Source organism: Carex rostrata, chromosome 11 (assembly GCF_964058835.1).
Source record: "Carex rostrata chromosome 11, lpCarRost1.2, whole genome shotgun sequence".
NCBI classification, from domain to species: domain Eukaryota; kingdom Viridiplantae; phylum Streptophyta; class Magnoliopsida; order Poales; family Cyperaceae; genus Carex; species Carex rostrata.
This window is the reverse complement of record NC_135928.1, coordinates 6,326,805-6,398,543: the sequence shown is the minus strand read 5'-3', so window position 1 is coordinate 6,398,543 and position 71,739 is coordinate 6,326,805. Positions and strand designations below refer to the sequence as shown.

General features: G+C 33.8%; 7 protein-coding genes across 7 annotated transcripts in view; 4 read left to right on the top strand and 3 right to left on the bottom strand.

The window, feature by feature from the left end:
• The window catches only part of LOC144561563 (kinesin-like protein KIN-7F), a 6,795-nt gene extending 765 nt beyond the window's left edge, over positions 1-6,030 (bottom strand). The window contains exons 1-13 of the mRNA XM_078310541.1: positions 5,757-6,030; positions 4,823-5,119; positions 4,612-4,701; positions 4,423-4,523; positions 4,224-4,337; positions 4,043-4,124; positions 3,534-3,601; positions 3,356-3,421; positions 3,068-3,192; positions 2,648-2,975; positions 2,332-2,436; positions 1,445-2,182; positions 694-998 (exon numbers count right to left, since the gene is read on the bottom strand). Coding sequence (XP_078166667.1) covers positions 694-998; positions 1,445-2,182; positions 2,332-2,436; positions 2,648-2,975; positions 3,068-3,192; positions 3,356-3,421; positions 3,534-3,601; positions 4,043-4,124; positions 4,224-4,337; positions 4,423-4,523; positions 4,612-4,701; positions 4,823-5,030 — 2,330 coding nt within the window. The 5' untranslated portion in view covers positions 5,031-5,119; positions 5,757-6,030. The remainder of the gene's footprint in view (positions 1-693; positions 999-1,444; positions 2,183-2,331; positions 2,437-2,647; positions 2,976-3,067; positions 3,193-3,355; positions 3,422-3,533; positions 3,602-4,042; positions 4,125-4,223; positions 4,338-4,422; positions 4,524-4,611; positions 4,702-4,822; positions 5,120-5,756) is intronic.
• A 9,187-nt stretch (positions 6,031-15,217) lies between these two features.
• LOC144562140 (glyoxylase I 4-like) lies at positions 15,218-15,952 on the top strand. The gene is made up of 3 exons (XM_078311298.1): positions 15,218-15,450; positions 15,551-15,662; positions 15,746-15,952. The coding sequence occupies exons 1-3, from the start codon at positions 15,284-15,286 to the stop codon at positions 15,950-15,952; spliced, it is 486 nt and encodes a 161-aa protein (XP_078167424.1). The 5' UTR covers positions 15,218-15,283.
• A 3,584-nt stretch (positions 15,953-19,536) lies between these two features.
• On the top strand, positions 19,537-20,419 carry NDHM (subunit NDH-M of NAD(P)H:plastoquinone dehydrogenase complex). Its single transcript, XM_078310412.1, has 2 exons — positions 19,537-20,143; positions 20,220-20,419. The coding sequence occupies exons 1-2, from the start codon at positions 19,682-19,684 to the stop codon at positions 20,394-20,396; spliced, it is 639 nt and encodes a 212-aa protein (XP_078166538.1). The 5' UTR covers positions 19,537-19,681; the 3' UTR covers positions 20,397-20,419.
• Positions 20,420-21,019: 600 nt separating this feature from the next.
• Positions 21,020-25,253, bottom strand: LOC144561450 (uncharacterized). Its single transcript, XM_078310411.1, has 6 exons — positions 24,749-25,253; positions 24,103-24,423; positions 23,429-23,663; positions 22,156-22,194; positions 21,602-21,678; positions 21,020-21,227 (listed from the first exon to the last, which is right to left on the bottom strand). Exons 1-6 carry the CDS (start codon positions 25,175-25,177, stop codon positions 21,060-21,062), a joined length of 1,269 nt encoding a protein of 422 aa, XP_078166537.1. The 5' UTR covers positions 25,178-25,253; the 3' UTR covers positions 21,020-21,059.
• Positions 25,254-34,311: 9,058 nt separating this feature from the next.
• LOC144561448 (cytochrome P450 84A1-like) lies at positions 34,312-38,422 on the bottom strand. The gene is made up of 2 exons (XM_078310408.1): positions 37,394-38,422; positions 34,312-35,108 (listed from the first exon to the last, which is right to left on the bottom strand). Exons 1-2 carry the CDS (start codon positions 38,297-38,299, stop codon positions 34,476-34,478), a joined length of 1,539 nt encoding a protein of 512 aa, XP_078166534.1. The 5' UTR covers positions 38,300-38,422; the 3' UTR covers positions 34,312-34,475.
• An 11,380-nt stretch (positions 38,423-49,802) lies between these two features.
• On the top strand, positions 49,803-52,302 carry LOC144562333 (F-box/kelch-repeat protein At1g64840-like). Its single transcript, XM_078311542.1, has 2 exons — positions 49,803-49,929; positions 50,842-52,302. Exon 2 carries the CDS (start codon positions 50,871-50,873, stop codon positions 51,996-51,998), a length of 1,128 nt encoding a protein of 375 aa, XP_078167668.1. The 5' UTR covers positions 49,803-49,929; positions 50,842-50,870; the 3' UTR covers positions 51,999-52,302.
• Positions 52,303-60,262: 7,960 nt separating this feature from the next.
• LOC144561447 (adenosylhomocysteinase-like) lies at positions 60,263-65,153 on the top strand. Its single transcript, XM_078310407.1, has 3 exons — positions 60,263-60,615; positions 63,200-63,288; positions 63,376-65,153. The coding sequence occupies exons 1-3, from the start codon at positions 60,343-60,345 to the stop codon at positions 64,952-64,954; spliced, it is 1,941 nt and encodes a 646-aa protein (XP_078166533.1). The 5' UTR covers positions 60,263-60,342; the 3' UTR covers positions 64,955-65,153.
• The last annotated feature ends 6,586 nt before the right edge of the window (positions 65,154-71,739 follow it).

Sequence of the window (71,739 nt, the reverse complement as noted above, 5' to 3'; positions counted from 1 at the left end):
AATGAAATTATCAAGAAAATTGAAGTATGAGGTGACTAATTATTTTCCTGCAATTTTGCTGATTATCTTGTATTTTAATTTGTTAATGTTTAATTCATTGGGATTGAGGTCATTTTCCTCATTTGACACCATTAATAATAGTAGTGTTTAACAAATTAATAATTTAGCAATGGACTTTGTTTGAGTTCTATAATTTAGTGTGGACTTTCTATAATTTTGTGACAGAGGATTCCAATACCACAATCTCTCTTTTGCATTTATATATTCAAAATCCTAAAATACAAATGAGGAAACCAAACAATTGATCTTCTTGTTCTTCACAAGTAATACATCGATGTGAACATTATAATTTTTGGAATCCCTTTTCCACTAGATCAAGAGATTAAAAAATGAACACGCTAAAAGTTTAACAGCCACAGCCAACTTAATCCATTCAGTTTTGTATTCTTGATCTCATCCGAAATGAACTTTAGAAAATTATAAAAGTTTGCGCAAAAAGCACAACTCGAGAAGATGATTGAGATCAATAGTTTGGATTTGTTGTTTAGAGTTTGAATTAGAACATTAAAGCAAAAGAGAGGTGCCACAAGGTGCCACCAGAACCCTTTTGTTTCTCTTCTATAATCTTTCCTACTCTTACCTTTTGTTGCTTTTCTCTGAAAGAAGGAATGAAGCAGAGACAGAAAAGAGTACCTCAACCCAAGGGATGTTTTGGGCACACCAGGAAGAACAGCCTTTCCATCAAGACTCCCACGGAAGTAAGTGCCTTTAACAAAAGATAACCGGCGCAACTCCACTTCCATGTAGATGGAGTCAGCAGGGTCACCTTTGAACAGGAGGAAGAAGTAGGTGCGGTGCACCAGTGCCACCTGGCATGCTTGCCACAGCTGAATGATTTCCTGTTGTTTCTTCTCAAACTCCAGTGGCCACCGCGTAGGCGACTGCATGACACTCGAGGTCTTCATTGCTCCGTCAGGCCCTAGTTCCTCTTTCACATTCTGGTGTGAGATCAAAACTTACAATTAGGGCTTTAGAAAAACTAAAATATTTATGAAACAATGGGTGCTATCACTATATAACTAAAAGTATAAAAAGATATTTGTAAAGAAGCCAGAATCCAGGACGGTAGTTTGAGTTTCCAAAGCTATCTCTTATTTGGATTAGGGCATTGCACATGTTATTATGGATGACCAGCTTTAAGCCTTTAACTCCTCTAAATATTTTAGGGATCGCATGTTAAGTTTGTATATTGGCTTTCCTCAGAAAAATAATTATAAGTGTTTATGGTAATGGCTATAAAATATCAGAATTATAATTACGACTATAATTTGAATTTTGCAGCTCTACTAAAAGTAATAAACTAGTAACAATATTTGCTAATTTAGTATTGACAAAAAGAATTGATTGTGATGATGGCGACAACAAAATATGCATTCTTTCTGACCTGAGCCATCTCCTTGAGTTCAGCGACAAAATCATTAATCCTGGTAAACTCCCCTTCACCCATGGTGGTGCCACTTTCAGTCTTGGCCAGGCTCCGGGACGTGACTGCAGACTCTGAGACCATCGATTCATCGCGAGACAACATGTCAGTTTCTGTGTCACAGTTTACCCCAGCCCCACCCCTTCTCTGACCAAAGCCCTCAGGTCTCCCCGGGAATTCTATCAAACACCTGCTGGGTGGTGTGGACTCATTAGCCTGCTCTAACCACTCATTGGAGGAACCCCTCTGAGTGTACCTACAACTCTGGCTTCTACTCAGTTGAAATCCCTTAAAACCTCCTACTTCCCGTATGTTGCTAACAGGGTTTCTTCTGACATTCTCCAAGTGTTGTTCCAAGGTGATAGCAGATGAACCAGGAGTAACAACCAGTGGTTCTGTATTGTTACTCCCTGACCTGGTATTTGACTCAACCTGAATTGTGTCATCAGTCTCAATGCACCTTACTTCTTTACAATCTTCTGAGTCATCTTTGTTGTGGTATGACCCCACTAGACCAAATGTTGGGCTGCCCATAGAGTCGAAGGGAGACATGGAAGTGTTTCTTTTGTTTCTTGAAGTAACAGTGTTTGTAAAATGGGTGTTTGAATGTTGGTCAATTACTTCTGATGACTCAGCAGTTGATTGCTCATCCTCACACGAGTATGGTGCGAAGGAGTTACCAGTTTGTTCGGAGCTCCCCTGAAAAAATGACAAGGAAAGCAACAGAACTGAAGTTATACCCATTTCTCCATCAGAATAAGACGATACATAGAGATAATTAACGGGGTTAACAGACACGTACAACAGCAATAATAACTTTGTAAACAAATATATATATATTCCCTAACCAATTGTTTTGACGAACGTTCCTCGCCTATGGCACGCAATAGATCCTCAAGTCGAGACTGAGCCAGATTCCTTTGCTGTTTCAACTCCTTCATTTCTTTATCCATCTACATATTATAAAATTCTATATCATTTACCTAATATAAAATTATTGCTACCAGCTGGACTACTTTGTACTAGTAACAGTACCAGCTATAATGGTAATAATGCTACTTGGCAAATTGCCCACAACCTGTCAGCAAAAAGCAAAAAACAAAAAAACAAAAAGAAGGGGGGGGGGGAAAGAATACTAGCTAAAATCAAGTCAACTAAAGCAACCTTCTGGATCTGGGCTTCCTTCTCGCGCAGCAGACTCTCGAGCTTGGAGTATGAATGTGGGATCCGCAACTCGCTCTCTAGCCTGGCAACCTCTCTCTGCAGATGCTTGACCAATGCCTTATCAGACATAACCACATTGACCTGTGCATTGGTCACAACCTCCTTCGCACAGCTGGCGAACAGGAGTGTGTTCCTGGACTGCTCGATATGAGACCGTGCTGGGCTCATTGTACATATAATTGCTGTCCGTGCATTGCCACCAAGTGAAGGTTGAAGGATGCGAGTTAGCTTTGATTCTCTGTAGGGTATATGTGCATTTCTTCCTTTGCTGTAGGTCAAGTGACATATGGTCAACAATTTCAAAAGCCAAAAAAAGAAAGAAAACAAAAAATAAAAATAGCATGATAAAGGATTGCTAACCTAAGCTTTCTGATCACAGTGCCTAGTGTGAGTAAACTTCTATTAATATGGCAACCTTCTTTCAGCCTAGTCCCACCAGATAACGCCTGAGATGCACGCTCACTACCTGCCAGATCAACAAAATTCTGCATGCAAAGAGCATATATTCAATGACAAAATTTTCATATATAGGAATTTGCAAAGATTGAGATTAAATCTTTCAACAATTATACTAGTATCTTTTCAAATTTTTACTTGCATTGTAAAATAAAGAAGCACAATAATGAAATTACAAGAAAATATCATTACCACACTGGCCATCAGTGTACTTCTGTTGTCCTTGCCCAAGAACTCACGGGCAGAGCTCTCGATTGTCTACTAACACAACAAATGAGCAAGTTACATACAGTCAATAATTTATTTTCATTCAAAAATACATATTTCTTGGAAACAAAAAAGTTCAAAAAGAGAGGAAGAGGAAACAAACCAATCTGAGGATCTGATGAGATCTGGAACTAAATTCGTTAAGATAGGTCTCACCAGTCTTCCTTTGAGCTGTAGAAAGAGAATTGAATAAAATAACTGGCACACTAATTTAAATAATCAACCACAAAGTTCAACTTTTCATTACCCAGAGAAAAGCATTTTTCCAAATAAAAAACACATCCCTTTTTTGTGCCTTTTTACATAGTTCTACAAGTAATGAAGAAGCGGATGACATAAGATCAAGCTCCCGGTCAATTGTTCTGATTCCCATTCATGAAGAAATACAACACAACAACCAAGCCTTTAGTCCCAAACAAGTTGAGATAGGCTAGAAATGAAACCCAACCGGAGAAACAAAAACCAATGTAGACAGTACAAACCATTCATGAAGAAATGCAATTAATTTTTTTGGTGGATATCTGTGCAAAGTAATTACAAAGAAAAAAAAAACTCATCGCTTTATTATTAGTATTCTTTCTTTTCCTTTTGGAAGGAATATCTGATCTTCACCTTCACAAATTGCAATCAGCTCCTTGAGATGCTTCCAGTCCCTCAAAACCTCCTCGGTAAGCTTCTCAACAACGGTTCCTTTCTGACAAACAATCGTGTTCACAACGTAAGATAACAAAAAATGATATTATATTCCTAATTGATTCCTAAAAAGAAATCAAATGAGGAAACTTCCCCTCACCTCGGGATCATCCAAAAGCCTAAGAGGAGTATTCTCAGGGTTGAGCAAATCCTTCACGACTTCATTGTAAATCTCAATCGCCGAGAATTTCAACACAAATGCTCTCTCTTCATGCTGTACGACAGATTGAAAAGGAGCCAAATGTTCAATATACCAAATATTACCTACAGAACAGTAGATTGAGAAGCGTATGTATTACCTTGCTGATATACTCATATATATCTGCAATAGTATACTCGGTGATCCCCATCATTGTGTATGTCTTTCCACTGCTAGTTTGCCCATATGCAAATATACTAGCTGTACAAAGCGATCCATTAAGTTTTATCCGATTAGATTGATTGTATTCACACAAAAAGCAAAAACAAGTAAATTTTAATCATCTTACAATTGACACCGCTAAGTACTTTCAGCGCAACCTCCTTTGCGGCCTCCTCATATACCTCCCGTGTGGTAGAATCGGCATGGAACACTCTGTCTGTTAACAGCACATGCATATATTAAAAGAATAAAAATAATAAAATTTTAACTAAAAACAATTTCAAGGTTAAACTGAATCTACACTTTTGTATTTATCTGTTAAAAGAAAAGGTACTCACCGAAGGTGTAGGCACTGGGAGCCATTGGGCGGTCTTGTAGGCTGTTGCGAAATATGATTGTGGTCTCATTGATGCATTCAAAATCTGATGGGTCCCCTTTTGTGATTTCCTTCTCCGACAGCGGTCTTAGCCTCACTGATACCAGAATCTTCTCCTGATTCCCTCCCCCCTCCCATTGCACCATCTCATCCCCACCTATCGATCCCATCACTCAATAAATTTACTCTCTCTCTCGAAAACTTTGGCAGCCGCTGCCAAGTGCTCTCTCTCTCTCTTCTCTCTCCCTCTCTAAGACATCTGCTCAGAAAAAAAAATAGAAAACCTCTGAATGTAAGGAAAGTACTAAAAAAAACTAATTATGTGCAAAAAAAGGAAAATGCATGTTACATGACCTGAGTCCCTTGAAACGCATTAAATGAAGAAGACCCTCCTAAATTTAATTAAACTACCAGTCACACCACTAATGGCCCAAAAAAGGAAAGTAACATTAGTTGCCTGTAAATCAAAGTTATGCTTTACGGTTGATAATTGCAACGCAAAATGCAACCTGATGTGGGTCCAGCAAATAGGAAAAAATAAAAGTTGGGGGGTTGCTATTGTAGGTGGAGGTGATAGGGAGCAAAATTTTGGAAATCGGTAGTTGGGTTGTCAATCACACTTGAAATTGAGAAGAGAAAAGAGAAGGTCTTGGCAAAGGTGGCCTAAATTGATTCGTAAATTTTTATTCTCAAACTTCAATGAGAATAGGGTAGTTCCTATTCTCCACGGATCTGACTGGGTTTTTGTGAAAGCGATAGAAGAATAATAAAATAGATCAGTTCAGTCGGTGGAGAGAAAACAAAAATAGCGAGCTACTTTTATTTACTTCTATTTTCAGCATCCTTCTATAACTCGGCGAGAAATAAAAATGAAGCATTTTATTTATTTAAAATACCTGGAGGGAAGCTCTGATGCGAGCTTGACACTTCTCTTTCCAATGGAGCAACTCCATAGCAACAAGATCTCAGTGTTCTTTTTTATTTTTATTATTATTTTTGCTGGGGGAGAGAAAGAGGAGGTAACGAAACCAGCACACTAGCAGGCACTACTAAGTACGTGCCCGTTTTTGGAAGAGGCGGTGGCCGTGTGTTGTTTATTTTCTTCTCTTCTATTCATGGCCGAGGGAACCGTTCTCTTGCCTTCTCTCAACTCTCTCCTAATATTTTGGTATTATTTATTTGTATGCTGGTATGAATATGATATATGCTACGCGTACACGCTATTCTATCCCCCACGAAGTTAGACTCAAAAGTCTCCAGGCGAAGTTTCTGATCTTTATTTTCAATTGTAATTGTTGAATTCAATTTAAATCATCTAGAGAAACTTTTTTTTTATTAAAGCAGTGTAAACGGCAAATTAAATTAATTTCAAATAAATTTATAGTACTAAAATAACAGTAAGAATGTAATTACCAGAACCAAATTATACAAGTTATTATTTGCAAATGGATATTAAAGTAAATTTTTCTTCACAATAATCATTTTAACAAATTATCAAGATCATTGATTTATTTTCTTGTTTGGTATACTATTTTACCAAATTATCATTTTTAACAAAAAGTCTCTACTATCTTTCACAAAAAAAAAACCTCTATCAAAAAAGGAATTGACAAAATTGGATTTTAGGTGAATTTCTAAATATGTCTTATCTTAATTTGAAGTTTGAACTTTATATTGCTTCTTAGTGACGTTTGTCGTTTGTTACAAATTAAAAAGATTGACATGTTTATACTAAGTAGTTACTAAAATTAAGAATTAATAAGTACTTTACACATAAAGAACATTTATTGTTAACAACGACACACATCATGTTGATAAAAATAATAATCACAACTAACAAAAAAAGTAATAGTAATGTCATATCTTAATTATAATGTTTTTGTTTTATTGAAATTGTAAAGCTTGATCTTCAACTTTTGTTTTTCAAGTAAAGATATTTATATAAAATTAATTTATTTGGATGTGTTAATATCAACTAATTTTTGTTAAATCTTGTTCTCCTTTCATAATAAACAGACGAATAGGTTAAACAAACACTAATATAACTCTGGCCAAAACCATTGTAATTTTTTTTTAATTTATAATGAGTTTATATCTAGCTAAAAACCAAAAATTTTATTTATAGCCCTTCAAAAAAAAAAAACCAAAATACCTCAAATTATGAAGAATTCCACATTTATCCAAACTGCCAAGTCAATCTGCGGTCTCATTTATGGGGGGTTTGGAGGTCACTCAAAACTTAAATATATTTAATATTATAGTGCATTTTTTTTGTTTTTGGAGTCCGCCAAGCCAATTGTGATCTCTAAGAATGGAGCTGCATATTAGTTTGGCAGCGTGATAGATGTGGAATTCTCTCAAAATTAAAGTATTTTTTATTTTTTTTCTTTAAAGGGTATAAATAAAAATTTTGGAGCTAAAAATACATCTAAACTCTCCTGTGGTGAACAGCGCATGTCCCCTGACAGATTATCTTCCGTGAAAGTATTAAATCCGTCGGGTCCAATTCAATGCAGCTCGTTGACAAGTAGAAGAATTCTATGCAATTTATGAAACACAACAATAAAGGCACTCCTGGGAGGCTGGGACGGTTCAACTATCCATCCGTTTAAAAATCTCTCCTTTAACAAGCCTATCAACTTCATTCCGGCGGTCCATTCCGTTTTTCAACTCAATGCTTTCTTGTTTTTTTTCCAAAGATTAACTTCTCTCTCTGTGCCATTACTCATGTATAAATTGACATTTCTTATGAAGTCTTATTTAGTTACACGTACTATACTAGCATATACCAGCCAATAGAGTGGGAAAAATGACATGGTTACATTATGGAGTGAGCCGTGACTATTCATGTGTCATGGTCATCTTTTGAAACTTTGGCATAGTACGGCACGTTACGTGAAAAATCTAGTCATGATATGGTACGGCACGCCACGTAGTCACGAGAGTCACATGTAATTAGGACCATTAGATATTGATTAAATGATGAATCTTAAATAAATTAATTTAAATTATGATTAAATGGTCACGCTATGCATGTTTGGTCACGGAACGTTTAGGTATGGCGTGACCATTCGCATACTATGACCGCACCTTGATATTTTAGTCATGACACAACACTTGAAAAATTAACTTGATCACAGCATGACATGGCACGAGACCAAAGTCATAACATGTTAGTCATGGCACGTTTTTTACACTCTGCCAGCAAATGTGGATTCCAAACATGCCGATAAAAGAAGAATAAAATTCAAACATTCAATTTGGTAAAAGAAAAATTCAAGTATGCAATGCAAGTCATTTAATGTACATCCTTTTATTGGAATAGATCCAAAGTTCACCAAGAGTAAATGGTCGGAACGATCATTTTGTTTTCTATATGCAACTCTATTGGGAAAATAATGATGTAAGCCCCACAATTTGTAAACCACCTCCAATGATCTTTCTATTTGTTTATTTATTTAACATTCTTCTCGAGAAACTTAACTTCTTCTATTTGTTGCTTCATTTTGTTTGATTTTGAATTTCCGAATTACGCTGCTGTCATGGTCACAAGTAGGGCTGGCAAAAAAATTCGAGGTTCGTGATTCGATTCGGGTTTGATTCGGGTTTGATTCGAGTTTAATTCGATTCGAAATGGGTTTGAATTGAAACGAACCAAACGAGGTTCGGTTCGGAATTAATTCAAACCAAACTCAAACCTAGCCTGGTTGGATCGAAATAGGTTCGTGATTTTTTTGTGGTTCGAATCTCATAAAATCACCGGCCATCCATTTACCTGATGAAATTAAAATCCAAGATAGAGAGTCATAATTTAACTTAGCCGACACTCCCTCGCTCTCAAATCTCAATAACTTAGTTCTCTCTCCACCTCTTCCTAACTCTCTCCCTCTAGCTCTAAAATCTAGCCGACGCTCTCGGCGACTGGCTGTCTCTCCGGTTGTCACTCCTCTCTCCGGCCTAGATGACTGTCTCTCCTCTCTCTTCGGTCGTCTCTCATAGTTCATACCAGGAAAGCCGTCTCTGATGTATTTTTTCATGAATAATTTTTCAACTTAAAAACACTCATTTCATAGTTCATATCAGTAAAAGGAAGCCATGTGAATTTTCTCCCGTGAGAAAAAATTAATGTATAAACTACCGGTATAACTAGGACTGTTAAAAAATAATTTAGTTCGTGATTCGATTCGGGTTCGATTCGAAAAATGTGTAGTTCGCAATTAATTCGATTCGAAATGAGTTCGGTTCGAAACGAATCAAACTAGGTTCGGTTCGAAATTAATTCAAACCAAACTCAAACCTAAGGTAAGTTCGGTTCGGTTCGGTTCGTTGCCACCCCTAGTCACAAGTACTTGGGTGGGTAATTGAACCTTTCTAAAGTCGAGTGCGTATCCTCTGAGATATCTCAACTTTTGCGTGACTGTCCGGTGCCTATTCGGGGTGACGTAGGGGTCAGTATTATGTGTGCTTTGAGATTCGTGCAGAACTTATTTAAACGGTTGGGATTTTCCATAAAGTCACGCAAAGTTTGAGATATCTCAGAGGATACGAATTCTCTAAAGTCTTATTTCTGACTTTTGCAGATCTACGGGAAAAAGAAACTTGACATGCGGTTTACATTATTCAATTAAATTTATTAGTAATCACTGATCGATGGATCAACCGTTGCTTAATTATATCTTCAAGTCTCATAAAAAATGAACGTTAATATTCGACAGCCTATAGAGTATGGAGCGATATTATATATATTTATATCCTTGGAATTATTTACTTGAGCATTTTATAACAGTGTATTTTTTGTCTCAAAATCTGAGATACAGTGGGAAACCCGAATTCTTGTCTTTCCATTTGTTGTTTCTTTTCTTTTTCTTTTAAAAAAAAAAGAAATTTGTCGGTTGTTGTGGTTTGTTTCGGGTTGTGGACCAAAAGAACCGTTAGACCTAAAGATAAATACAAAAGCACCATGACGGCCACGTCAAGAGAAAACCGCAAGTATCTCCATCCTAATGGACCCCACTCTTTAGTGTAAATAAAGCTTTTTGAAGGATGTGATCCAGGAGCAAAATCAAAATATAGCGAATCGAAAAATGAGACATCTCTGGAAACGTGGCAGTTGGGTTGCAGACTCGCAGTTCTAGAGCGAGTGCGTCACTGCGGTAGTGGGCCTAAGAAATTGTAATTCTGAGATTGTGCAGGATTGGAGAGGATTTTACCGAATTATTTGTTTCCCTTTTCTCGGATGGATAAATTAATAAATTGAGAATTTTTTTTATAACAATCTGTTGGGTTTTCGATGGTTCAAATCCATTGATTTAGCTTAAGGTGCGGAAAGAGTAAAACAAAAATTTTTACATCTATCTTAAGCTATGGATTAAATGAATCAAGAAGATCCATTTAATCATATTTACAGATCTACTCCATAATTGATTTTCTAAAGCTTTAAATCTATTTACCAATTAAATAAATTAATATAACAATTTATACCTTGTTTTCAAATCACAGTTGGAATGCAGACCGAGCGAGAAGAGCTACACTAGGGAAGGAATCGACTCGGAGTATCACACGTGTGATACCTCTATCGGTTATCCACCAGGACTAACCAGAGAGCGGTTTATTTCTTCTGCCAGAAATACCGTAAACCGCAGAATTCTGCAGAAACACTATTCACCGAAAAAGGGACAGATTAAATATATTTAAGACTCCAAGTTATTCTGTTTCACTTAAAAAGCAAACAAGAAATACCGCAGAGTTTGCAAAAATATATTTTTCTGAATCTCGTAATAACCGAAATCAGGGAAGAGAGGAAAAACCGATTAACGAAGTAATCAGATTAACACGTGAATTAGTAAGTTTTCTCTCTACCCTCACCCCTCTATTTATAGTGTTTTGAGGAGGTTCGCAAAAGACCGAAATACCCCTCAAAACAAATCTATTTACCAAAAACCCTTGACACCTCATCCTTTAATATGTGAAAAGACCAAAATACCCCTTCCACACCCTTCCACACTCTTCTCCATGCTTCTACACCCTAAGGTGTCATGCAAGGTGGCATAGGTGTGAAATGACCATTTTGCCCTTGGCCCATTAAGGCATGAATAGTAAAAGGCTTTGATTTTGGGCTTTGACTTTGGGCTTTTAATTTTAATTAAGGCTTTGATTATTTTGGGCTTTTAAACCCATAATTCAAATCCATAATTAACAAATTAAAATCCAAATCAAATATATATAATTGTCATATACAATTATATTTCTTTTCGGTTGTTGTTCGGTAACTTTTATACAACGTAACGTGTACGTTTATAAATTAACCGTTGTTTCTGCTTGTCATTCTAAATGACATTTATAATTTAATTATATCACGTATAATTAATTATAACCATCTTAATATTAATTATAATCAATTTATAATTAATCAGTAAGATTCTCCGAGTAGCTCTTATATGGTGTGACCCAATAGGATTTGTGTTATGTTGGTAAACAGAGTTAAAACTGTTTTAACTTCTATAATCATGAGTAGTATCTGGCAACACATCATAACCATCCAATTACACAGATGATGCTGTACTGTACAATATCACGATCCAGTAAACTATTTACTTGTGTCAGTTCTTCTGTCTCATAGCTATCAGATTAGTTTCAAGGTAGATGTGTGTCATCCTTGCAAACTTAATCTTTTATTGATCTTGAGCAGATTATCAAATATAATTACTCTTGTAATTATACCGCAATGCTGATAATCTAACTCTACCAAGGGGCCCAGTGATGCTATAGCTCGTATAGAGATACGAGAGACAATAGTACTTTTGGTAGACTATCACTTCCTCAGCTAAGCTATACATATGGGAATGTTACCGTTATGACTGCTTTTTACGGACAGCGGTAGATAGCAATCATACATACATATTTCTCAGTGGGAACGATAAATACCTCATACTTTAGAACGTGACACTGAATGAAAACATAAATGACACGAACACAATTCTATTTAATGTCTCATTCGGGGTCTGTCAAATACCATGTTCCTAGAACATGTATCTATGTGATTAAAATGACATCTCGTGTCAGGTGGTTTGTAAAACTTAACCGTCTTTTAATCCACATACTAACCTTATAGCGGTAATTAGTGTTCCTGCTAATTACCTTGGTCAGTGACCTTTTAAGAGTATATATCATCTATATTATGGAGTTTCACAATTTCAGTCATGAACTCGAAATGATCCATAAATGCAATAATACTCAAGGTAACAAAATGATATATAAATAAACATTCAATTCATGAACAAAGTTTTATGATAATTTATCGTATTATTGACTTCTAGATTATTACAAACTAACACAATCTACCTTTTGGTATTATTAAAATTTCTAATTCAGTTCAGAAATAATTTTTTTTTTTGTTTTTTATGTAGAAAATATGCAAAATAATTTCTTATTAAAAACTATTTATAAATCCATATAAATTAAATAATTGACTCAAATTATTTATCTATTTTTAATTTATTACTGACATAGCTTAATAGAAACTCTAAATTAATTTCAGAGATATAATAATTTAGAAAATTTAGAAACCTTAATTTTTAGAAAAAGTGATTAATAATTATTTAAAAACTAATTTGAGTTGCAGAGATGATGCTGATATACGACTCCTGTTCATAACATTTATTTTATTTTATATGTACAGTGTACTTTGTTACCTTTTCCAATGGATAACATACATGCATATGGATTTGATTTTCAATTTTCTATTCAGGTAAAAGTAAAAGGTAAAAAAAAAAACCAAATAATAAAGGAAGAGTAAAAGAAAAAGGTTCAGAGGCATCAGGCAAAGAAAAGATGCCGGTTGGTTCTTCTCAGTTCTTTTACACATGATACAACATGATTGAATTATTGCAAGCGGTAGAATAAAATATAAAGTGCGGTTCCCCGGTGCTTTTCTTCCACTCTAATCAAAGAGCACTCCATAGCAGCACATTTTCCTCTCCAGTTGTCAGTCTGGTAGCTGATGTGTAGTGTCTGACAAGTGATAAAAAATAGAGATGATATGGTTCATCCGAAAATTTCGCTTCCGATTTTTCATATAGTCCACGTTTTATCAGAATAATTTGTACATAATTTTAATTTTTTGTATAGCGTGTAATTGTTAGAGAGCTGAATGCAAAATTTCCACTAACGAATTAGTCCTCCACTTGTATGCCTCTATTATGCTTTTATTTTAAAATTTTAAAAACTTAAAATAATACTCAAATGTAAAATAAAATTGTATCATTCTCTATGAATAATATTTGGGCTTTCTTTCAATTGACAAGAAGAACTAGTAAAAATATATCGAGATTGAATAATTTTTTAACTTTTTTATGTATATAAAAATAAAAACTACAAATAGTAACTTTTATGTGCGGAAAAAATAATAAAAAACCTATCTAACTATTTTATTGTGACAATTGAGTTTTAAAATATTTATTATTAAAAAAATAAAAAGTAAAAAAAAATGATACAATGGTCAAATAAATTTATCGATATAACATACCCTAGGCCTTTATTAAGTGCCAAAGCAATATTAAACCGGCTTACTTTTCAATTTTAAACCTGATATAGATCTATGTATAATTAGATTGTTGTTTATCCCTAAATAGTTCACGGTCTGAATTAATTTATTCACAACAGTCTATAATATAGTAGTCGTCCAAGTAAATTTTTTTCCCTACTCCTAAAAATCATAGTTAAGCTCTTTCTTTATTAATATTAATAAGATACACATGATTTTGAAAGCAAAACGAGCGCGGCATCTGATGTTCTCGCCATCTCAGTGGAGTGACCAGTAGAGTGGAAAAAACGTGCTGTGCTGTGACTAACACGCCGTGACTTTGATCTCGTGCCGTGCTGTGCCATGACCAAGTGAATAGTGACCCGTGCCGTGACCAAAATGTCAAGGGGTGGTCACGGCACGCGAGTCACGCCGTGACTCGCGTGCTGTGTCCAAACGTAACTAATAACGTTTAACTATTTTTTCATAATTTAAGTTAGTTTCTTCAAGATTCACTATTTGATTAAGATCTAACGGTCCTAATTACACGTGACTCGCGTAATTACGTGCCGTGCCGTGACCAAAATGTTAAGGGGTGGTCACAGCACGCGACACGCGAGTCACAGCACGGAACAGTAACACGTGCCGTGCCGTTCAGTGACTGAGCCGGCTCCGCCGTGCCATTTTTCCCACACTAGTGACAATAATGGATGTTACGGTGTTGGAACGAACTGGAGAAGAAAAAGTATGAACAGTCTCTGCTTTTCTGTGAATAGTCACGTCTGGAAAGAGAACCTTTTTCCTCGAGTTTACCGGCAATTTAGTAACAAAAGGCCTCTCCACACAACTTCCTTCAATAAGCTACAAGTCTCCAATGATTTTCACCCCTTAAGCAACAATAGCAATATAAAATTTCTTAAGCAACAATCTAAAATAAATCGCCAGTTGTTAATTTAGTAGATGGTATCTGTCTAAACCAAAATTACGCTCTCAGCATTCTTTTTACAAGTTAAAAAATTGAATTGCAATAAATAAATTTTATAAAAAAAGTGTTATCTTGGGATAATTTAATGTATAACCCTAAAAAACATAAAATTACGTATTTTTCTCTCTTATAAAGTACCTATTTATTCTTTATTAAAAAAATAAAAATATGTAGCATGTTTTAAAAAAATGTTAGTCTTCTAATTGATCAATTTATGAGGACAAATGATTCATTTCTCTACTTCTTACACATACAAAAATGTATACCTAAATGTTAGTGTATATATGTTAGAAGTAGATAAATGAGCCATTTGCCTCAGAAATCTACTAAATAGAAGACACATTTTTCTTAAAGAGGCTACCTTTTTTTATTTTTTTTAATAAAGGGTAAAATGAATATTTTATATAATTATAATAGATTTAGCAAAAAAGACAATAAAATGAGTAAATTTGTGAGTTCTTAAAATTTAGAAGGATAAATATGATTTATGAACTTTAGAGGAAAATACACAATTTCAAAAAAATTTAGGGGTATACATGAAATTGCCCCTATCTTATATTGAGCTTTCAAGAAATTTTGGGCTTTATTGAGATTTGTACCAATTTCGGCCCAAAGAATTTTCTTCTTTCTTTTTAGGCCTCCAAGCTTGTAGGAGAAAACATATAAAAGGAACTTTCCTAAAAGTCGGCGGTGCAAACCAATCCAAAAAATTTAGAGGTGACTCAGATCCAACAAATTACAATTTACAAATACAAGATAAGGATAGTTGACCCTTCAGGTCAAACGTTTCCGTGATTAAATGCATGTTGTGTACTTACTAAGAAATTCCCTCAATTTGCATTCCTTTCCTTCGTGTATAAATGTTGTAAATACACGTTGAATAATTCATTTGGTTGCTTCTTTGTTTTGGTTTTATCATGGGTTTAGATAAACAAGAGATTCCAAGCCTTTTTTTGCCTCTCTTATCTCTCAACCATGTCTCCTTCTTGTGCACCTCAGTCGATAACTCGGTTAAATTTTACCAAGAGCTGCTTGGTTTTGAGCTCATCAAAAGGCCAGCTTCATTAAATTTTGAAGGCGCATGGTAAGAATCTTCAATTTTATGCCAATTTTTTTAAGATTTTAACTCTCATTTAAGATTGATATCTGTCTCAAATTACAATGTTAAAATTTTAAACTTTCAGGTTGCATAAGTATGGCATTAGCATTCACTTGTTGCAGAAGGATTCTGGAGATTTCAACACACCAAATAAACAATCAGAAATTAATCCGAAGAGTAATCACATTTCCTTTCAGGTTAAACAGCATTTCATAGTGGTCAAAATTAATGAAGATTACTTATTCTTAGTCTAACTAAACTTGGTATTATTCAATTACAGTGTGAAAATATTGAGGTTGTGAGGAAGAAGCTAGGAGAGTTCGGGAAGGAATATGTAAGTGCAGTAGTGAAAGATGGTGATATTTTGGTTGATCAAATATTTTTCCATGACCCAGATGGAAATACAATCGAGATATGCAACTGTCAGAAGCTTCCGGTAGTACCGCTTTCTCCAGGTTTTCATGTAAATATGACCCCACCTAAATGAAAGGGGTCCGGATCCCCGAGAGTAACCCAATTTTTTGGTTTTGGATCAGGACCGTGCAATTTGAATCCGTTGCTCAATATGTATTCGTTCCCCTTCAGAATGGATTGTCACGGATTCGAATTGGACGGTCCTGATCTAAAACCCAAAAATTGGGTTACTTCACTGGATGCACTTTGCTATGTACCGTTGTTGGAATTATTTGTACGTCAAGATGACTTGTAATTTGTACATGTATTTTTTTTTTGACAAAAGTGGTATTTTACCACCGGTTTCATTACGAAACAAAAATTTTATACAACATGTCCAAAATAAAGCGCTAGCATACAATCTATCGACACCTAATAACCAAAAAGTTTAAAAAAAAAAAAAAAACTAATAACAAAAGCATACTAGCATAACATGAAATAGTAATACTAAATGGAATCAAAAATGACTATATCAGTAGAAGGGGAGGCACTAGCTGATGAAGATGAAATACTGGGCAGAAGGCCAACAGCACAATCAATAGCATCAATAACGGCTCTGTCACTCAAATAATCAGCTAGGTGCAACCCTTCTAAACCAAGACCAGGGTCCTCGTCTAAATCCAGCGGGGAGCTGTCCTGGTCCTGTGCATCCGTGGCGGATAATACTATTAGAGGCCCTATCTGAGGCAAAGAAGAAACATCAAAAGGCATAATCATAGATAACTTGAAATAAGAATTATCTAAGCGCGACTTACACCAAAATGAAGTTAAAGCAATAATAGAAGCAGCTACAGACCTAATAGAAGGTATAGGAGAATTTTGAAAACAAATCTTATTTCGTGTTAACCATACAATCCAAAGAGTTGCAGCCCTAATCAGTTCCACTAGTAGTGAATCCTTTAATGGAATCCAATAATCGAAATACCAAAGATCACACACCTTAGTACAATTAAAAAGAAAGTTGTTATGGTTACCAATCCAAGACCATAAAGAAGAAATAAAAGGACAAGTAACAAAGAGGTGATCTACAGTTTCTGGGGCACCACAGAAAACACAATCAACAGTACCATGCCAACCCCGTGATTGTAAATTGCATTTAGTAAGTATTTTATCGTTCCTAAGTAACCAAACAAAAACCTTAATCTTAAGTGGAATCTTTGCCTTCCAAAGAGTATTGTAAATACTAGTTGGAACACCTCTAAAGGACAACCATTTATAGAGAGAATTTACAGTAAAAAGACCAGACGAATTCCATCTCCATAATAATCTGTCAGGACAAGATGAATTTAATGAATAAGAAGAGAAAAGCCCTAAAAGTTGTAACCATTCAGAAAATATAATACCAGTTAATTGTCTATTAAATTGAAATGAGGAGGGGAAATTAGTGAACACATCTGCTACAGTGATATTAGGGTTAGAAATAATTCTAAAAAGATTAGGGAAAGAACAATATAAAGTACAACTGCCATTGCCATGCCATCTATCGAACCAAAAAGAAGTATTGGAACCATCGCCTACAACCCTACTAATACCCATATCAAATATTTGAGTAAGATCTAAAATACTAGACCAAAAAGATGAAAAACTATTAGAATTTAAACCATTGAGATTATATTTGGCAATGAGAATTGATTTCCACTTCCCATCAACAGTTGGGTCTTTAAATCTAAACCACCATTTAGCTAAGAGGGCAATATTCATGTAATTTAGGTTTAAAACACCTAAGCCCCCATGATTTTTAGGCAAACAAACAATTGACCACTTAATGAGATGATATCTCTTCCTTCCAGGGGTACCATTAGACCAAAGAAATCTTTTCCTAATTATATCAATTTTATTCCTAATGGTGACAGGCATTCTATAAATTGATAACCAATACAAGGGCATAGATGTCAAAAAAGAATTTAATAACGTAACCCTACCTCCAAGAGATAATAAAGAACCTTTCCAAGTTTGTAATTTTTTCTCTATTTTGTCAACTAAAGGAAACCAATCAGAAACAGCTAATTTTTTCCAGTGTAAAGGAACTCCTAAATATGTAATTGGCAAAGTACTTATTTTACAATTTAATTGACTAGCTAAAAGAGAAGTTTCCTGAGCGGATAAATTAAGGGGAATAAGTTCACTTTTATCAAAGTTAATTTTCAAACCAGACAAATTTTCAAAGCCTAATAAAAGAAATTTCAAACGTTCAACCATAAGTGAATTAGCCTCTAAAAATAATAAAGTGTCATCGGCAAAGTGTAAATTCAAAACCTTAATGTTAGTACCTAAGCCAGATAGTAGGCCAGCCGACTGAGCCTTACTTAAAATCCTACTAAGAGCATCAGCAACAAGATCAAAAAGAAGAGGGGACAAAGGATCACCTTGCCTAAGACCTTGTTTACAATGGAAGTAGTTACCTAATTCTCCATTAAACGAAATACAAGTCCGTCCACTTCGTAAGATATCACTAATCCAATTAATAAAGAGATTACCAAAACCTCTAGCAGCTAATATCTCAAGTAAAAAATTCCAATTAACCTTATCAAAGGCTTTCTCAAAGTCTAGTTTGAGAAGGATGCCTTTCTGTTTAGATAACCTAACTTGATGAAGGATTTCATGTGCACTAATAATATTATCTCCTATTAATCGACCTTTAATAAACGCAGCTTGAGAATCATCTATAAGAGGATCTAAAACTAAAGAAAGCCTATTAGTTAATAATTTAGTAATAATCTTAAAGCTACAATTAATAAGACTAATAGGCCTATAATTTGTAATAGAAGAGGCATCCTCTTTCTTAGGAATCAAACAGATGGAAGCTAAGTTAAGTTTTGAAATATCTAAGGTTCTGTTGTAAAAAGCCAGAAATAACCGTAAGAGATCAGGGTGAACCAGGTCCCAAAAAGACTGATAAAATAAGAAAGATAACCCATCAGGACCTGGGGCTTTACCAGGGTTACATGAGAAAACTGTTTTTCTAATTTCATCCAAAGTAAAAGGTAACGCAAGAGAAATTTGTTGAGCATGAGAAAGTTTGTCAGAAGATGACCAAAGATCTGGTTGAAGAGATAGTAATCGAGATGAACTGGTTCCTAATAAATCCTTATAATAAGAAGTAATGTGATTCTTAAGAACAATAGGATCATATTCAGGGATACCATTAATAAATAACGATGAAATAACATTTTTCTTCTTCCTAATAGATGCTGCAATATGAAAAAATTTGGTATTGGAATCGCCCTCTAAAAACCATTTTAACCTAGACCGTTGGTGCCAAAAAATTTCCTCGTCACGATAAATTTTATGAAGATTAGATTGACACTCCTGCCAATGAGTATAGTCAGAAGTAGATAAAGAATGAGAATCACATTAAATGTTTGTAAATTCTTTGGAAAGTCTAAAATTACCTTGAAATGCAATAAGAAATTAAATGAAAAGGGTAGGACAAAATGATTCTTTGTATTGCAATGCTTGTACATGAAACAATGAATAAAGAGGTTAATTAAATACTTAATGTTTGGGTTGCGTCAAGTAGGTTAATTCATTTGGACCCAAATGTTACCAATCCAAAATCAAAGAAGAGGCTGAGAGTACCAAAGGCTATTTATTTACAGGCAAAACCTTATCCACACAAAATTCTAGTGTCACACTACCATGTGTGGTGCTCAGAGACTTCACCAGGAGCCAAAGAAAAATAAACCAGAACTTAATTAGCCTAGCATGAACCCACTCAAAACTCAGGAATCCATTAACAAAGAATAGACACCGGTAAATCACCATGGCCACTGCTTCATTTCTTGCTCCACCCCATTTATCAATCCAATCCCACACATTCTGCAGAAAAACACAACTCAGACTCATAAAAAAATCAGTCTGTACCCGAGCCCAATCAGAGCAACAGGAGGTGGTTCAAGAGGAAACTGAGCAAACTCAACAAGAGAAACCTGAGGCAAGCGCACCACAACCGAATCAACGCCGGCCAAAAGTCGAGTCCCTACCGTTGCAACCACAAGCAAAGAACAAGAATATGGCCAGAGAGTATGGCGGGCAGTGGCTGAGTAGTACTACCCGCCACATCAGAATCTACGCAGCATACATAGACCCAATAACACATGTAATGGACCAGACCCAAATGGATAAATTGACTCTAATACTCGACCCGACCAATGAGTTTGTCTGGAATGAAGACACTTGTCAGATGGTTTACTCCTATTTCCAAGAGCTTGTGGACCATTACGAGGTAAACCAAAGAATCAAAAGGAAATCAAAGCTATAAATGATGCTGGTATCTTGAAAGTATCTTTTGTTAATTGTAGGGTGCCCCACTAACAGAGTATACACTACGTTTAATCGGATCAGATTTAGAGCATTACATACGCAAAATGCTTTATGATGGGGATATCAAGTACAACCTGAAAGCACAGGTGCTGAACTTTAGCATGGGAAAGCCACGTGTTGAGTTCAATAGCAACCAAATACCAGATGTACAGTAGAAATAGGTTCAAGCAAAAAGAAATCACCATTGTACCAAAGATGATCCTAATTATTGTCAGTCTCAGAGTGTATATCCATATCATATTTTGAAATTCAAAGCAGCCAGAGATTAATAGATTAGGAACTAACCCTCATAAAAATCACTATATACTACACTAACATACTAAACATGCCGATAGATAATAAATCATCTATTTATTATTCTGGAGCTTCTTCTTTTTTTTTTTGAAAAAAGGCATATAGAGCTATTGAGGGTCCCTACACTGACTTTCAGTCTGTTATTATTATTATAGAGCTACTCAGACATTGCAATTTTGAGCCTCGCACTTATCCTTGGCTCTCCTCTTGTAGCCATCATTCTTTTGGCCTTCTGTCTAGTTTGTGTGTTCTTCTTCTTCTCTAGAGTTGCTGCCAGTTACCTCTCCTTTTGTGCAGCTACACTGCTCTTCTCTCTAGTCCCTTTCCCTTGACTCCTAGTTGATGGCACAAACACTGCTGGTGGCAACTTCAGATTTGTTGTAGGTGACAGTACTTCATCTTGCTCCTCCATAGCTTGTTTGTGTGTGTCTTCTTCAATCTCACAAAAAATGGTATCTATAGAAGCACTGTCACTCTCATTGCCATCTTGAACTTTGTATTGATTGTTCTTTTGTCTTGGCCACTCACAAAACCTTATTCTTACCTTTCCTGTCAGATTTAAGTTTAGAATTGCAATTGGGACCTGTACTAATATTATTCTGGAGCTTCTTAGAATCATTAATAGTGAGCTGCACTGTAGAGCCTTTATACCCTTTTTTCCATGGCATAAAGGATTCATCATGACAGCAGTTCTGCAAAAACAAACTCATATAAATCTATCTGGTGTATATGGTTTCGTGAAAGGACCAAAATTTTACATTTACAATTTCCCTAAGGGCCAGTAGTCCTTTCAGTAGAATTTGGATTAAATCCTTGTGGTAAGTGTAACCCTATTGAGGGCTAAATCAACATACAATTACCCCGTGAAGGTGCCTGCCAATACCAGTGATAATATGCTGAAATGGACCTGACCAGGTACAATATCGAGATACGAGAAAACCATAGCAGTAGACCTTAATTATAATTAAGTAAACTACAATAATCCAAGAACCATTCATCATAGTCACGGTACAAGGAAATGAAAGATGAAAAATGAACGAAGTACTTTCTAAAAGCAGATTAGTACCGTTAGCCAAAAGAAAAGGCCTCTCAAGAGAGTCAAACGACGGCCACGTCTCGCTCTTTCCACTTGACTTTTGACCTCTGCAATAGAGAAAATAAGCATCATGCCAGATGGTCTGTAAATTACATTGAGTTCCTTTACACAGCAGTTAATCCGTTAGGATCCAAAATTTTCTAATGAAACTATCATGGAATAAAGCATCATGTTGGCATTATCATATTTATCTGGCCCATTATCTTATTCTTTTCTTAAGAGCATAATTCCTTAGCTCCTCTTTTGCTTGGGATTTTAGAGTGAAATATTTTGGAGGTTTCACATATATTGAAACTAGTGTTCTACCCAACCTTTAACCTGGCATCATATGATAGATTGAAAATAAAGAAAAATTTATATTTATACCCATCAAAACTTCATAATTTAGATAATTACCCATAAAAAATTACAAATTAGTCATTTCCCCATCTAATATTCACTTAATATATTAATATCCCCATTTCTTTGATTTATTCAAGTAAAAATACATATCAATATTGATTAAAAAAAAATGACAATTGTACCCTTTCCCTTCCCTTCTCCTCTTCCCCTGCACCTTTCACCTTCATTATAAATTATAAATTAGTTCAAGCATAAACAACTGAAAAAGAAGAAAAGAAAAGCATCAAATGCATTGATACCAGTCACACTCCTCAACTCCAGATTAGTATCAAAACCAGACCTCCATTCATGTAGTTAATTCCAATCCCCCAAACCTGATAACCTGGTACATCCAAATTCCAAAATGATGGAAGATTATACGAGAGGTCCCCGACAAGAAGGAAAATATACTGATCGGCGACCTAGAATTCTGACCAAAACTCAAGGTCTGGAATGCTCCTTTTTCTTGTTCACCTCAATTAATGATTTATTGAAGCTACCATGATGCTTAGAATGGAGCTTCAAGTAATAAAATCAGTCCTCATCAATTTCTTGATCACCTAGATTCTACCACTTACGTCGACAAAGCTCCCATGCTGCTCAACGATCCTGATGCCCATTACAGAAATCTAAACCCAACATTTTTTCTAAACTAAGATTACAAACTTATATATAGTAGTTCTTTTGTTTAGTTTCTTATAAATGGAACCTGCACATTAAAAAATAATCATATCTTGCAATTGAACTCTCCTTGCTAACCCATTATATTTTGTTTTTGGAGAAGAATCAATATATACACTTTTAGTTAGTTTACAATTTTATGCCCAAATTTGCATTTGTCATTATTAATAAAAACATATAAATATACACTTTTAGTTAGTTTAAATTTCCAGTTTGGAAAGAAGAATCAAAATATTTTTGGAGGGCATTAAGCTGTAACTTGTAAGATTTTTACATCTATATTGCAAATGGGTATGTTCTGTTTATGGCATAACTAGTTTACTAACATAGCAAGCTCAACTTTCATGACATCCTCTGCAACGGCTTTGTATGTGGCCTGTGTACTGTGAACAAAATCAAAGAACAAGTACTGTGAGGGATTTAATTTTAAGCACATCAACTCTAGATTGTTGCAGAATGACCCCAGATCCTTCATCTCAACCCAATATATACATCAGTAATAAGTGAAGGGAAGGAAAAAGGACACGTGCAGATATTTTGAGAGGAAGGGTATAATTGTCATTTTTTATTAATATCAATTTGTATTTTAATTGATTAATATTAATAAAATAAGTGAGTTTAGATGAGGGAATAACTAATTAGAAAAAATTGGTGAGTAAATAATCATAAAGTAGTGATGGGCATATATATAAATTTCTCAAAAATAAAATCAAAACTATAGAAGTAAAACTTTACCAGGGTGCTGATCGAAAATGGATTTGCTCATTTCATCTGTCTGCACGGCTCTCTTCCGGCCGAAACGCATCTCCTTATACACAATTTTTCGTTTCTTAAGAGTTGCCTTGTTCATCAATTCTCTGTACTCGGACTTATCAAATGGCCTTTTGAGCACTTCAATCAACTTATCTCTGTACTCTGAAGGTGGTCTGCATAAAATCCTTACCGGGATAGCATCCATTTTTGGCTCCCCCTATTCAAGAAAAAATGATAATTTTCTTGGGCTGAGAGTCGAGAATATTTGGTATGAAATGAAACAATAATAGGATGAAGAAGCACATGATACAACTCTTACTGTCAAAGTATCAATTGTTACTCTTCTTTGGTCCCATATGTTTGGAAGTTTCCAATTGTTGAACAAATTTGAATTTCTAACAATTTATCACTATTGATACAAAAATACAGAAATAGAAGCAGCAGCATCATGTCTTCTAACATCTCTAGTTCTCTGCTTCTCATTGATTATCTTATTTTACTACAAAGTTATGATGGAGGAGCAGACACTACAAATTCAAATGCTTACAAGACAAAATAAATAACTCCATCATCAAACGAAAGAGAAGCAGTAAAACATTAATCATTTATAGGAACATTTCTAAAGTTCGTAAACATTAAGAAAAAGAAATTCTCACATCAGAATCTGATAGCTCAGGGAAAGCCGCAAGACCTCCCATTTCCATACGACCCCTCTTATTATCCTTGTACCTTGGATTCATTTCTTCTCCTGGTAGTTCTTCTTCTCTTATCTCTTCAATCGAGTCAAAATTAAAGGAACCTCTTGGACTGGAACTACCTGTGTCTCTTTTCTCTTCTTGATTGGGTTTCTTTTTCATGTTTTTGCTTGTACTTGGATCACCCATTGGCCCGATTACAACTTCATTGTCATTGAAACCGGGGTAAATCGTTGTCTCAACAGGGCAAAGCATCTTCATTAGCAACATGAATCCTTGTACCTACAATTTCAAAAATACCAACGTTAGAATTTAGAAAATGATGCCAGAAAATTTTCATCATATTTGCAATCCTTGCATAGGCCATGCACTGAACAGAGAAATTATGACTTAATCACACATAAACCCAAAACTAAACTAAAAATACCTACGACATTAATCCTCCAGGAAACACCATACTCATTCACTCTCAAATTTTGTACAGTTTAGACCCCAACAATTAAGTTTAATATCCAACATGCATGACATATATTAGATAAGGCTAAAAAATGGATTGTAAATTAACAATACAAATTGCATGCTAAGCAAAAGAAAAAAAAAATCTTACATCAATTTTCATTGGTAATTCAGTAGCCCCTGCTACTTGTGCAATAACACTTTCATTTTCAGATTGAATACCCGAATTCTTGAAACTCGATGAAGCTATCCCCATCTGACCGATCTCTCTGTCTTCTCCTCCTCCTCCTCCTAAGACCGCATCTTTCTCCACAGCTTTTTCTCTCGCTTCGGCCTCCAAAAACCCGTCCTTCTCCATTCTCTCTTGTACAGGCACATCTACATTTTCCCTTTCTTCTTCAAAGCTACTATTTTGTCTCTCCAAATTAGGGACCAAGTCAACTTGCTGATCAAGTTCCACAATCACCTCACCACCATTTTTTGCAACAGTGCCCATTTCTGAAACCCTCCTGTGACTTAAATAATTGAAACAATTTGAAGCATAAGTCCTACCGTTGGAGCCGCGAAAAACAAGATTCATCCCGCTGATACCGTCCCTGTTTTTTCCCCTCCGTTTCCTCGAATCTTGTCTGATAGGCGAAGACACCGCAAGAAGGAATCAAGGTTCGGAGGAGAAGAAGAAGAAGGGGTGGGGGCGTTGCAAACTCTGTGAGTGAGAAGTAAAGGTAACAGTTACCTGAAATGGCACGAAATAAAGAAGCTTTATCTTCCTTGCGAATTCGTATCCTCTGAGATATCTCAAACTTTGCGTGACTTGTGTAAAATTCCAACCGTTTAAATACGTTCTACACGAATCTCAAAGCACACATAATTCTGACCCTACATCGCCCCCGAATAGGCACCGGACACGCCGGTCACGCAAAAGTTGAGATATCTCAGAGGATACGCACTACTTTCTTGTGGGCTGGCGGGGAAAAATACCTGAAATGGCACGAAATAAAGAAGGGGAGTGCTATTTTGTGAGCATGAATTGTACTTTTAAGTGCTGAAAGAATTTTTTTACTTTTAATACAACTTTATCCTTATTAAGTACTTTCTTATTCTGGTTCTAAGTAATTCCTATTATCATTTATAGAAGTTAAATTAATGCCGGTATGAAGCTTTTTTTTGTTCAAATAATTAATGTTATTAATTCCTACCTAATAGTGGAATAAGAAACAAAATTATACATGTACAAATCTATATTGATTCAAATTTAGAACAGTTTCAAAGAAACTTTCAAAGTAATTAATTGATGAGATAATAAAAATGGTAAAACAAATTCTTCTCTATTTGATCCAAGGCAAATTATTTGAATAAAAAAATGATTGAATTTGATTAGTTCCCATAGGTACAATTATAAAAATGAAAAAAAAAATATACAACATGTTACATTTTGCGACCTTTGAAATGTAAACTTTTCAATTGAAGAGTTATTGACTAATCTTTAAAGTTCATAATCATTATATAATTCTCTTAAGTATTATATTTGTTAATTACAATAGATAATTTTATTTCGTGGATATAATTTATTGAACATGTGCAAATGGATTTGATGCGGACATGAAACATATCGGATATTAAACGGACAAAATAATATTTTCTTCAATATTAAACTTGTTATCTTATTATAAGATATGACAAAATAGACAACACAAGTAAATTTTTAATCAATAGATATTTAAAAAAATAAATATTTCTCTCTAAACATATATAATTCTAAAACAAAAGGATAAAAGAAAAATACGGATATATATCATCATTTGTATTAGTATCGAATATGCACAAATAGATATCTGATTAAAAATACAAAACAAATTATTATCTGTATCTTCTTTCGAAACCAAAACCTCATTCATATATGTATCTTCATAACTCATATCTACACCCGTATCCATATCTTATATACAAATTATACTTATTCAAATTAATATCTGAATCCATAAAAGTTCGAATACATATCTAGATACAGACGGATATTAACCGATCTGTCTTCAATTTTGCCCCCCTAGTTTATTGTATTTTAAATTTTTAATGCTAATATTAATCTTGAAGATAAACTTACTTAATTAGTTTATAATTTAATAACGATCATGTGGGTAAAATCAAAATAATTGCATTACTTATTTATGAATTCCATAAATATACAAGGTTGTCATGTGTATTGTAAAGCCTCAGATATTTCCTTTATTAATAGTTACTTTATTTAAAATAAAGATTGGAAGAAGAATTTATTAAGGGCAAATTTGATATAACTACGAATCGTAGGTATGAATATTATACGTTTTGACGATGAATAAAATCGCATTAACCCTGCTCTTTAGCGGTAGTTACCACGTACGCGTCAGTTAGTAGTTCCTCCATTGTACTTTTTTTAAAAAATCTTTTAACGCAGAGGACAAATAGGGGGACTGAATGAGAGATACTGTTAATCGTTCCCTAATTTAAAATAAACAACATCATCATAACTTTAATCCACAACCTTAAGAAACATCGCAAGAGTACACAACAAATTATTCCTTAACACCATGTTTGGTTGTGGAGTAAGGGGTGGATTAAAGTCCTTACTCCACACTTAATCCACCAAACAAGAAGTAAAATTGATGGAGTAAGTAGGAGTAAGGGTTGAATTAATCTGGAGTAACTTACTCCACCTCTCTAGGTGGTTTAGCTTACTCCACGTTGTGGGACCCATTGTCATACACTGCTTCTGTTTTTTATTTTCTCTCTCTTCATTAGACCGATTAGACGATATCTTAGATTTAGGTCTTCTGTCAGCGCCACTTGCGCCTCCCTCACTTCGTCAAGCCAAGTCTCATCACGCCTCGCCTCCGCGCAAGAGCCATCTCGTCTCGCCTCGCCTCGCCTCCGTGCAAGAGCCATCTCGTCTCGCCTCGCCTCCGCGCAAGAGCCCTTCCACTCACCATCTCTTCTTCAGGTTTTTCTTAGTTCTTTCATCTCTCAGATAGTTTACTGTGGAAATTGAGTCCGACTCCCTCTTAATTTTTTTTCCCGTCAAATGAAAGTACTGAGGCTCTCAGGATGATAGCTCAATTTTACTTAATTTTTTCTTTTTTTAATTTGCTCTCGAGTCTATGTTTGAAGTATCAGAGATACTGTTTTTTTTTTCTGTTTCTGGAGTTGGGGTCAGTGCTATAAACATTTTGATGTGATGGAGTTGGCTGTGGGACTGATCACCTCTGGCTGTGAACTCTGTATTTTCGTTTTTATGCAAATATAACCCTGGCAGCCTCTGCCTGGCGCTTCTCAAAAAAAAAAAAAAAAAAAATGAAAGTATTGAGCTTTGATCCTACAATTTCTACCATTCGCTTAAAAGTTGAGTATAACACCATTGAGATAAAAAATAAAAAAGTATTTAAACAGACTTGCAGGCTTAAAAGTTAGACAGTAATTGTACATTTGTGCTTTCAAAATGGCAACTGTAAATGTTGTCTTTGAAATACTTAGAGAGAGCTTCACTACCGAAGTCATTTGCTATAATTCTAACCACTCGCAATTAACACAATTGTGTCAAAGCAGTATGCAAAATTTATCATAGAAATCAAATCATTAATCAGTTCCTTTAGAAAATGTTCCCCATCACGTGGATTGACCAGTTGTGCTGGTATCCAACATTTCCAGCCATTTGATTTTGTTTTTCAAATTTCGCAATCAAGCATTGTCTACTGTTTATTTAACTTCACATATTAATCAAGATTGATTATTTTATTTATTCAATTAAGATATTTATTCAGTGGATCTAGAGGAGTTGCCTACTAATACTGAGATGACTGCAGGAGATATTATACGAAACAATATTAAGAATGCTTTGTGGAGACAACGGAGTTGTAGGAACTAGAGTTTCAAGAAATCTGTTGTGTTGTGCTTTTGATGTTTTATTTATGTAATGTTATTTTAAATATGTAATGGTACTCTAATGATACTCCATATTTTGTAGTGTGTACTTTAATTTATGTAATTTGACTAAATTTATGACGTTTGATTTAGATTTCTGATGAACTATGTTTGTTATGAATGTATTTAGTGGTTTTGCAAACCAGTCTGAGAAAACCAGTCAGTGCAGACTGTTACAGGGACTAAAATGGAAACACAAATTATCTAATTAAAAATAAAGTTTATTTTATATCCCAAACTTTATTGTATATATTTGGCATTGTTCATAAAATAAATAGACTTGAGAATCTGTTCAAGGTAGCATTATTTTCGATAAACTTTATTTTATATCCCAAAATTGTTCATGAAGTACAATTTGTAAACTTCATTGTAACTTCGGAACATAAATCCTGAAAATTTATTTTATATCCCAAAATCTGTCCAAAGTTTAGATGCACTAAAGTTCATTTTATAAGTTATTTAATTAAAAACAATCAAATAAAAATTTAAGCCATGACTTGTATAACATTCTCCAACCAAACAAGAGTAACTTAATCCATGGCTTAAGTTGCATGACTAACCAAACATGGTTAACTTACTCCATCTTAACATGGAGTAAGCAATTTACTCCGGATTAAAATTACTCCACAACCAAACATGGCCTAAAAGTTTCACCTCACCCCTCAATAAGAGATCGAAAATTCAAAATACATCTAATAAGTAATAACGAAAATTATGAGATCAACCCAGTTGAAACTTGAAAGTTCGGCCTGGTTCAACCCCTCAATAAGAGATCGAAAATTCAAAATACATCTAATAACGAAAATTATGAGATCAACCCAGTTGAAACTTGAAAGTTCGGCCTGGTTCAAATTTGAGATCAATACATCACGCACGTATCAATTTAGTTCCCGGTACATGCATCCTCAATCTGGCTTCACTTAGGCCCTATCAAATTTGTATTACCTCCACATATCAAATGACTGAAATTTCATTATGATCTGTGTTTATGATTTGCAGGGGCTGATCAAGGATTTGTCAAAAATAATAATAATATAACTGTCAAAAAATAATAAAACAACTCAAGAACACAAGACTCCCATGAATCTCACTTCCCTCCCTTATTTTTTATTTCTTTTCTTTCTTGATTGAATTACACAGCTCTTACATGCATATTTATCAATTCAAAAATATTTTGTATATCATGCTAAACATGGAAACCAATCCTTAGAATTAATGACAAATAATCAAATACTATTTATTGCCTATTTCACTAGATATGATTGATATCCTTCAATTTATTATTTCCTTCTTTTGAGTAGATATAGATATTATAAAGGATTCGGCTTGATCTCCAAGTTATGTTGGAACCGAGTGTAATCTTAACAGGATTTTAGTCAAGAGAGCAAGAAAATAATGAATCGAATTTAAATAACTAATCGGGTTCAAATTCATTAACTAATGTCCTATCTCTAATTTGCAATGCTTTAAATTCTAATCCTACTTATCAATCAAAATTCAATAAATTTATTTTAATTTTAACTCTAAATTTAGCTAAATTACAAATCAGAACTCCAAAAAAAGAAATAAAAATGGTCCAACCTAGTAAATATTCATCAAACGAGAACCTCTCTTTTCCAGCAATAGCAAAAAAACAAAAAAAATTCAATCGAAGATACCCTATGATCCAATTTTTATTGATCTTTGGTCCTTCTATTACTTTATAATAAGTTTTTCCGTGCACTGTATTGCATGCTTGATGCTTCTATAATAAAGTTTGCTCGAGGCGCTCTCTTTCAAGTGGGAATAATGAAAAGGTTTCACGCATATCTAGGGCTGCAAACGACCGAATTTTTTATTAATAGAAATAAAATAAATAAAATATTTAAAAAGAACACCACTGTTGAGTTTTGTCGAAAACTAAGTAGACCGGGTCCTGTAAACCCGTCCCACCGGACGGGTCCAATTGACCCGTCCCGGTTAATCCGTATTAACCGTTAACTAACATCACGGAAAAAAAAAAAAAAAAAAAATTTCCCGGACGGGTTTAAGCATCCCGTCCCGAGTCTGTAAAAAAAAAAAAAAAAAAAAACAAAAAAATTCCGGACGGGTTTCAGCATCCCGTCCCAAGTCTGTAAAAAAAAAAAAAAAAAAAAATCTGGACGGGATAAGTAAACCCGTCCAGAATTTGAAATATTATATTTATATTATATTATTATATTATATTATATTATATTATATTATATTATATTATATTATATTATTATATTATATTATATTATATTATATTATAATATTATATTATATTATATTATATTATTATATTATATTATATTATATTATATTATTATATTATATTATATTATATTATATTATATTATATTATATTATATTATTATATTATATTATATTATATTATATTATATTATATTATATTATTATATTATATTATATTATATTATATTATTATATTATATTATGATTTTATATATATTATATTTTTTTGTTTTTTATATTATATTATTATATTATTATATTATGATTTTAAACATTCGAATTAATTTAGTATAAAGTCAATCGGTCAAGATTAAAAGATTAATAAATTAATTTTAGTGCATTTATTTTTTGAACGTTTTCTTACCGCTTGACTTTATACTAAATTAATTTGAACGTTTAAAATTTTCACATGTAGATGCATCACTCGCAAGATAGGCAGGTTCTAACGGTTTGGATTCGTCATTTGAAAACGATTTAATAAGTTTTGGAGTTAAGCTCACCAAACACTTTGGTGAACTTAAGCACAACTAAACTAGTTCTATTCATAATATAATATATATATATAAGTATATTAATATAATAATATAATATAAAAAACAAAAAAATATAATATATATAAAATCATAATATAATACTATAATATAATACAATATAATATAATATAATATCATATAATATAATATAATATAATATAATAATATAATATAATAATATAATATAATATAATATAATAATATAATATAATATAATATAATATAATATAATAATATAATATAATATAATATAATATAATAATATAATATAAATATAATATTTCAAATTCTGGACGGGTTTACTTATCCCGTCCAGATTTTTTTTTTTTTTTTTTTTTTTACAGACTTGGGACGGGATGCTGAAACCCGTCCGGAATTTTTTTGTTTTTTTTTTTTTTTTTTTTTACAGACTCGGGACGGGATGCTTAAACCCGTCCGGGAAATTTTTTTTTTTTTTTTCTTCCGTGATGTTAGTTAACGGCTAATACGGATTAACCGGGACGGGTCAATTGGACCCGTCCGGTGGGACGGGTTTACAGGACCCGGTCTACTTAGTTTTCGACAAAACTCAACGGTAGTGTTCTTTTTAAATATTTTATTTATTTTATTTCTATTAATAAAAAATTCGGCTGCAAACGAACCAAACCAAATCGAATTAGGCCAAGTTTGAATTCGATTTCGAAATTATTTCGAACCGAATCCAATTCGAAATTGAAATAGATTTCGAACCTAAAAGACCAGTTCGAATTTGATTAGGTATAATTCGAACTAGTTCGATTTGATTCGAAATTAGTTCGAAATTGAGAGCAATTCGAACTGATTTAGCCGATTTTGCAACGCCGTCTGATGCAAAGGAGGGGTTAGCTGGCGCAGTTGATTTCTCGGGGCGAGAGGAAACGCCAAAGGAGCTGGTGCTGGTGGTTGTAGATTGGTCGGAGGAGAGACACTTGAGACGTGACTGGAGGCGGCGGCGAAGGAAGAGCTTGAAGAAAACACTGTAGAGCTTAACAGCGACACTAGGCATGGCGTTTTAATGGATGTGATGATGAAGATTGGATGAGAATGAGGTAGGAAGCAGGAAGCAGGATTCTTTACTTCCTATACTGGCACGTACATTATGTGGCGGGTGCACACTGGCAATAAAGATCCATAGACCATGGGTCCCAATGTCAGTGGTTTGACATGCGTAAGTACTGTATCGTAACATTCGGACTTGTGTCAGTGGAGATTACTTTATATTAAAGTAGACACTGGCAAGTGGTTCCCACGTAATGCAAAGGTAATTTCAATTCGAACTGGGCCTGGTTCGCGAACCATACGAATCGAATTGGACCTGATTCGAATTCGAAATTGAATTAATTTCGAATCGAACTGGTTTGAATTAATTTCGAACCGAATTTCTTTCGAATCGAATTTTTTTCGAACTTTTTTGAATCGAACTCGAATCGAATCACGAATCTCGAATTTTTTGTGCACCCCTACGCATATCTGTTAAAACATTAAACTTCTATTAAAAAAATTGCAGGATCTGAGAATTTCGTCATGAGGGCTCAATATTTTAATTGTACACTACTACACTCTCATTTCAGATTTGACTTCAATGAAAAAATAGCATGTGGAATTTGGCCATGGAGAATTTTTTTTCAATAGAAAAATTAAAGATGCTTTGAATTCCTTTAATCCTTCTTCTCTTACAAGTTACAACCAATGCAACTTCTACGGGAACTTATTATAAAATGAAAGCATGTTGATCTTTTCATAAATTCCAAATTATACTCATTTTATCATCTTATTGTAATTTTTAGAATATATTACATTGATTTAAATGAATTATTTTTTCCTATCGTTACTTGTTTAAAAAAAGCTTTAGGTTGGTTGGGGTACATGTTGGTAACAATGAACTAAACTAACTGTTGTCATGAGGACAAACAATAGTAGTAATTGAAGTTTGGTGTGCTTATTTTAGAGAAATAATGAAAATGTTTAATAAAAACAGTTTTTTTTTTCATGATCTTTTTGACTCGCAAAAAAAAAAAAAACTAGATTAAAATGAGATAAAATATGACAAAATATAAACATGCCAAAAACTTCTGTTTGAGGCTAGCTACCTTTTGGATTTTTTAGGGTCATATTGTATATTTTTTTAGTAAATTGTTTGAATATAAATCTTTTGTTTCAACATAATTTTTATCATATTGTTTATTTATAATTTACTCCATTTGTTAAGCACAAAATTTAGTTATTTTAAAATATTTGAATCGGCAGATTTTAACCTAGTTGGCCGGTTCTAATTAATTCTACTAACAGCTTTCCAATTACGATTATGATTTTTAAAAACCATGATTAAGATGTGGGAATTTCTTGAAATTGATCCGAGTTCATGAGACAAATAATCAAATAGAAAAAACTCTTGGGTGAAAAGCTGTAATTTCTAACTTGAACTTTGTTCCATACGAATCTCCTTTTTTCTAATATAAAATAAAACAAAGTGAATTCTAATATACGATATAAGATGATTTTTTATCAGAACTCAGATGGGATAAAATCCTATATTATCGGTTGGATTTAGCTTACCCAATTTCTTAAGTATCGAGTTCATAATAAATACAATAATTCAGAATGAAAAAAAAAAGATAAATCGTTCAATTATGATCAGTTTATTCATTTGAATCCTTTCTATCTTCTACTTTTTATTTTCTTTTTCTAGATTCTTGATTTTATTTCGTTTTCTTCTTCTATACCTCTCATGGGGATATAATCAATAGAGATATAAAACATTTCTAGCAAACCCCACAGATAAAAAAATATGCAATTTACATAGTCTTGAATTACATTTGCAAATAGTTCTTTGCAATATTGGTAGTTGCAAAGTAACCAAAAATATTAAACTTCGAAAATCGGATAAATCCTGAACTTTGAAATATGCAGCCCATTATAGCCCACTGTAGCCCATTTCTCAGTTCAGAAATCATTTATCAAAGCTTATTGGTGGTCGTTTGCAAGGGCATTTTACTGGAACTATGAATCTCACTTATGTCCAATTACAAAACAATCACTTGACAAATTTTACCAACACTTTTGAAAAAAAAAACACTCAAATTTGCAATAAAACCAACAAATTAACCATCTCATGCATTAGACCACCGGGCAGTTAAGACGCAGTGATGGCACCGCTACGAGCCGTACATCCCTCGGTGCAGTGAGCCCAAACACGTCACCCATATCAAGCTCGCTCGGTTTCATCCCATCTGGCAGGTTCCAATCGAAAGAATGCATCAAATTTGCAACAGCCAGTTCCAGTGCATACAATCCCAACTGCATGCCGGGACATGACCTCCTTCCCGACCCGAAAGGCAAGAGCTCAAAAAAGTTCCCTTTAAAATCAACGTTTGCGCCATCACCATCAGGTGCGAACCTACCTGGTTTAAATGCTTCAGCATCCGTCCAAGCAGACTTGTCACGGCCAATGGCCCACACATTGATCATGACTCGTGACTGCTTGGGGATGGAATAGCCACCAACCACGCAATTCTCGGCGGTTTCATGGAGGAGAAGAGGGATAGGAGGGTGGAGTCGGAGTGTCTCCTTTATTGCGCATTTGAGGTAGGGGAGGCGGTCTAGATCTGACTCGTTAACCGTGCGTTCCATGCCAATCACATCTTCGAGTTCCTGTTGTACCCGCTTCATCTCCTCGGGACTTTTCATTAGCTCCGCCATTGCCCACTCGATGGCTGAGGCTACTGTCTCAGTTCCTCCAAACATAACATCCTATGTACAAGGAAAAAAAAAGCAGGAAAGAACGAGTCTGTGTGTCAGTGTGTGTGAGAGTATCATAAAACTGAAAATATTTCTGTACCTAGTGAATATGAGGCTGGGATCCAAGACTAAAGCTATTATGGGCCATTGGGCCGAATGGATATACCACTATAGCCCATAGGAGAGAAATAATTGTATCAACAATTTTGCATAGCAGATAAAGCATCAACAATTAAATAAGGTTTCTTCTACTTCTAGGCTTTGACTTCAATGTTCAAGAAACATAAATCATTGCCCAGTAAAACTACTTGTAGGTTACTTCTAGAAGTTTTCGAGTCAAGATGTTTGATTTTAAAGAAAGGAACGTTTCTAAGTTGATTGATTCCAAACAAACTATAGTTAGCACTTTCTAGATCATGCATTCTAAAGTCATCCTTTCCTGCTGCTGTATTTTTTTATTTTATAGTATTGATTTTGATGGTAGACCAAACAAGCAATACTGAATGCCTCGCTAACCGCTAAAAATAACACTTCCGAAAGCCACTTTAGGATGGCTTGTGAGTTGTGACTTCATAGTTCATAGTCAATTTGAAGCATTTCCTAGTTCTTCGCAACAAAATAAAGGTCCAATCCATGCCGACCATTACTATTTTATTATCAATTGAAGCAGTTGGCAGTGTTTACAAGGTTTAAGCCTCTGTGGTATTTCCATGTGTATAGATCCCAGAAGAGGCTCCCATTGCAAACAAAACATATGGGTAGAATTAAAAAGGACATTTTCTGAAGTTCCTTCCCAAGTTCAGTTTTTTTTTTTTTTTTTTTTTAAAATCCTAATGCTCTGTGGGGAATAACAATATTTTCCATTAAGTTAAAAGTTAAGTAATCGTTCAGAATATAAAGTAGTTAAGTAGTTAACATTCGGATTTGGTTCTTATAAATGTTAAAATCTGATGTATTCCTACTTAATTACCTCAAAGAAATAGATGTAATGCAGAAATTTCGGCATGCTATTTATCCCAAATATTAGTTATCAGATAACGAGCAAATGAATGCTAAAAAAACAAAAAGACACATAGGATGCTTTCTAATTGCGGTCGGAGGAGAATTACTACTTAAGCTAGCTGAAACGTATAGTCGAAGCATTACATAGAATGTTTCATACTTCTATCAATTATAAAAATAAAGCATCGTAACATAATGGGAAGTAAAAATATTATTTCATCAAAAGATAAGAAAAAAAAATACTTGTAATGACATAATGACTTTAACATAAGAAAAATTATTTTGTTCACGGTAATTGATCGAAAATCCGAACTATATATAACTGTCTTTTATTAATTGTTCTTTTTTCTTCTAATAGAAACAATAATTTATCGAGTATGTTAATAATATTGTACAATATTTAAATTAGATAATTCTTATCGGTTATAATATCCGATTCGTATATGTATCCAAAAAAAATAATAATGAATATGGATATAGTTTTACCGGCCCATTTGCACCCTTAGGTGTATGTCGTCTATTATAAATTGGACCCACCAATATTATTTAGTCTTAGTCTATGAGGATTAAAAATATTATAAAGCTAACACTTGCATGACGGACTAAATGAGAGTTATAACAACAAGACAAATAACCGAATTTTTTAGTATACCCTTCATAAAAAAAAGACAAATAAAAAACCACGAATTATGTAGAATTCTATTTTTTACCATGGACACAACATGAGGTTGCGTTCATATTGGAATGTAGCTAAATGGAGCAAAACCCTTTGGATTTTTTTATTAATTTTTGAAAATAAACAGAGCAACTTATAATTTGAATATATTAGAAGGAACATCAAACAAAATTGATAAAATATCTTACAGTTTAGATGTGCTAGAAATTAATACTATGAAAGATTTTTCAGACAAAATATTTAGCAATTGTAAAAGAATTAATATATTTCTTAGCGTGTCATTGAAAAAAATAAAAAATAAATATGAGTTATTGATTCGGTTCAAATTTTAAGATACTCTAACTGTAAAAAAAATTTGAGATCTGAGTTAATTTTTTGACGTGTGTACATTAATTCAAATTCTAACGTACTCTACTATAGAAATATTTACAAAATGTAAACCTTCCAGTCAATTAGTACTCTAACTGTAGAAATATTTACAAAATGTAAACCTTCCAGTCAATTAGTACTCTAACTATAGAAATATTTACAAAATGTAAACCTTCCAGTCAATTAGGAATTAAATAATTAAACTGTGAAGCCAAGTAATAATGGCCATTATATTTAGCAGAAAACATACCATGATAATAGCCTTTATGTTATCTCTGGTGAGCTTAAGATTAGCTTGAGGATCTCCCTTTTCGCTAGCGGTCTTCCCTCCGTCGGCCTCTGCCAGAAACGCCAACATGTCATCAACCATGTCTGCATCTAGCGCATCGGCTTCCTTCGGGTTTGCCAGATGTTCGTCAACAATCCGGTCAATAAAACGGTCGAGCGCGCCTCGTGCTTTCTTCAACCGCGTATTGATCCCATTCAAGTCCATCAATTTCAACCACGGTATGAAATCACCAATGTTGAATGCGCCAAAGAGTTTAGAGAACTCTTGCAGGATGGATATGAACTCATCTTGATCGTTGAGGCTAATTCGTGCACCGAAAGCTGCACGGAAGATTATATTTTGCGTAAGGCTGAAAACCAACTCCCCGATATTGATCGGTGCACCATTTTTTGCAGCCACGGTTTTGACAGTTGATACAACTTCGTCACGCGCAGACGCCCATGACTCTGTGCGTCGGCGGCTAAAAAGTTTCATGACACATAATTTGCGCATTTGACGCCAAAATGGACCATAATTTGCGAACGCCATGTCAGCACGGTCATAGGTTAGGTAACTTATGGCAATTGTTGCAGGTCGGTTGGAACATGTGTTGTCCTGAACTTGTAGAACTTCTCGGGCCATTTCGGGGGTTGAAATTGTGACGGCATGTAAAAAGCCTAAGCGAAGATGGAAGATCCCACCATATATTTTTGACAGACTGGCCAGGCCCCGGTGAGTGAGCTGGTCCATCATGAGCATGTTCCCGATAATTGGTAAACCGGGCGGGCCTGGCGGTAGGGGTAGCTTGCGTCGCCGATTCATGAATAGAACGAAAAACACGAAGCATGAGATTATGGAGAGAATAAAAGGGTCTTTAAGCCACTCCATTGAAATGAATATTTAGGGTTTGATATTATTTCACTCTTATGAAACCCTAGGAGGAAGAGGAACAAGGAGAGCTTATATATAAAAAGCAGAGAATTCAAAGTGTGCAAAAGGCGCCATAGAAATGGGAGGAAGTAGATGTGTGAATGATGTCTTTTTTACTGTAAGGATAATTAAGATGAATTGGTCTCGGTTAATTAAGAGTCAAGAGATATTTAAGTCTCAGAAATAATATTATTCTAGTACCAACTACCTATCCGACAGGCAGCAGATGTTGGATTTTTCTGATTTGCGGTGTGCATGGACATTAGACATATAGCAATGAATTTTGACAATTATGGAAACTGGTTTGTCAATTCTTTATTGGAGGTTGTAGTTCTAAAATTGAATATTGGAGAATTTTTAAATAAGTATTAATTTAAAATTAATATTTTATTTTTATTTCAAAAAAAATGTTAATTGATTTGTTAATAAAGGTTGTTTATAATTTACAAGGCTTTAATGGGTTTTAAGATTGAACTCCATTAACAATAAAGAGAGATGTATATTAAAAATTCTGTTAATCTAAGATTAATTTTCGTCACACTTGTTCTATATGTAAGCAAAACAATTAGCGCTATAAATTAATTTCGTCACACTTAACTGAAGAAAACTATTTTTCAAGTTGCACTGTGTTTAATAAAACAAATTATCCTAAAATAATAAATAAATATTTGTATTGTTTTATATATATTTCAATAAACTTTTACATCAATTGTTAGAACTATATATTCTAGTTGTTAAATAAAATTTAGTTTATATATAGCATATTCTCTTCCACAATATTTGTTTCATTGTCTTTTGTATATATTATTAACCTGTGTAGAAGCGCCAAATTAACGTCTTTAAATTTAACACGTTAACAAAGCTGTCTATTAATTGTATATGTTTCTTTTTACCATAATGATTTTATCTACTTTTCCAGTGACAGCCATTTGCTACCTTTTCTCTATCTTAATCAAGAGTCGGATACGAGCTAGAGAATACGCGTGCATGTGCTATATTTCTTCTCGATCCCTCATTCATACATGCCATGTGCAGTGTGCGGCTCCACACACACACACTGATAATTATCGTTTAAGATGTGTGACATGTGTCCATAGAAATATATGTAGCCACACACACACACACAGAGTGATAATTATCGTTTAAAATTAATGTGTGACATGTGTCCATAGAAATATATGAGTCTTAATAAAGTGATAATTAATTATCGTTTAAGTATAGGGTCAGCAGTTGCAATATTTTTTATTTTTATAAATTATTGGATATTTAGAAAAGCATATATATGGTAAAGTTAAAAATTCAAATTAAATTAATGTGTTTTCAATTATTTAGATAGGATGTGTATTAATGAAGATATACATGATCTGAGTTACTCATGTTGTTTTGTTTAGCTAGGTACGTTGTCAATTCATTTTTGTACAATCGGTTTATAATATTATTCGATCTTCGACTAATTAACCAACCAATAAAAATTATTCAATCGATCCGTGCTTCATGTTAATTAAGTGGTCAGTTTAATTTTATGAATTCCACATATTACATTTAGAAAAAGAAATGTTATAAATTAAATATAAGTAATATAAAATTTCACCGTTAATAAGTATAATTTTTTTAATACAATCTCTTTATGACCGGTCGTTATTTGATACGCGTGTTATATAAGAAATAAAGAACATATCTACATGATTTTATTTTTTGCTAATTTGAATTATAATTTTCAAAATATAAAAAAAATTTACAAAAAAGTTGGATGTACACTAGCAGACCGGAGCAGATTCAGTAATAGAGAATGGAGGTAATTGACTCTATTCATTATTTTTGTACTTAAATATAATTTATTATATAATTGAGAGTACAATATTTTGGTTACTATAATATTGATCTCAAATATGTGTTTGAACCCCACGCCTCCATCCCCCCAGTTCGGATCCAGTGAAGTAACTCAATCTTTGGGTTTTCGATTGGGACCATCCGATTCGAATTTGTAATAATCAATCCGAAGTGGAGCGCACACATCTCTAGAGATGAATTCGAATCGCGAAGCAATCTCGAGCGACGAATTCGAATCAGACGGTCTCAATCAAAAATCCAAATATTGGAATACTTTAGGGGATCCGGACCCCCTCCCCCCTCCCCCTCTCCAGTTTGAAATTCGGACTGCATCCAAGTACACTAGAACTAACATTTTTAAAATAACATGATTTAATTAACCAAGAAGAAGAAGAAGAATAGGTTGATATATATAGTACTGACATAAAAAAATAAAATAAAAATGACCCATCGTTGATGATGGCACGACTCCCAAAGAACAAAAGGAATTCACATCCTCTCAATTACGGTACAACGAATCTTTTACTATTAATGGATCTGGACCGTTATTTTTAACTTGGCACGAATCTCAAAGCCCACTAATACTGCTCCCCTGTATTAGTCCAAATCTCAAAGTGATGAAATTTAATCTCAAACTGTAAAGTGAGGTCCATCCTTTATGGTATTGGAGAGGAGTTGAATCAACAGCAAAGATCACAGCATAACCTTGAAGACTCGTCTCATCATTTGATCCGCTTAAGAGAGAGGAGGTGACTAAACTCAATTTTCGATATGTTTCTCTCATTTTCTAACATATTATCCAATAAGGTTTTACTAATTTTAATATGAAAAAGGTTCTATTTTATTATTATTATTTTTAAAGAACTTGGTATACTTCTAGCACTTTTTAGATTTTTTTTGCAAAATTTGAATTTGAGTCTTTTAATAGATAGAGATAGAGTTTCCGCCACTGCAACAAATAGGAAAACTTATTAAAAAAGAGAGCGCTAATTATTAAATTCATGCTCTTTACATCAAAGCGATAAGTTCTAAGAAAGCAACTATGTTTGTGTATGGTGTTTTTATATTTTAAAACTAAGTAATGAAAAGAATTAATATTTATTCTAATGACAAAAGATAATATTATTTGTGAAGAATTTTGTGTTTAAAATCCGATTAAGGTAATCGTAATAAATATTATAATGTTGGATATCTTGACTCTCCATTAATCCTCTTCTAAATAAAAGAAGCTAAGTGAAGGGAGTAGGTAAAGGAGCTGCCAGCTAGTGATCGTCTGACACGCGTCGCACTCATGAAAGTGTTAAAGGGCTTTTTGACATAAATTTTATTCTTTGGTTGTAAATCTGAATGTTTAGATTGTGACATATATATGATTTTGACATGTGATGGCGTTCGCTTCCGCCCGAGAAGCTTTGGTTGGTAAAATAGCACATATAGCATGAAATGAATTTAGCTTCAAATGGAATCAATTAAGAATCAGCAATCAGCATGATGTGAGATTATGTCAAATTAATTGAGCTTGACTGGATGCTTACATGAAAATGTAATAGTACAGTAACCGTGATTAAGTCATCTAACTTGTTTAATATACAAAAGATTTCCTATCTAGATATCAAATTTGCGACTCTTTACACAAAGGACATTGTTTTTATCACCAGTGTTGTAAAAAACATCCGTTTAGGCTAATTAATCGATTAGTTAGTCGTTGGCGGTAACCAAACCGTCACGGATTTTCTCGAATAATCTGCCAATTATTCTTGATTATGGCCAATTATTCCCGATGAATCACTTAGCGGTACTCTATCCGTTTGACGAGCGCATACCGTTATTTACAACACTATTTGGTCACTAGATCAAAAATTAGTTTTTTATAATATCTTTTGTTTTACCTACAGTTTTATTTTCTTAATATTATTGGGTCCTGGATCAGTGGATCAATTTTACTCTTACTTTGCAAATATTAAATAAAATTTAATTAAGGAAATGATAATCAGCGAAATTACTGTAGAAACATCACTGCTGAACCTTTTTTTTAACTGTCCGGAGGACAAGGCTAAATAGTTATTATGAAAAAGATGCATCATGCATGTCGCATGTCGCATGTGCATGCTATATGGTCGCTTTTCAAAAGAGGCTGCTTGAATTAGTATGGTAGGTAAAACAATGAAACTTGGTCTAAATCTTAACGCAATATTCAACAAACAACTTTTTCACCCAGGTCGCAGATCACTGCACAGTAAATTAGATTCAACAACCCTTGAGTTTGATATGTTCCTGTTAACATTTGTCTTCATTTATTACAAAAAGGTATGGTTCTGTGACTTCTGTCAACTCCCATGAACTTAAGGTGAATCGAAAATTAATATTTGACAGCTCCGTTTGCTTGCAAGTGTTTGAATTGAAATTCTTCTGCGATATGATGAGTAGGGCTGCAAACGAATTAAACTTATTCTAGTTTGAGTTTGATTTTGAATAAAATTCGAACCGAATTAGTTTGATTTGTTTTAGAACGAATTAATTTCGAATCAAATTAATTGCGAACTACAAATTTTTCGAATCAAAGTTAATCGAATTATGAACTACAATTTTATTTAGCAGTCTTAATTATACCGGTAGTTTATGCATTAGTTTTCTTCTCGCGGAACAAAATTCACACAGTTTCCTTTTACCTTTAACAATTCACACTGATGGATTATGGGCCAGCTCAATATTCCCTTACATTTTACGCTGCTGGAATGATTAAAATTACGACATGAACCTAGTCAAATGGAATTTATTCCATTGTTAATTTGTTACGCTGCTGAAATATTTTTCTATTATAAGTTACCATTATATTAACAATTTTGAGTGTTGATATAAGTTTGGTTCCTATATTATTAAAGATTGATAGTTGAATCTATTAGTTGCATTATTTGAAATTCGAACCTAAATAGTTTGCGAATCAATTTCGAATGAATTATACCCAGTTTGAGTTTGATTTGAATAAGATTTGAATCAAACTGGTTTCATTTGTTTCAGAACGAACTAATTTTGAATTGAATTAATTGTGAACTTTTTTTGAATCAAACTCAAATCGAATTACGAACTACAAACTTTTTGTGCAGACATGATGAGCATGCGTTGCAGATTAACTTAACATCCTTTTACTTTGTTGCCCTATTATTTTCAAACATAGTTATGTTAGTTTTTTGGTTGGAGAGTCAATTGTGAATTTGACAGAGCAGAGCAGTTTACCTTTTCTTCTAAATTAAGACTTAGTTAACACTTACCAGTTACCAAACATAATATTTATAGGTTCCACTGAAGCTTAGTTTGTAGTATAAACTACCAAAATAAAATTGATCTAACAGTTGTAGTAGGTGAAGAAAGGAGCAGGGCAGCAGGCGAACTGAAATAAAAGCAGGATTATCAGCATCTAGCAAGTACAATCAGATATATACTTAGGTTGGCAGTCTATTTCTGCTATACCCCTACTCATTTAAGCTTATTATTAGCTAACTTGGAAATAGAGAAACAAGCACTAGAAATATCTCCATCTCTCTTTCTGACGTTTTTCTTTCACAATCCACAGTATATGGCAGGAAATATATCTATCCAACCGTCTAATCAACAGGTTAAGTACAGATTAGCGAATCTAATCTATATTAACAACGTTAATTTGAATCAACCTTCTAAAGGGACAGAGAGATATAGGCATAGGCTGTTTATAAAATATGGGCCATGGTTCCTTTTTAGGCGAATGTTCTTCATCTCTATATTAATGGGCTTTTAAGATGACATTGTTTCAATCAAAACTGAAGAAATGAGCAAGAGATTGATCAAACAGCCCAAAATCTAGTTCTGATGCTATTATCCGATTAGGAAATAGCTAGCAAAAATAGTTTTTGGGTAAAAATAAAAAGTTGTGAGTGTAATGAATTGAAGACAAAGAGAAATAAATAAGATATTGAAAATGTATAAAGATGGCTATCTTTTATTCATATTTCTTTTAGTGTGCAAAATACAACTTTACAAAGCTTCTACTTATGAGCTAGAAAGTTTGATTTCTCTTTTCGTTTCTTTAAGGGACGAGATAGTTCCTCCCGAATTGGATCGTGAGTTGATTCGATAGTCTTGTATGTTCTGTAATGTCCTCTAGCCTCCAGGCATAAATAAAAAAAAATTAAGTGTGAGATAAGTTGGGGTTTAAGAAATATACTAGAATTAAGCAATTTCGCTGGTTGGAATCTGATTCATATATAGAAGATTATCAACTATCAAAGGTTCTCTTTGAATTCCAGCAAACCAAGAATATTTCAATTACGACACTCTGTGGTTTAAATAAGTTTGGCCTGGAGAATTTCTACTTTCGTCAGGAAAGGTACTTGTGAAGTAATTTTCATGAAATTAAATTAGAAGATAATGTTCAATCAGTCTCTTGATAAAGTCATTTAGTAGCTTAGATTTTGTTACTGATACTCATCTCAAGGTTTGGTACGGATATTTTGTTTGATATAAGGGTCTAATTAAGACTATGGGCTATGTTTGATGATATTTCTTCAATCAAGCTCAGAGTTTTTTCTTTTCAGCGATAGCTCCTATTCGCCAAGTTTCCTTGTAGGATGAATTTAAGTAATTGGTCAAGCTCAAATTTCAAATTATTTCAGATAATTTTCAGAAAAAAATAAAGTTTGATTGCCATCTACTTTTGTGAAGGGAATACAACAAAAGGGAAGAATAAGTGAGGGTATATTTGTTATTTGCATTTTTTAAATAATTAAATAAAATATTATATTAACCAAAAGGGATAGAAGAAAGAATATTAAATTTTGATGGGTTATTGGATATTATGATATTTTTATGGATAAATTAGCTATTTTAAAAATTTATATGGATACACTATAAATTTTCCCTAGAAAATAAATGTTATCAAGTAATCTGATTTTGACATGTACCTTGTATTTCCAGTTTAAGAAAAGCCTAAGAGCATTTATGGCAAAAATATATATATATTAAAAAAATATATAAAATTTGGTCTCCAATCACATTTTTATAATAAAAACATGTTAAGCAATTCAGATTCACTGTGTTAGATTTTAAAAACAAAAATTAGAATATGAGACACAAAGAAAGAATGAAAGACACCCACTGAAACTCACTCTTAGTAGACAAAAAAAAAAGTCTTAATTATGTTGATTATTCAAATATCGAGAGTTTGATTTTCCTTCGCGACTTTATAGTCTTTGCAAATGTTTTTTTAAGAAAAAAAAACTCTTATATAAATTATACCCGATATTTTGTTTTTATCAAGCTGAACCGCTGAATAATCTCGGTCGTCAGTTTATTTTGTTCGGCACTGGGACTATGGGAGAAGTTCCGAACGGAGCAGGCCGAGAAAGAAAAAATAAAACAGCCCAACAATAGCCCAAAAAAAATTACTCCGTGTTCTCTGAATAACATCAGGACAATTGGTCTTAAGATAATTCGTGTCTTGTTCGACTATTCAGATACTTGAGACATCATGAAGACATAATATATGCATAGTAGGGGTGGCAACGAGCTGTTAAAGAGCAAGCTAGGTCACACTCGTATTCGGCTTGTTAGTGTATCAAGCTGAGCGGAATAACGCGGAATAGAGCTGATAACAGTGCCAGTGGATGATAGTGTATCAAGCTGAGCGGAATCACTCGTATTATGTCTATATAGCGCCGCTGTAATGCGGAATAACGCGCTATAGTGCCAATAACATAATAACTTTTAACAACACTATAGCGGCACTATAGTGCTCTATTTAAAACCTTAGTACTATCATCCAAAAACTGTCCACGTTGATATATTTTCTAAGCTTTTGATGTCAATTAAAAAAGTCAAAATACCATAAATTTGTATATGTGTAACCAAATATAATAAAAATCTCACATGTAATGATTATAATAATAAATTTTATATTATTAAAGACCTAAAAATGTTGATGATGTCTCGACAAGTGTAACCCAAAACATTGATGTGTGTTCATTACTAATTAAGGCTATCCAGAAGTTCGACGCATGCATGTTACTCTCGCACACAGGCACATGCATTTTTTTTAACTCTTTCAAGTACAGAAGTAAACTTTAGGATGAGTATTTAAAAGTCTCTCTCTGAAACAAAGACACATACATAGAATATTAATGGAAGCAAAAGAAAATAAAATATTTAGGAACAAAAACAAAACCAAAACCAAAATAATTAGAAGTTCCAAAGGTCCCTAACTCCGAATTCGCATCCTCCTGAAATATCTCAGCGTGTGCTTTTTTCTGAAAAATCTTAACCGTTCAAATACGTTTTGCCCGGATCTCAAAACATAAATAATATTGGTCCCCTGACTCCCTGGCTCGAAAAAGTATCTGGCCTCAAACTCTATCTTACTGATGCTAAAAGCAATCTATTTGGGCCCAGTTTATGTGCTCTGCTGATTATAATATATAAAAATCCCATCTATGCATATTACGGCCCAGAAAAGTAATACATTGGACAGTCCGTATTTGTTCTTATTTTCCTGATCCGGGTAGTAATTTTTTTTATCGATTCAAACCGTTAAATTTAAAACGAATGTACATGGTCAATCTGTTTTCATTATTTAAGGATTGATCTCAACCATCGATTGTCCGCACAAGGCCGAATTCGAACCCAGTTAGGTTCTGTTGGTGCCAAAATTCTTACCACTACACTAGAGTTCACATGTGTTATCTTGTAAATAAATATAGTATTTAACTATTTTTCACTACAAATTTGATTTAAATTATCTCTCCTCCTTAATAAGCTTAATGATTTCTACTACATAATTTGCTCTCGTTGCTGTGCACGGACACGAAATTATGTTATTAACCTAATTAGTTATTCAATTAGGTAGTTAGAGTTGATTGGTTAGAACCATAGTTAGAGATTAATAATCTTGATGTAACTATAGTTAGTGATGCAAGAATAGCTACTGTGATAGCTATATACTGAGTCATTCTGTACAATTACAACAAATGAAATAAAAGATCCATAATTCTATTTCTATTCTCTCTTTACCTTCCCCATTTCATACTCTCTGTGTCTCAATCACGATTGAGAGCGAGATCTATTGAAGGGTTGATTGAATTGAGATCACAACCATCATCGTCATTATATAGTCATCACCAACTGCTCGTGTATGAAGAAGGCAAAAATCGTCAGATAAGATCTAAGAATAACGTGATTGTCCCGGCCAGGCGGTGCCGACGAGAAAGTCAGTTGAGAGATAGATACCCCCATTCCATGACTCACAATTATTGATTTGATTCACTTTAAATGGAAAAATTATATTAATATTTCATTTTTGTCAATGGTAAATCAAAAGCAATGTTGATTATTCGAGTTAGATTTTTAATCACATTTAAAATGTAACAAACTATAGTACAAATCAAATCAGTCTCACTGTTTTCTGTTTCATAATAAGTTCCATAACTAATATTTGAAGAAAGCTCTTGTGATTGATGATATGATTTAACATTTCTTATATATCTGAAGGAATTTATTTAATTTGGAGTAAACTATTCTCTTGCAGCTAGTTTTCACTAATTCACAGGAAAATATTTTCCAAAAATTGTATAAAATTTTCGAATATCTTTCATTTAATATATCACTGACAGCTTAATTAGTATAACACTAAATGTGCTTTTGAAGTTTGAACTAAAATGTACCAAATCAAAGATCTGCTTGGTAGTACCAATCCAAAGATGTGGAAAGGTATGAAGCAAATTTTTTCACTAATTCACAGGAAAATATTTTCCAAAAATTGTATAAAATTTTCTAATATCTTTCATTTAATATATCACTGACAGCTTAATTAGTATAACACTAAATGTGCTTTTGAAGTTTGAACTAAAATGTACCAAATCAAAGATCTGCTTGGTAGTACCAATCCAAAGATGTGGAAAGGTATGAAGCAAATTTTTTACCATTTATATTGTTTAATTGTACAATCAAATATCAGCTTGGTATCTACCAATAACCAAAGATGGGAAAAGGTACGAAGCAAAATTTATATTGTTTAATTGTACAATATTGTGACCTTTTAGGTTCCCTGAAGCTTGTATTTTATGAAAAACGTGTCAGGAAGAACAATAGTTTTGATATTTTTTTAAGGATTAAGTTGCTAAGAAAAAGTCCATGCATTCAACTATGCAAGCAATCATTACTGATAAAAGTTTATGATGTTCCACATATATAAGCTGTTTCGTTTCAATTCTGATTTTTTTTTTTTTTTTTTTGTGAGTGTGCGTTGAGTTTCAGTATCTTATGAGCATGCTAGTTTGATTGTGATTGTTGGGTTGATGACAGATTCACCAGTGAAAATATATGTATGTTTGGCACCATTGTTGTACCAAATTAAATCCGGAAACTAGTTGGAACTTAGGAGGTCTGCTTTGAGATTCGTGCCACATGAAAATAACAGTTCATATTTATGGCTTGCACCTCAGGTACCTTAGAGCATCTCCAATCTAGCAATTGAAATTAATTGCTAAACAACGATTATGAAAATTTTAGAAATTAATTTGCTGCATTGGTGCAATTAAATTAAATTGTTTACCATGTCCACATCAGCGCATCTTTCTTTTTTACTGGAGAAAGAGCACTAAGAAAGATTTTGAGCCAATCAATTAGACAAGTGTCATTAAACAAATGTTTTCTTATAAGAGGAGGGATCAAGTTACAACAATTGTAATACATTCCAGCAATTATGTTAGCAATTGACACATCAGATTAGCAATCTTAGAGCATCTCCAATCCAACAATTGAAATTAATTGCTAAATAGCGGTTATGGAAATTTTAGCAATTCATCCGCTGCATTGGTGCAATTAAATTAAATTGCTTCCTATGTCCACATCAGCACACATTTCCTTTTTATTGGAGAGAGAGCATTAAGAAATATTTTGAGCCAATCAATTAGACAGTGTGTTCTTAAACAACAATTGCTTTTAAAGCAAATTTGATAATTTAACAATTGTGATACATCCCACTAATTATATTAGCAATTGAGACATCAAATTAACAAGGGTCTGTCTAAATTGCTGCTGGCAGCAGTTCTGCCCAGGTGCTGCCGGGGCTACTTTTAGCCATATGATGTACAAACAACAAATCCAAACCGTTAGATGTTTAATCTATATTATAATCTACTTGGAGACCATATTTTACATTTTTTGGAATTTTTTTACTATTTATTAAGCTGGTTTGAAAACTGCTGATTTCAGTAATTTTCTGCAGCATTGAAATCAGTGGTTTTCAAACCAGCTTAATAAATAGTAAAAAAATTTCAAAAAATGTAAAATTTGGTCTCCAAGTAGATTATAATATAGATTAAACATCTAACGGTTTGGATTTGTTGTTTGTACATCACATGACTAAAAGTAACCCCGACAGCACCTGGACAGAACTGCTGCCAGCAGCAATTTAGCCACAGCCAATTAACAATCCTAAAACAATTACCACAAACAATAGATGCTCTTAGGTGATACCGATTCCACCCGTCCAACCTCCATTCATTATTTGGGCCAACTGCCAAGTTTTTAAAAAAAAAATCGGACGAGAGAAGAGAAGTGACTATTAATTTGTTGGGCTGGGCCAATGACACTATATAGTGGGCGTGGAGTCGGTTCCGATCAGACTTCTAATTGAGAAGCATATCGGTAAGAACGGGGATATTAGAAATTAGGTTGTTAGGATTAGGTTTTCCTCTCCTATCACCGCCGCCAGCCGCCAGTCTTCAATCAAGGTGTAAGCTTTTTCCTTTTTTTATTTTTTGGGTTCTTTTGGTCGATTCTGGATATGTCTCGCATACAAAAATTGAAATTGGGTATAAATTAGAAGTCGTATTTTAAGCCTGATAAGGGTATATCTCTGACCATTGCATCAGAAAGCACAAAGACGTTTATAAAATGATTGCCAAATTGGGTGCTATGATATCAATTTGTTGACCCAAAAAGAGAGACGAGTGGAGCATTACTAGTTATAAATTTGGACAATTAATATTTGTTTTTATTTTTATTTTTTTATTTATTTTCCTGCATTCACTGTGTAATTTTCTCCTTGTGGATGTTTCCAGGTTAAATAAAAAAATTTAGATTGTCGCTTCCTTTTTAAAATAAAATAGTCTCATTGATGTTTTCTAACAACAATTAATTTAACTATCAAAAGAAAATGTTACCATAAGGAGATCTTAATTGCATTCAATAACTGACAGCCAATCCAACCTCTTAGTATTGATTGGATGGCTATTGCTTGTGCAGTACCGGTGTTGTGCGGTACAAAATAACTTCTTAATTATGCTATGGTTCAATTGAAATTTAACATCAATTCCATATTTTTTTTTAGTTTCTGATATAATATTATGAATACACATGAGATTTTGATTATACCTGTATATACTGATTAGCAATTAATTAATGCCATTTAGTATCATGCCAGTGTACATGTGACATGACTCTGAAGTCTAAATATATTTGTATTTCATTATTTAGCTAGCAGAGAAGGAAAAAAAAAACATGGATATCGGAAGGAAAATTAAAATACATATAAATTTTTCCTGCTTTCATAAGTTTCTTTGAAATATATATGGATGAGGTTTTTTATTTATTTATTTATTTTTTCTCATTACCAACTCTTTGTTTTCTGAAAAGCAATACAGGCAGTCCTAGGGCCTTGAAGATTTTTAGAATGGCAGTTATTTCAAAAATAAAAATAATGAGAAGGGATTGGACAGAGCTGAACCCGGAGCTGCTCCATCTGATATCAAAGAAGTTAGGAAACCTCTCGAACTTTATTCGGTTTCGTTCGGTGTGCAATAAGTGGCGCTCAGCCGCTGACCCTGCTGACCCTCCCCCACTACTACCTTGGCTCTTGCAGCCCGCAACTCTCAGTTGTTGTGAGACCAACATGAACACTGACTACATCCTCTATTCTCTCTCCTCCAACACAACTTATCAAATCGAACTGCCAATAATTCATAAAGGGTACAGATATCCTCTCTGGAAAGAGCCATCTATTGGCTTCATTCTTGTTGATCAGTATAAACAACTTCTTAAACCTCCATATTATCATAACCCTCCATATCTGTTTAATCCGCTTACTGAGACCAAAATCCATCTTCCTTTTGCAAAGCCTTGTTATTATTTTTCACTCTACATGGCCCCGTACAATAAGAGCAACTCAAGCACAGTAAAATCTGGAGTCCATTGGGTTGCCTATGCATTGGTGCATGATGGGACTGAGATCGTGTCTTGGCGATCTGATAGCAATGAACTTACCACTTCCAAAATCCCTATTAAATCAGTTGTATTTGTGTACTACAAAGGGAAGATCTTTGTTTATTTATTTGAAACAAGTGAAACCAAGGTTTTTGACATGACCACCGGAGCAGAGATGAATATAGTGATACCACATCCTGTGGAGTGTCTCCTTTTTAACTTATTCGTTGAAGCAATGGGGGAGCTGCTTGCAGTGACATATCCAGGTGAAGGGGGATGTGATAGTCATCAGTTCCAGGTGTACCGACTGGAGCACACAGATGACTTTGGGCAGTGTAGATGGATCAAGTTAAAGGGGATTGGAGAGAGAGCTTTGTTCCTTAGCAAAGCACGTGCTGGATTTTGTTTGAGTACCAGTGATTTTGAGGGATTGAGAGGGAATTGCATCTACTACATGCAGTATTGTAAAGACAAAAATAAAGATGGTGTTAGGGAGTATAATCGTCTTTTAAGGTACGACATGGAGAATGGCACATCAGAAGAGCTGCTGAACTGTGTTGCAGTGAGTGCCACATGGTTTATGCCATGCCTGAGCTGAGTGCGTATCCTGTGAGATATCTCAAATTTTGCGTGACCGACATGTCCGGTGCCTATTCGGGGGTGATGTAGGGGGGCAGTATTATTTGAGCTTTGAGATTTGCACAGAACGTATTGCAACGGTTGAGATTTTCCAAAAAGTCATGCAAAATATGAGATGAATTCGTTTGAGCTGGCCTTAGACCATATTTGTTGCTTAACTATCTTTTTTTTTTTTTTTGAGGATTTTGTTGTTTGAAACACCATTCATTTAATGTAATTGCCAATAAACGGAATTTTATGCATTTTTATATTCCAATTGGATAGTTTCAGGAGTTGCCCTTTTTGTATCCAAGTCCGGAACCCAACCTATATCTTTTTTATTATTGTATTACATAAAATGTTGAATTTAAGAACCCAATTAAACCACTGCCAAAAATTAAACTGGCTAACAGTACCTAATTAAAAGTTCTGTAAATTGAATAATTGAAACAAAATGTAATCCTGTTCCTGAATAATTGAAACAAAACGTAGCTTCTTTTAGTTAATGGTATACTTTGCCAACTTATCATTTCCCCTCTATATTCTAATTTCCATCGTTAAATGTTAAAGTCTTGTGGTTTCTATGGTTCTATTTCTATATGTGCAGGAGCTAACCCAATTTATGTAAGCGATCCAAAATGGGAGATTTATGTAGCTGTGAAAAGGTCATCAGAGAATGAATTGAGCAATAATAGTGAAGTAGAAATGCTAGGGTTTGCAACTGTGTATCACTTCTTTTACTACCCAGACTCTTCACGCATGCGAATTGGCCAGGTTTAGATTAAATTCTTTTGTCCAAACCTTATTAGATTAGTGTATCTACATATTTGTTAAATTGTTTCACTTATTTAAATTACATCTGTGCAAAATATTAGTGTTGCCTCCTTTCCAGAGCCAAGGCCACGGCCGACTTCTCCTTGAAACCATCAACTTTGTTGCAATTTAAAAAAATGCCCAGAGGTGCGTGGATAATTTTAGGTTGCTTATCTCGGACCGTGTAAAGGGAGAAATATTAGATACCGTACAGGTACACAGATTGGTATTTACTTGTAATATTATAGGAGCTTGTGACTATACTGCATGTGTGACTGGTAAAGCATCTCTTCTTAAAAAGCTAAAACACGAAGAAGAAAAAATCTCTCTTCTCAAATCCCCTTTTATCCTTGCATTTCCATTTCCATTTCACAAAGTGCTAATTTTTGTCTACCATTTTAAGATAGAAGCTGAAACAAGAATGGTACCAGTCATAGATAGCTACTGTACCAAACAAAAGAGGCCTTCCTTTACTGGCACATGTTAGTTTGGTTTTTAAGTTCCTTTTACTTTCTCCGCATATTTACTTGTCAGTCTTTCAGCTTAAATGTTCTGACATTAAGAAGTAAGCAGCAGCTTTTGCTGGTAAAATTGAGATGAAGATGGATGGTCTCAGCTCTTACTGGTAATTGGTGGGGCTGTCAGAAGGCAAAAGGGAAAATTACAAGCAGATCCACATTATTTCACTTTTTCAATAGGTGAAGGGAGCGGGTACTTAGAAAATTAAATACTGCCTTTTTTACTTTCAATGATGTCTCTTATTTTTCCGTTAAAGTAGATGTTGGTTTTTTAAGCTTTTGAAACTGTAGCTTTTACTATATTATGGTATTGTAAACTTTATCAATTTTTAATATATCATACCTATGGATTTCACATCAATTTTTGTATTATGGTATTGTAAACTTTATCAATTTTTAATATATCATATACTGTATTATGGTATTATGGATTGTAAACTTTACTGTAGATTTTATTGTATTATGTCTTGTTTTAGCAGCCTCTTGTTTTTTTTCTCATAGAGAGTGGAGAGGGAGAGGGAGAGGGAGAGGGAGAGGGAGAGGGAGAGTTGTTTCTTTTCTGTTTCATGGAGAGGAGAGGAGAGGAGAGAGAGAGTATCGTGGAGACGAGAGAAATAAAACAGAGCAATAGAGGGTATCATGGAGAGGAGAGAAAAAAAAGGAAAAGGGGTTTTATGTGTGCATAAAATTGGTCTCTCATCAGTCAACGGAAAAAAAAATAGCCCGACGTGGCATAAATTAGGGGTTTGCTCATAAATGAATTGCAATTGCACGAATGTAGAGAATTTGAAATTAATTTTTTACTTAATTTCATTAGATAGTTTTTTCTTATTTGTAATTGCATCTCAATTGCACTAATGAAGATGCTCTAATAATCTCATATATATATATATAGTACTGGTATGTATGATGTTATTTCTTATTTCAATTGCACTAATGAAGATGCTCTAATAATCTCATCTATATATATAGTACTGGTATGTATGATGTTATTTCTTATTTTGAGAGCTAATTGCAGTACTACTCACATTTTTCAAGGGTGACAGAGAAAATTTTATTTAAATAAAAGCCACAATATAATTTTTAAATATTTGTTTCTTAATATTTCAGAAATTTAATAAGTAGCATTCACTTTATACAAGTCAGTTTGATATACAGAGAATCTCATAATGATTCACTTTGAAATAACTTAATTATCTTATCAATTTGTTATGTAAAATCAAATTTCACTCAAAAACACATTTAGACATTTCTTATATTAGTTTTAATTATAAATTTCACATTTGTATTTTGCATAATGTTATAATAATTTTCAACTCTTATATTAATTTATATTAATCATTATATTTAATTAGTAGTCAACATAATTAAATTTATATATTTTCAAAATCTCCTTAGACTTAATTGTCTTCTAAATAGTGTGGGAAAAATGGGACGGCGGAGCCGACTTTGTCACGGAACGGTACACTTACAGTACGGAATGGCACGGTACGGGTTCCTGTTTCGTGCCATGACTTGCGTGTTACTGCCGTGACCACTCCTTGACATTTTGGTCACGGCACGGCACGACATGCGAAAAATCCGGTCACGGCATGACATGGCACGTAATCACCCGAGTCATGTGTAATTAGGACCATTAGGTCTTAATCTTGGAAGAAGGCTACTACTAGACTTGAGGTTTCCGCTGCGCGTCTAGTGGTAAACTCTATATTTAATCATGGAATTGATTTTATGCATAGATTCTGGTTTTCAGGTAGTGAACAAATCTTGAACTGATTCGAATTGTTGCACTATAACCTACCTGAAAACCCAACACACGGCACATGAATAGTCACGGCACGCGAGTCACGGCGTGACTCGCGTGCTGTGACCATTCGCGTGCCATGACCACCCTTTGACATTTTGGTCATGGCACGGCATGGCACGGGTCACTGTTCACTTGATCACGGCACGGCACGACACGAGACCAAAGTCCAGTATGTTAGTCACGCACAACACGGCACGGGACGTTTTTTCCACTCTACTTCTAAATCACATCCCGAATTTATTTTTGCAAATCACATGAGTTAACTGGAAACATGCTAGCGTATGAGATGATAACAGCTATGTGATTCCTATTTTCATGATTTATTGAGTACTTTGCTAATTCAATAGCTGATTTGTAATATATCCAGTTAAAAAAGATGTTCTAGTTACTTTGGGCCAATATAATTCGATAGCCGGCTTATTATTCATTTAGATTAATTATCTCACTCCTTGCCATCCAAGAAAATACTGTTTGTCTTGCTTTGAATATATCAATTTCATCTTGTACTTTCTTCTTCTTTTTTCAGAAAAAAAAAAAAAAAAAAAGTCACTTCATTAATATGAACTTATGACTCTTTGATCGTAACACAACAAATTCTCGACTGTGATTCTTCATAGCTGTATTTATCGCTTCATCCACATATGACTTAGCCATTTTCAATCTTTAACAATTTGTTGGAAATATACCCTCTATAATCTTAAAATTCTAAATATTTTATTACTCATTTGAGTTTTTTTTTTTTTTTACTATCGTATTCTCTCTTACGTACAAAACAAAAGCTGCATAATTAATATTTTATTTTATATAAACACATAAATACTTCTAGACATTTTAATTTCCATTAAAACTACTTCATTTTCCGAGTGCAAACTTGTTTGCTTCTTAAGTTAGCATAGAAGACCAATATGGCATATATACTTAAAATCACGTTGCAGCAGCGATTATTGCTAAAGATTCGGCAACTGTGTTTGTTTGAAAGGTTGATTGGGGCTCAGAAGGGGGTTTTGAACTAATTGTTAATTATGGTGGAGATACAACCCATAACTTGTTTTCAATTTTTATAATCTGAAAACTTGATCTAACCTAATAATACACTTTTAACTTCTTATCAACACATATAAGAGTGAAACTAATTTTATAGTTGTTCTAAATTTGTTAATTTTCTCTGATTTCTAATTTAGGTACTAAATATATAAAATTAAAATAATTACAAGATACATTCTTTTAATTTAATGTTTATTTTTTAAAATAAAAGTAGACTGATTTCCTAACTCCCATGTTAACTCTTTTTCAATATATAGCAAGTGAAAGCTAATATTATTAAAAAAAATTAATAAAAATTAAATAACACATGTATGACAAATCATGAAAATTATTCTATTCACAATTTCTCTGTCTATCTCTTACCCTTTGAAACATTATCTCTCATTACACGTGTCAAACTTCTTTGGATGCTACATAAAAAAATAGACATGTACAACATATATTAATTGATATTAAATTTCAAATGCATATTTGATAGATCATTTCATAAATACACACACACACGTTTTAGATCATAAAAAAAGTAAATAAGAGAATCACTTATGAAAACAATAAAAGTATTTCTAGAACAACTTTTTTATAATGATATTCATGTAATAGTATTTAATTAATTATATTATTTATATTTTAATTTTTTTAAGCTTTAATGTACATGTAAATAACAATTAGAGTGGAAAGAAAGTGCCGTGTCGTGCCGTGATTTTGGTTTCGTGTTGTGCCGTGACTAAAATATCAAGGGATTGTCACGGCACACAAATGGTTATGTCATGTGAGTCACACCGTGTCCAAATTTAATCAAGATTCACCATTTAATCAATATCTAACATTCTTAATTACATGTGACTCGCATGACTACGTGTCGTACTGTGCTGAAGTTTCAAAGGATGGTCACGGCATGCGAATAATCACGGCACATAACCGACACACATACCATGCCGTTCTGTGATAGAGACGGCTCCACTGTGCCATTTTTCCACTCTAATAACAATCCATCCCCTTTCCACTATATATAAAACATAGCAAAAAAAATAGAATTACAAGGAACCAAACTTGACGAATATATAATTTTCTTATTTATTAACGATTTAATTTATTTCTTTAAAATACATAATTATTTCACGTGTTCAAGTTAAATGATATTTTCAATGTAAAACGGAATTAGAAGAAACTACACTATTTTAGAAATACTAATATTCATATTATTTACAAATGACAATATAAATATAAGATCATTAAATTTTGTTATGATGGAAATTAATTTTATTTATATGAACGTACAATGCTAGAAAAGATGAATACAAAAGTAAGTTGAAAAATTATAACGGACTTCTCACTGATCGCATATTCTTCTTGTTCCTTTCATTGAGTCACTGCTAATTATTAAATATTTTTCTTCCTAATTGTAGTAAATAACTAAGAGTTCTAATTAAAAAAATAATTAAATGTCAACATGTTTTTGATATGGAGGGCATATACCTTTAGTTGGGGTTACCTCTTTTTGGTTCAAATTATTTTGGACAAATCTTCATTCAAAATTAAATTTTAACTATCTGATTTACATTAAACTGTGTAAAAACAGTTAAAATTTATTGGACCGTTTAAATTTACTAAGTTCTAAATTTGTATGCATGAATTACGACGAATAGACAATTTAAATCCGACTATCAATAATAAATTTTATTCATTTTTTTAAAATTAAATCCAATTCCTTAACAATGAGGTCCATCACTCAAATCAGTTTCTTTTTATTGGAAAATAGTATCCGACCCATCTCAAATTACAAAGACGCATGATGGAAAAAAGAAAAAAAAGAGAGTTAATTTTCTTGCCTGAGGAGATAAATTTTATAGATAGTACAAATATGTTGTTGGGGCAACATTTCCTTTTTCTTTTTGTTCCTTGTGTACGCGAACCTACGTACCAAATTTAAGTTTTAAATCTAATTTTTTTTATATTAACGTAGCCCAAAATTGTTGATTTTGTAGTATATGTGTTGGAATAATAATGTTCTAAAGCTAATCTTGAGCATAGTTGCTTTAAAGCAGCCTACTAGCTAGAAATAGTTGCTTGAACCATTTTTTGCAAAATACAGAAATTAGTTTGTTCCAAACCCAGCAAAAAGCAATGCGTTCCTACTTGGACGATTAACTAATAACTCTTCCTGTTTTGAACTTTGATTTTTGACAAAGCCTGATGTTTGAAAAAAAAAAAATTGGAAAAAATTACAATATTATATCTAATTCAAAAGTAAAATTGAAAAAAAAAAATGTGAAAGTCTGAATTTTTAATGTCCGGTCTGTCCGTCAGAACAGAATTTGCTCAATCATCCAACCAAAGTAAACATTTAGCAATTATATATAGCTTGGACTTCTAGTTCACGGCTTTTGTCTGACAGGTGGGCAAGACTTTGAAGGTCGGACATTTCGATTCTGCTTCTCCATGTCAAATTATTGAGAACAGTGAGAACAATAAATTTTTTTACCCTTCAATTGATTGATTATTTTTTTCTTATCTTGACACCATTAATGCATGTCTAATAAAAAATGATTTAAGAAAAATATTGTGATAAGATAGTTTAAAAAATCTTTATGCCATATTCTTTATTGAACCTATATTTTGAGTGCCGATTTATAATGCATGGTTATTAGAGGAAATAAGGAGAGGTGATTCTAATCCTTTTTATTAGATGTTAGTATGTTACATATTCTAATCTATTTCAAACCACTTTTTTCTCTATTGCATAAAAAATATTTATGTATAGAGGTATCTCACGAGTTGACTGTTGTTAGTAAGTCTAGTTTATAACAATATCTTCTAAATATTTTATACTTGTGTCTTATTCTACTCATCTAATACTGTTTTTTTTTTTATAATATATAAAAAAAACAACAACTTGACTAGTTTTATTTCATCCCTAATTTCAGTTTCTAATAACCAAACTTGCTACAAAGAAAATTGTGCGGCTTATATAATTATATTATCTAGACATTTGAACAATTTGTTATCTCATTTGTGTTTGGCTATCAATCTCCACAAGATTTAATTGTTATTTATTTTCTTATTTTTTTTGTTAAAGTTAATAGGCTTTGTAATCAATATATTTGCTGATTTATCATCTAATACGACTTTTCCTAGAAATTATAAGATCTATGAACTATTATCAACTCAGATTATTTCAAACCTCTGAATGCATTTTTTACATTCGTCCTGATGAAAATTAATGAGCCAATTATTTCGCATGAAATTTGAAAATGAAAAACTTGATTAATCAGTGAAGTTTGGAGGCTTTTGCTTGGTTTATTAAAAGTTCAGGCTTATTTCTCAATAAAACTATGGTTCTAATGTTATATTGGACGCGGATGCATAGTTCTAAATTTAAATGCAAGTTATATATTATGAGAGACTAAATATAAATTATGTTGTAAAGTACAAATGAATTTTAGATTGTTGTTTATATTTTACTTTGTTTAAATTGACTAGTTTGTCGAAGTTAAATTGTTTTTATTTTAAATTTCAAGACCAAACTTAGTATGTAATTTATAAATCATTTTGTGGCAACTCGTTTATCACTCAAATTTATTTCGAAAATACTAATTTTTCACAATACCGTACTGGCACTGCACATTTTGAAACAAAATAATCATTTTAGTAATTAAATAAAGTTTGAAAATTTTATCTTACAAACTATCACGAGATTAAGAGTGACGGAAAATTATATAACTTAATTTACCATTACTATAAACGATACATGGTAAACTGTGTATTAATCACTTTAAAGAAAAGGTGGATTGTCCTGTTAGTGTTCAGATAAAATTTATTCAATGAAGAGTAAACATAATATATATGAAAAAGATTTCTCATTGTCCGCAAAATTGTAATTTGTGTACAATCTGTATCATTCCAAACATCTGAGGTGTAAGTAATAAATTTGGACCGTTCTTTTAACTTGACACGAATCTACAAGCAGACCCCACAGTCTTCAGAGGCACCGACTTGAGTTTAGTCCGGCCCAGAGCCGTCCACAGTCTTCTGGAGAGAACCGGACTCCTCTTGCATCTCCAATCAGAATCCCTCATTTTTCCCGCTTAACAGCGAATCTTTTTTTTCTCTTTTTCTCAAGATCTGAAAAAAGGAAAAAAAAAATGCATCCGAATCATCCTGGCCATTACATATCCTGTGCAATTTGCTGTGCCCACGCAGCAAGTCGCCTAGTAACAAACTCCGCCATTCCATCGGCCGAGGAAGAGGAGGTCCAGGTGATAGAAGTTTCGTCGGACGACGAAGAGGTGGTAGAAGTTCCGTCGGCCGAGGAAGAGGTGGTAGAAGTTCAGATGATAGAAGTTCCGTCGGCCCAGGAAGAGGGGGTCCAGGTGATAGAAGTTCCGTCGGCGGCGGCGGAGGAGGTGACAATGGAGGTAAGAATTATTGTTCTTCTTAAGTTTCAGTATGAGACCTCACAACCGCATTGCTGCCCCCACTTGCCCCCTTATTCTTCCTCCTTTTTTCGCTACAACTTTTTCTTTTGCAATTTCGCCCAAATTGAGCTGTAGATCATCTCTCTCTGGTCAGAGATCAGAGATCATAGATCATCTGTTGCGCTTTTATTTAAGTATATCATCTGGGAAAGCCACGTGTTGAGTTCAATAGCAACCAAATACCAGATGTACAGTACAAATAGGTTCAAGCAAAAAGAAATCACCATTGTACCAAAGATGATCCTAATTATTGTCAGTCCCAGAGTGTATATCCATATCATATTTTGAAATTCCAAGCATCCAGAGATTAATAGACTAGGAACTAACCCTCATAAAATCCACTATTTACTACACTAACATACTAAACATGTCAATAGGTAATAAATCATCTACTTATTGTTCTTTTGTCTTGGCCGCTCACAAACCATATTCTTACCTTTCCTGTCAGATTTAGGTTTAGAATTGCAATTGGGACCTGTACTAGAATTATTCTGGAGCTTCTTAGAATCATTAATAGTGAGCTGCACTGTAGAGCCTTTATACCCTTTTTTCCATGGCATAAAGGATTCATCATGACAGCAGTTCTACAAAAACAAACTCATATAAATCTATCTGGTGTATATGGTTTGGTGAAAGGACCAAAATTTTACATTTACAATTTCCCTAAGGTCCAGTAGTCCTTTCAGTAGAATTTGGATTAAATCCTTGTGGTAAGTGTAACCCTATTGAGAGCTAAATCAACATACAATTACCCCGTGAAGGTGCCTGCCAATACCAGTGATAATATGCTGAATTGGACCTGACCAGGTACAATATCGAGATACGAGAAAACCATAGCAGTAGACCTTAATTATAATTAAGTAAACTACAATAATCCAAGAACCATTCATCATAGTCACGGTACAAGGAAATGAAAGATGAAAAATGAATGAAGTACTTTCTAAAAGCAGATTAGTACCGTTAGCCAAAAGAAAAGGCCTCTCAAGAGAGTCAAACAACGGCCACGTCTCACTCTTTCCACTTGACTTTTGACCTCTGCAATAGAGAAAATAAGCATCATGCCAGATGGTCTGTAAATTACATTGAGTTCCTTTACACAGCAGTTAATCCGTTAGGATCCAAAATTTTCTAATGAAACTATCATGGAATAAAGCATCATGTTGGCATTATCATATTTATCTGGCCCATTATCTTATTCTTTTCTTAAGAGCATAATTCCTTAGCTCCTCTTTTGCTTGGGATTTTAGAGTGAAATATTTTGGAGGTTTCACATATATTGAAACTAGTGTTCTACCCAACCTTTAACCTGGCATCATATGATAGATTGAAAATAAAGAAAATTTTATATTTATACCCATCAAAACTTCATAATTTAGATAATTACCCATCAAAATTTTCAAATTAGTCATTTCCCCATCTAATACTCACTTAATATATTAATATCCCCATTTCTTTGATTTATTCAAGTAAAAATACATATCAATATTGACAAAAACAAACAAAATGACAATTGTACCCTTTCCCTTTCCCTTCCTTTCCCCTCTTCCCCTGCACCTCTCACCTTCATTAGAAATTATAAATTAGTTCAAGCATAAACAACTGAAAAAGAACAAAAGAAAAGCATCAAATGCATTGGTACCAATCACGCTCCTCAACTCCAGATTAGTGTCAAAACCAGATCTCCATTCATGTAGTTAATTCCAATCCCCCAAACCTGATAACCTGGTACATCCAAATTCCAAAATGATGGAAGATTATATGAGAGGTCCCCGACAAGAAGCAAAATATACTGATCAGCGACCTAGAATTCTGACCAAAACTCAAGGTCTAGAATGCTCCTTTTTCTTGTTCACCTCAATTAATGACTTATTCAAGCTACCATGATGCTTAGAATGGAGCTTAAAGTAATAAAATCAGTCCTCATCAATTTCTTGATCACCTAGATTCTACCACTTACGTCTACAAAGCTCCCATGCTGCTCAACGATCCTGATGCCCATTACAGAAATCTAAACCCAACATTTTTTCTAAACTAAGATTACAAACTTATTTATAGTAGTTCTTTTATTTAATTTCTTATAAATGGAACCTGCACATTAAAAAATAATCACATCTTCTTATTGACCTCTCCTTGCTAACTCATTATCCTTCGTTTTTGGAGAAGAATCAATATATACACTTTTAGTTAGTTTACGATTTTATGCCCAAATTTGCATTTGTCATTATAAATAGAAACATATAAATATACACTTTTAGTTAATTTAAATTTCCAGTTTGTAAAGAAGAATCAAAATATTTTTGGAGGGCATTAAGTTGTAACTTGTAAGATTTATAGAGCTATATTGCATGCAGTTTAATAGGCTGCTGTATGCCCTTTTTGGTTAAAGTTTTTTCACCAGTTCAGGGCTTGAGTGATTGTCAGCTGTAGCATCATGCATTGACCAGCCAGTTTTTGTATGCTTCCTATGTAATGAATACGAGTTCACTGTCATTCACATTTGTTGTGCATTTAATTTTTTTTGTAGGCAAAACTTTGTTGTAAATGTAAAGGCACTGAAGTGGTAGCTCGTGATCTTGTTACATGTGCAAGTTGCACGGAGGTATATATCCACAGGTACGTCACGTTATTATATTTATTCATTTATTTTTGAAAAGTTCTTTTTCACTCCCTCTTCTAACACATTTATGAAAATATTTTCAGACATTGTTTACGGGACAGCGACAGGCGTGGGGAATTATGTTGGTACTGTGGGGATTGTGATGACTTGGTGCAAGTTTCTCTATCAGTCCAGAAGACTGGGTCTGGCCGGGAGTACAAGGTGAAAGATGACCAGCTCTCGACTGATGTGGAGTTAGGACGAACATTAATTTGTTGCGCCGAAAACCAGTTGCATGGTTTGATGGCGTACCGTCATAAATTTGGCCAGGATAAGGTACTTTCAGGGGCACGAATCTCTTGTTCTCTCGTTATGTGTGAGAAAAGTGCAGTTCTTATAGAGACCTTGGCCGCACTTGGTGCAGAGGTGCGTTGCTGCTCCTGCATAACTTCTCCCATTTGTGATGTTATTGTTTCAGCAATCATTGCTAGAGATACAGTATCAGTATTTGCCTGGGATGGATTAAGTGTTGAGGAGTACTGGCTGTGCATTGAGAAGTGCATGGATTGGGGCTCAGAAGGTGGTCCTCACCTAATTGTGGACAATGGTGGGGATGCTACCCTCTTTGTTCATGAAGGTGTTCGTGTTGAAGATGAGTATGAGAAGAGCGGCAAGTTAGTTGACCCTGACAGCGCCAGAAATGCCAAGAGCAAGACGCTGCTGAAAATTTTGAGAGCTCGCCTCTTAGAGGACCCAAAGAAGTATAATAAAATAAGTAAAACAATCATCGGAGTTTCAGAGGAGAGTGCCAGTGGTGTGAATTTGTTGTACCAAATGCAAAAGGAGGGTCAACTCTTATTCTCTGCCTTAAATGTAGCTGATGCTGTTACAAATAGGAGGTCTTTTTATGGTTCTGAGGTAAGGTATTATGGTTCTGAGGTAAGGCCTTACATCCCCAACCGTCTCATGTCCCTCCTTTTGTTCTCTGTTGGCCATGTCACCAGTCAGGTCGCTGCTGGCAAAGTGGCTGTTGTGTGTGGTTATGGAGATAGTGGAAAGGGTTGTACTATTGCCTTGAAGAAAGCCGGGGCCCATGTCATGGTCACTGAGATTGACCCAATCTGTGCCTTACAAGCCATGATGGAAGGCTTTGAGGTGGTTACTCTGGAAGATGTGCTGACAAAGGCGGATATCTTCATCACAGCCACAAGTTCTAGAGATGTGGTTATGGTTGGCCACATGGAGAGAATGAAACATGGTGCAATAGTATGTAACGTTGGAACTAATTTTGCTGAGATTGATGTGAATGGGCTGCAGAGATTCCCTGGAATAAGAATTGATAGGGTGGAAATATTTAACAGTTTGATTGACTGTTACGTGTTCCCGAGCAACAGAAGCATCTTCGTGTTGGCTGAGGACCAAGATCGGGATTTTAACCTAGGGTGGTTCTCCTTGACAAATCACGCATTAGCACAGAGCGAATTGTGGAATCAGAAATTTAGTGGAAGGTACGAGAAAAAAGTCTATGTTTTGCCGAAGCACCTCGATGAGGTGGTGGCCCGACTTCACCTAACCAATTTTAATGGGAAAAATGGCAAGTTGACGGAGCTAACCCAATCTCAAGCAAACTATCTGGGGGTCTCAAGTGAGGGCCCATACAAGCGAGATGAATATCGCTACTGATTTTAGGAAAATAAATTGTAAAAAGATTTGGACCATTCTGTAAAACCAATTACAAGTTAGGGAAATAAATTGTAAAAAGATTTGGACCCTTCTGTGTTGGTTATATGTTTTGGTTGAATAGTATTGTGTATATTTGGGAGTAAGATTTGTGTTGGTTGTACTGTTTTGGTTGAATAGTATTGTGTCTGTGTTTAGTTTCTTTTTTCTTTTCTTTTTTTTTATGAAAATGCTGATGCTGATCTGTCAAAGGGTGTAGAAATTAGGGTACAAATTCTTTGGGTCAAACCGTAAAAAGGCAAATATTAAAATGAGTTCTTTGTTTCTTTTATGCTGCTTTGAATTTCAACTAGATCCTTAAGATAGGTAGTTGTGAAAATTACACCAACAATAAGTATTCGATTTGGTTAATGAAAACTAGTAGTACCCTGGCATACCAGCATACCAGTTTGCAAATACCGGTAAGGAATCTCATCAAATCACTAACACAATCTTGAATTTTGATTTTCATTATGTTTTAATCAATACAACCAGCTAGCACCTTATATTCTCCATACATTATCAAATTTTATAAGAACTAAATTCATTACATTTTTCAAATTTAAATTGAATAGATTTGAAAAATTCATTACATTTCGCAATTCAATTTTTGTACATTAAAACAGGTTTAATAGAAACAAGAATTTTTTTAAGTATTAAGTTATCATATTTCACAATTTAACCTTTTCAATTTACTTTTATGAAAATGAACTTCTAAAGTAATACTATATTCTTAAATTAAGACGTACAAAATGATCATGTTCACAACAAATTAATGGGCTCAGGTTTGATGTTTTCTTTTGATGTATAAGAAAATAAATGGGCTCAGGTCTGATGTATAAAATGAACTTCTAAAGTTAATACTATATATTCTTAACAAATTATGAGTATATGTACATAACTCATAACGTTAATGAAAATGCAAAATTGTTTATAAAAAATTTCGATTAATCAGTCGCACATCGATTAGCCGCTTAGTAGGATTATGTTTGTCTGATGAGCGCATACTATTATTTACAACATTGGTCTAAACAATCAATCCGAATCGTTATTCATATAAAAATGTAACTGGAGACTAAATCTTTTTTATTTTCTTTTTAAAAAAATATTTTTTTCGATAGATACAAAAAAAAAAAAAAAAATTTAAGATTTTGGATCATTAAAAAAAACAATTTTATCCAATTTCTCATGAAATTGTATGCAAATTTTACCCAAAAAATACAAAAGAAAAACAAACTTGGTTTGCGCACCTCAAAAGAGTGGTACAAAAAATCTAGTGCGCATACTAAAAGGGGCGCATAAATCTAGTGTGCGTATTCATTTTTACTGGTGTGCATACCAGATCTTTATTATTTTTTAAGATTTTCTCAATGTCATACCAAATTTGAATTTTGAATCTTTTTTGAATGCTAACTAACAAAAATTCGAATCACACAAATACATAAATAAATAGGAATTAACAACTAGAATAACTTAACTCAAAAAAATACAACTTGTACAAAAAAAGCAGTAGGGTTGAAGTCCCAAAAGTATCAAACCGCTCAATATAGTCTCTATAAATTAAAATGCACTTAGAGATCAAGTTCTGAAATTCTACATTCTTTGAAAGAAAATATTATTTTTTGGATAGATACAAAATTAATGCGTTTTAATAGTCCAAAATCTTATGAAAATCAGTGATCTGTACTTATTTATCTAAAGACGGATAGGCTCTTCAAGGACCCGAAACAAGAGGTTTCGCCTGTGCACTCTAGAAGGGGAATTAATTGAATATAGTGTTGTAGTCGCTATGAAAACAGAACAACGAGGTAATCTTTCGAGATAAGAAGCTCCCACCATGCATAGTTAGTAGCCAACAGAGCAGCTGAAGACGCGAACTTGTGGTAGAAGTTTTGTAGAAAAGGGAATAGAAATGTATATGGGGTTGTTATTGGCGCAGAAACTGAAAGAATTAATTGAATATGGGGTTGATCATTGTAACGAGGCCTTATCGGTTTATCTTGTGGAGGCAATGGCTATTCTACTGGCCTTAAGGGCTGTGAGGGCCGAAAATGTACAAAATGCAAATTTCTTAACGAATCCAAGCAACTGCTAACAACTCTAGAATCGACTTAGACGCCTCTCAGCAGAGATTGAAGGGTACATGGGTGAGATAATGCATATCTGGCGCCGTGGCGCATCATAAGCAAATGGAAAGAATGCACCACGTGGTGCTATACTGGTAGAAAAGAAAATAAAACAGCCCACTTACTAGCAAATCATGGCAGATTAGAAAAAAAAAATGTTATCAAGATTCACTTTTTTTTTTCTATTCAATCCAGAGTGTAATCTGATTTGTATTTCCAGTTTAAGAAAAGCCTAAGTGCATTTATTTTGTTCGGCACCGCGCAAAATAACGTATGGGCATTTATTTTTATACACGAGACTTTGTTTTTATCAGGCTGAATAATCTTGGTCGTCAGTTTATTTTGTTCGGCACTGGGACTGGGAGAAGTTCCAAACGGAGCAGGCCGAGAAAGAAAAGAAAGCCCAACAACTACTTCAAGTTACAAAGCCCAGACAAATTACTCCATGTTCTCTGAATGACATCTGGACACTGGACAGATGGTCTTAAGATAATTTGTCTTGTTCGACTTTTCAGATACTTTGAGACATCATGAAGACATGCATAGATAGAGATGTGTGAGTGCTGCTGTTGCTATAGCTCATTACATCTATTGATAATAAATTTATAATGTTGCACAAGAATGGCAACAAAACAGTTCAGGCAAGCAGAAATAACCGAAAGTCCGAAATTGTAGGCGCAGACTGACGGATTCCATCCATCCCGCATTCGCCTATTTCAAATATATTTCCATCCTTCCATGGACCACCATGTGCATGCTTGTGCAGGGCTATATAGATTTTATGCGGCATACCAAATTTACAGGTAGCTTCGGTCCCACGTTCTTTCTAGGGGGAATTTCATGTATACCCCTCAAAAACTTCAAAATTACGTATTTCCCCCTCTAAAATTCATAATATCATACTTACCCTTCTAAATTTCAAAAACTCACAAATTTACCCAATTTATTAATTGTTCTGTTAAAAGGCATTTTAAATTTACAAATTACCTATATTACACTTTATTAAAAAAACTAAAAATCATCTCTTTCCCATCTCTCTACTGCCCACAAAGAGAACAAGTAGCGCCCCAAGTCTCTCTTCACCATCTCTGCAGAGGTTGACACCAAGGCTATTGAGAGGAGCTCCAAGCTCGGTCTATTCCTCGTCCTCAAGCCTTGATTACTTCCATGCCATTCCACGCCTTGTCCTCTCTCTCTGTCATTTGCTTCCCTTTTGTCTCTGTGGGTTAAAGTGAATAGGAGAAAAACAAATTGATGATAAAATAAAAATGGCAATAATGATTTTCTTGTTTGGCTGCTATAGGTACCATTTTGTTGTTGTGGTTTTGATGAAATCATGAAACATGGAAGAGAGGGAGCGAGGGAGGGAGTGGGGCTTGGTTTCTTGTTTTCCAAAAAAATTTTGGGCTCATATCGGTATTTTTTACTGCAGAGACTAATGAAATATATTTTGTTGAATAGCTTTTTTATATTTATCATTGAAGATAATAAACAGTCTTTTGATTTCCCTACTACTCAGCAGCTACAGACATTGATTGAAATTTCATTAGTCAGTACGGATATGGTGGACCCACTCTTTGTTTCTCGGTCGAGGAGTTGGTGCTGGGTAGCGAACGAGAGCAGCGGGAGTACTCGGTGGAAGCCTTAATCTTAGACATGAGCACCTCGGCAGTGGGAGGAAAGGATCTGACAAGTTCAAATACACTCCATGAACAAGAGCAGATAAATTTTTCACAAAGAACGCATGTGGCAGAGAGATGGGGAAGAGATGATTTTTAGTTTTTTTAATGAAGGGTAATATAGGTAATTTGTAAATTTAAAATTCCTTTTAACAGAACAATTAATAAATTGGGTAAATTTGTGAATTTTTGAAATTTAGAAGGGTAAATATGATATTATGAATTTTAGAGGGGGAAATACGTAATTTTGAAGTTTTTGAGGGGTATACATGAAATTCCCCCTTCTTTCTAAAGAAATGTATATATGTTGCATGTTTAGCCTTTCGGAAACAGAAGCAGCAAATTTTGAAAAAGCAAATCAAATCTTTGCCGTAGTACAATCATCACCTCCAGTCCGATACTCCATTTATCCATTTACACCGGCTATTCGGCTCACACGCGCGATGTGTTGATCATTCCACCGTGTGGAATACTCTTGACAATTTCAACCCACTTTGACTTCACTTAATTACATCCCCATCGGCCGACGGCTACAATGGAAAAATGACACGGTCGAGCTGACTCAGTCACATAACATAACGGTACGGTATGTGTGTTGGTTACGTATCGTGACTTGTGTGTTTCTTGTCGAGACCATATTTTAAAAATTTGACACGGCACGGCATGTGACTCGAAAGATCTAGTCACAGTACAGCACGACATGTGATCATGCGAGTCACATGTAATTAGGACCGTTATATCATGACCAAATTTTGAATCTTAAATAAACTAATTTAAATTATGATCAAATTGTCATGTGAGTGACATTTGGTTACGGATTTGAGTGTGGCTCATGTAGCGTGACCGTTCGCGTACTATGATCACTCCTTGACATTTTAGTCACAATACGATACAAAACGTGAAAAATTAACTTGATTATGAGTTATGACGCAATACGAGATTAAAATTACGAAATTTAAAATTACGAGATCTTATTTAAGGCACGATAATTTTCTTCCGCTCTACCAACGACCCGTCCTTCTGTTATAAATTTTTAAAATGTCCATTTTCGGTTTATAGTCGGATAAAAGATCATTGCTAATAATTTTGTACCTAACAAGGATTTAAGTATTCTCACTTTACAGTTTACACATACTTCTGCTTTTTAAATCCTTAATAATGAAATTATTAAAATTTATTACAATAGTTTGACATTATCTTGCTGGAAAATAATAACTTAATAGTACTATCATCCAAAAACTGTCCACGTTGATATATTTTCTAAGCTTTTGATGTCAATTACAAAAGTCAAAATACCATAATTGTATATGTGTAACAAAATATAATAAAAATCTAACATTTAATGATTTTAATATTAAATTTCATATTATTAAAGACCTAAAAATGTTGATGTGTCGACAAATGTAACCCAAAACATTGATGTGTGTTAATTACGTAATTAAGGCCGGCTATCCAAAAGTTCGACGCATGTTACTCTCGAACACAGGCACATGCATTTGTTTAAAGTCTTTCAAGTACAGAATTAAACTTTAGGATGAGTATCTAAAAGTCTCTCTCTGGAAGAAAGACACATGTAAATGGAATATTAATTAATCGAAGCAAAAGAAAATAAAATATTAGGAACAAAAACAAAACCAAAACCAAAACCAAAATAATTAGTTCCAAAGGTCCCCACTCCGAATTCGCATCCTCTGAAATATCTCAGCGTGTGCGTGTTTTTATGAAAAATATCAACCGTTCAAATACGTTTTGCACGAATCTCAAAGCATAAATAATACTGGTCCCCGGTACTATCCCTGAATAGGCACCGTACATGTCAGTCATGCACGCGCTGAGATTTTTCATAGGATACGCACTCCCTAACTCGCTGGCTTGGAAAGGTACGAGGCCTCAAAACTTTATCTTACTAATGCTAAAAGCAATCTATTTGGGCCCTGTTTATGTACTGTGCTGATTATAATAAATATATAAATATCCCTTCTATGCATATTACGGCCCAGAAAGTATCTCAGATTCAAGTAATACATTCGACAGTCCGTATTTGTTCCTCTTTTCCTGATCCGGATAGTTAAATTTAAAACGAATGTACATGGTCAATCTGTTTTCATCATTTAAGGATTGATTTGATGCTATTTATCCCAACCATCGATTGTAGATCGGACGTCTCAGATTGAAAAGTTAGATTAATCAGATCAGGAATAACAGCGAAAATGAACCATTCATGTATTGATGTATATTTCAAATCCCAACGAAGAAATAAACTAATACATGTGTGTATTTTAAAATAGAAACCATTGCCGCACTTAATATTTGTGAAAAGATAATCTGGTAAATTACTTCAAAAAGGGTGCATATTTTCGGGTAACTAACAGAACCTACTTTCTATTGTTCTTTCATTTTTTTTACGAAAACAAACAAAAACTTGACTGCATCAAACCGCTGATTGAGGTAAACTGATTGCTATTTTTTTCTCAGAGTGGAACCCATTCCCTTCAATCATGCAGAAAATGAACCCCACTATACACGCCGTCCTGACCATCTGAGAGCTAGGAAGTTGTGCCTTCCAAGCAAATCAAAGTGCTTCCAAACAAATAAAATGTTTAAAACAAGAGAGAAAAAAAGATGTAAGTGACGTTGCATTTTTAGTACGGGTGTCATCGGTTACCAAACGGATCGGTTGGAAATATTTTTCATATCCTTAATTACTCGTTAAAACAATGTTTACTGGATCAGCGCCATGGCGCAGCTAGTGTATTTTATAAGTTAACGGAAAAAACTTCATATTTTTATCTGTATCTAATAAGTTAATAAAAAAAGAGTTGTTTATACTCATCTTATCGAATACGGTACGAATTAGATAAACAAATAAAAATATTTCAAAAAATAAATATATATAGACTTTGAATAAGACTATATTATATCATGCATCATCGCTATAGAAACG

What these genes read in the sequence shown, in the direction of transcription:
- LOC144562140 (XM_078311298.1), top strand. Translation starts at nt 15,284, where the DNA reads ATGGGTTTAGATAAACAAGAGATTCCAAGCCTTTTTTTGCCTCTCTTA. An exon ending in TTAAATTTTGAAGGCGCATG is followed by an intron (nt 15,451 to 15,550) that starts GTAAGAATCTTC and finishes TTAAACTTTCAG; the next exon opens with GTTGCATAAGTATGGCATTA. An exon ending in GTAATCACATTTCCTTTCAG is followed by an intron (nt 15,663 to 15,745) that starts GTTAAACAGCAT and finishes ATTCAATTACAG; the next exon opens with TGTGAAAATATTGAGGTTGT.
- LOC144561450 (XM_078310411.1), bottom strand. Translation starts at nt 25,177, where the DNA reads ATGAATCTTGTTTTTCGCGGCTCCAACGGTAGGACTTATGCTTCAAAT. An exon ending in CATTTTCGATCAGCACCCTG is followed by an intron (nt 22,195 to 23,428) that starts GTAAAGTTTTAC and finishes TTTATAATGAAG; the next exon opens with GTGAAAGGTGCAGGGGAAGA. An exon ending in GCCTTTTCTTTTGGCTAACG is followed by an intron (nt 21,228 to 21,601) that starts GTACTAATCTGC and finishes TTGTTTTTGCAG; the next exon opens with AACTGCTGTCATGATGAATC.
- LOC144561447 (XM_078310407.1), top strand. Translation starts at nt 60,343, where the DNA reads ATGCATCCGAATCATCCTGGCCATTACATATCCTGTGCAATTTGCTGT. An exon ending in CGGAGGAGGTGACAATGGAG is followed by an intron (nt 60,616 to 63,199) that starts GTAAGAATTATT and finishes TTTTTTTTGTAG; the next exon opens with GCAAAACTTTGTTGTAAATG. An exon ending in ACGGAGGTATATATCCACAG is followed by an intron (nt 63,289 to 63,375) that starts GTACGTCACGTT and finishes AAATATTTTCAG; the next exon opens with ACATTGTTTACGGGACAGCG.
- LOC144561448 (XM_078310408.1), bottom strand. Translation starts at nt 38,299, where the DNA reads ATGGAGTGGCTTAAAGACCCTTTTATTCTCTCCATAATCTCATGCTTC. An exon ending in ACATAAAGGCTATTATCATG is followed by an intron (nt 35,109 to 37,393) that starts GTATGTTTTCTG and finishes CCTTGTACATAG; the next exon opens with GATGTTATGTTTGGAGGAAC.
- NDHM (XM_078310412.1), top strand. Translation starts at nt 19,682, where the DNA reads ATGGCCACTGCTTCATTTCTTGCTCCACCCCATTTATCAATCCAATCC. An exon ending in AGCTTGTGGACCATTACGAG is followed by an intron (nt 20,144 to 20,219) that starts GTAAACCAAAGA and finishes TGTTAATTGTAG; the next exon opens with GGTGCCCCACTAACAGAGTA.
- LOC144562333 (XM_078311542.1), top strand. Translation starts at nt 50,871, where the DNA reads ATGGCAGTTATTTCAAAAATAAAAATAATGAGAAGGGATTGGACAGAG.